At 36.6% G+C, this 72,089-nt stretch overlaps 4 protein-coding genes and 1 long non-coding RNA gene across 5 annotated transcripts in view; 2 read left to right on the forward strand and 3 right to left on the reverse strand.

Annotated features, from left to right (window-relative positions):
• The window catches only part of LOC139839719 (phospholipase A1-IIdelta-like), a 2,073-nt gene extending 165 nt beyond the window's left edge, over positions 1 to 1,908 (forward strand). Inside the window, exons 1-2 of the mRNA XM_071829857.1 lie at positions 1 to 331; positions 1,139 to 1,908. The exon at positions 1 to 331 is cut by the window's left edge and continues 165 nt beyond it. Coding sequence (XP_071685958.1) covers positions 1 to 331; positions 1,139 to 1,908 — 1,101 coding nt within the window. The remainder of the gene's footprint in view (positions 332 to 1,138) is intronic.
• Positions 1,909 to 12,524: 10,616 nt separating this feature from the next.
• Positions 12,525 to 14,613, forward strand: LOC139904424 (pentatricopeptide repeat-containing protein At1g71490-like). Its single transcript, XM_071886360.1, has one exon. It carries the CDS (start codon positions 12,525 to 12,527, stop codon positions 14,556 to 14,558), a length of 2,034 nt encoding a protein of 677 aa, XP_071742461.1. The 3' UTR covers positions 14,559 to 14,613.
• A 345-nt stretch (positions 14,614 to 14,958) lies between these two features.
• LOC139844367 (protein EIN6 ENHANCER) lies at positions 14,959 to 16,812 on the reverse strand. The gene is made up of 3 exons (XM_071834589.1): positions 16,566 to 16,812; positions 15,479 to 15,546; positions 14,959 to 15,258 (listed from the first exon to the last, which is right to left on the reverse strand). Exons 1-3 carry the CDS (start codon positions 16,738 to 16,740, stop codon positions 15,127 to 15,129), a joined length of 375 nt encoding a protein of 124 aa, XP_071690690.1. The 5' UTR covers positions 16,741 to 16,812; the 3' UTR covers positions 14,959 to 15,126.
• A 17,311-nt stretch (positions 16,813 to 34,123) lies between these two features.
• Positions 34,124 to 35,373, reverse strand: LOC139839918 (uncharacterized). The gene is made up of 5 exons (XR_011757150.1): positions 35,286 to 35,373; positions 34,752 to 34,805; positions 34,511 to 34,594; positions 34,344 to 34,415; positions 34,124 to 34,244 (listed from the first exon to the last, which is right to left on the reverse strand). It is a non-coding gene; the product is annotated as an uncharacterized lncRNA (long non-coding RNA).
• A 10,581-nt stretch (positions 35,374 to 45,954) lies between these two features.
• LOC139840483 (branched-chain-amino-acid aminotransferase-like protein 2) lies at positions 45,955 to 55,706 on the reverse strand. Its single transcript, XM_071830749.1, has 11 exons — positions 55,479 to 55,706; positions 48,870 to 48,968; positions 47,877 to 47,948; positions 47,528 to 47,620; positions 47,309 to 47,446; positions 47,115 to 47,173; positions 46,838 to 46,940; positions 46,555 to 46,734; positions 46,369 to 46,469; positions 46,226 to 46,280; positions 45,955 to 46,113 (listed from the first exon to the last, which is right to left on the reverse strand). Exons 1-11 carry the CDS (start codon positions 55,563 to 55,565, stop codon positions 45,955 to 45,957), a joined length of 1,146 nt encoding a protein of 381 aa, XP_071686850.1. The 5' UTR covers positions 55,566 to 55,706.
• Positions 55,707 to 72,089: the final 16,383 nt, after the last annotated feature.

The following is a 72,089-nucleotide window of genomic DNA, read 5'->3' on the forward strand; positions in this document are numbered from 1 at the left end:
AGTTACTATGGCAAAACTGTGTTTTTCAAAAAAGCAATGCTCCCATCCGCTGATTCTAAATACCAAGTTGCTTACTTTATCTACGCCACTTCTCCTGGGGACGCTGTTCTGTCTCTGCTTTCTCCTGGTATGTCACGTGATGGTAGCGAATTTGAGACAAACTGGATGGGGTATATAGCTGTGTCTAATGACGATTATAGTAAGTCAATTGGTCGTCGTGAAATATGCATGGTGTGGCGTGGGACCGCTAGAACTTACGAGTGGAATCAAGACGTCTTTGGTGCAATGCCAGTATCAGCCGAGCCACTCCTCCCTGGTGTCGACGTAACAGGTGGATTAACCCTCCAAAGTTTCTAATCAATACATCTTTACAAGTTTGATAAAACATAATGATTTAGTGTTGAATAATTCAAAAGTTTTGATTAAACTTAGAGTGTCTTTGTTTATCTTTTAATGGAATGGTTCAACGCCCAATGTTGTCAGTGGCAGATCTTATTGTTACCCAAGGGGTTATCCGTCCCATCTGGATTTTAACGGAATAAAAAATTTTACACCAAACTTTTTTTTTTTTTGACAAAAAAATAAGGTTTTTTTAGTGTTTACCCCCTGTCACTAGTTTCACCCCCTCTTTAGTGTAGTCAGACTCAAGTTCCGCCACTGAATGCTGTACCATTCAGTATTCAATGCATTTGTTTCTGACACCTAAACGACTAGATGATGCTAAATGGTTCATATATTCAGTGTTGAACCATCATAACTGAGATAGTCTTTTAACCACTAAGCACATAAATTTTATCAATATTCTCTTTAAATTATATCAAGAACACTTATTAAACAACTATATTCTAGTTATTATTAATATAATGGTTAATAAGGTAATTTTGCATCATTAACATTGGTCATTCAAAATGATTATCAAACAGCTTATCATCATTCAGATCCAAACTCATTTAGAACATTTAAATCATTCAGATTATGAACCATTCGTCGCTTAACCATTCAGTTTTATTAAACGCACCCTATAGTTTTGAATATCGATAGCCTGTTTCAGTAAAATAATGTAAATTTAGTACAATAATATTATTTCAACCCCTTTTAAGTACATAGTTTTGGGCTCTAATACTTTGATTGGATGCAGGGGCTAATACACCACAAGTCATGGGAGGATGGCTTACAATTTACACCACTAATGACCCAAACTCTGAACTCGTCAAATCAAGTGCACGCACACAACTCACAGAAAACATCAAGAAACTACTTGAAAAGTACAAAGATGAAAAAGTAAGCATAACATGCACAGGACACAGTCTTGGTGCATGTTTAGCAACTTTATCGGCTTTTGACATCGCCATAAACATTGTGACACCTGATATAAACGTATCAGCTTTCATTTTTGAATGTCCACAAGTCAGAAATCAATCATTCAAAGATGAAATTGAAAAACTTCGGAACCTTAAGGTACTTAGGGTTAAGAATGATCGTGATGTAATCCCATTTTGGCCAAGTAAGATAGTGAAATGGGTTGAAGAACACATATGGGTGATCCTACCAAGTGAATTACTTGTGTATGTTGATGTTGGTGTTGAATTATGGATCGATAGCAATAAATCACCTTACTTGAAAGAGGAAAATCCAATAGATGGTATGTTACATCCAATGGTTTTTCATAATTTGCAATGTGTATTGCATACTTTGAGTGGTTGGAATGGGAAAGAAGGTGAGTTTGATTGGAGTTTAATGAAGAGAAGTTTAGGGTTGGTTAATTTGTCAAATGATTTTTTGAAAGAAGAGTATAAATTACCAGCGAATTGGTGGGCTGTAACGAATAAAGGAATGGTGCTTAGTGATGATGGTGATTGGGTTTTATCACCATTGGATCCTAAAGATCACGATCTTCCGGTTTACTAGTTTTATTATCCATGAGTTATATGATTTACGTCTCTTATGTTGTGTGTGTGAAATAAGTGAACTTGATATAAAAGTTCAATTCGTTTGTGTGTTTCCTTAAAATAAGTGAACTTCTTATAAGAGGTCAATTTGTTTGTGTGTTTACTGTTCGGTTCAAGTGTCAACCCAACCCAGTAAGCACTATCATATAGGGTTGTAAGTGTGTTTTGTTGTATGTTTATGTATAATATTTTTGTACTAATTCAAGTTTTAGTGTTTAATATTTGCCTAATAACTTGCTTACTTATCAAATCTAATTCGAGTCCACGTTTTAATTAAATGGATGAAGTTGTTAGACATATTAGTTAGGCCCAAGTTCAATATGTAAGAAACTTTAAACATCTAAACCCTAATGGACCCAAGCCCACATATTGAACTTGGGCCTAACTAATAACTAATATGTTTAACACTCTCCACTATTCGAGCAGCGAAATCTTGAAAGCTTGAACTTGGGTCTAACTAATATGTCTAACACGCTTTCGGCCAACTAAGTCTCGGGATCAGACCCGCTCTCTGATACCATGTTAAATAATTGAACCCAGTAAATATTTTTGATAATAGTAGATATTTAGATATGGAAACATTAAACAAAAGGAAAGAAATCGGATGTCTTGGGAATCAAGTTTAACTTGTGGAGCAAGTATCTAGTTTATGGAAAGTCCTTTAGTTTGAAGGTCAAGACGCTTTAATTTGAAGGTCAAGACGCGAGAAGGAAAGTTCCAAGAAGCTGTCTGGAAGAATCTCACGATTGCGAGGGAAGTTTCTAGGTCGCGAAGACTGGCTTGGCCAGCAAATTGTTTCCTTATTTCGTTTTGCATTATAAATAGACCCCTAGCCTCATTGTAATTGTGTGCACGAAAAATATAGTGAAAAATCTCTGGCCCGTAGAGTAAACCCTTCTCCGTGTTTTGGAGTTGTTATATAACCACGTTAAATTCCGTGTCATTTATCTTTATCGTTTCATGCTTTATATTAATCGTTTGTCATTCGTGGGTTTAGTGATTATGATCAATCACTTGTCACGTTGGGTCCTACAATTCCTAACAGTAAATAGTATTTATAGAGTATAACAAAACTTAAACATCTAAACCCTAATGGACCCGAACCCAAATATTGGACTTGGGCCTAACTATTATGTCTAACAGAAGTAACTACCTATATCACTGCTTTGCAGATTGACTTTCATAGATTGTATTAAAAAAAAAAAAAAAAAAAAAAAATTACTTTACAATAAGAGGTTTGAGTCATATTTTTCATCATAACTCAAATTCATGACACAAAAACAGATTCATCACTAACATAAGAGCATCATCTTTTCTTTAAACATCATAATGCTCCTTTAACTAGCAGCTTCTGCTTCTCTTTCTCATCACAAATGAAGTTCGATAAACTGTTCCTCCGTATTGTTTTCTGTATCAATAGTTTACCAAGGCAGTAACAGAAATGTTGTAACATCTTTTATTAGATTTTGTGCCAACCAATTAATCTATTGAGTTTTAGAACAAGTTAAATAATCAATCTAAGAATATCACCTCATAAACTTCTGAGTTGATTAATGACACTGCCTTGGCAACGTGTGACGCGAGTCCATATATGTTGACTAATCCTTCTGAATGTGAACCACCTTTTTCGATCTGAACATTCAACATTTATAATAAGCAGGTATGAACAGAGACAATTATATATTGTTCTAATACACTCTCGTTTAAAGATATGAGCCGTTTTGATCCGAACCCAACCCGACCCGCCCCGCCCACTTTGGCAGCCTTATATATCAAGATGGGCAAATGAAATGACTAACCTCAATCCATGTACTAGATAAAGTTTCAATTGACATGATATGATTGACTTTATCTTCCATCAGAAGCTCAATATGTAAACATAAAACAGATAAGAACATAATAGAACAACAAAATAACAAACAACGGTTTACGAGTATAATTTATCACCTTGTTCATGGGGATCTTCTTTTTGTAGTTTCCAACAGTTGGTGGCATTAAAATTATTGAGTAAACCGGGCAAAAATACTTCTGCATACATTTCAAGAGATGTAAGTATACATAATATATATGTTATATGAATTTGCGGACATAGTCCAACGGTTCCCCATGTCCTTTGAGTCATGGGATAGGGGATAAAAAGAGGTCATGCGTTCGATCCTTAGGATGAAATAATTTTCTTTAAACCAATCCAACACTAATAATGGTGGTATATATTGACCCTATAGGGAGGTTTTACCGGATTCGTTCACGGACCTTTACCCGGAACACTGCCCGAATGGATGTGTTCTCGGGTACCGTCGATCGGGTTCGGGTTTCCGCCCGAACGTGTGTGTTACGTGCAGATGATGAGGGTCGTTGATATAAATGATCTACTGATGTCAAAAAATCGCGGCTCAAATATATATATATATATATATATATATATATATATATATATATATATATATATATATATATATATATATATATATATATATATATAATCTCAAAAACACCCTGGAAATTTGAATATGATTATTACAAAAACAGAACTCAAATTAGGGTTCTTTGTATCACACCTCATTTACATTTTCGCACACAAATTTTCAACATCCAAAAATTCTCTCCAAAATTAATCCCACCTACATTCGCTAAATGTGCAGAATTTTATCGAGGACGATTCGTTCACCAGTTGTCACTTGGTCAACGGTACCTGAAAACTCAATACACGATTGACCATCAGGAATAGTTTCAGGATTACACACAGGCCCGACCCAATGGGGAGCAAAGTGGACATTTGCTCAGGGCCCAATATTTTTAGGGGCCCAAAAATTTTAATTCTTACACACAAAATTTACCAAGCCTAGCATTTAAGTGCAAGGTGAAATCAAGCACAATATAAACCGGCCCAGCATTTCTTCATTTTGCTTTATAACCCATGGCTTTCATTTTTACACAATATATTTTCTTGTAAAACGCCGATGTGGGATAAATTACACTAGTTTAGATTCCATCTAATAAATGAATATCTATAACGTGAATTCTGCATCTTCATATTTGGTGCTTACATCAATAATTTAATTGTTCAAAATATAATATATACATAAACAAACAATTGATTAACTGTAAATGGCACAACTTAATGAAGTGAAAGAACCTAAAAATCTAGAAATAAGAGTTCGTCCAATTGCTTCAAATTTATTAACTACAAATGGGTTTGTGATTTTTTTAGTGAGTGTTAAAATAATTTATATTTTAGATCTGTTCCTTAGTTATCTAATAGGTTTGTTTAATCCAATCGATTTGAGACGGGACTACCTACACGACGTTTTGAAATCATAGTGACAATTCACGTCAAAAACGTACATGAACGCGGGCCTAAAGGGCCTTTTTTCCATTTCGCTCCGGGCACATAAATTCTCAGGACCGGCCCTGATTACACAATATCCAAATTTTGGATTCCGAGACTCTTTCATTGCTCTCCAGTTCTTCGAGTTTTACCCGAAAAGCTTTGAAAATCTGTGAATATATATATATATATATATATATATATATATATATATATATATATATATATATATATATATATATATATATATATATATATATATATATAGGGGCAGGACTAATGGGAAAGTAACCAATCGGGAGGAAGCGGAGGTAAGCAATTTTTTTTTTTTTTCGTTTTTTTGGAATTTTTTTTCAGGCATCAAGATCACACGAAAATATTAACATTTAAAAAAGACACTTCGTGATGAATGTTATTACTTGGGCGGAAAAACGATCGACAAAAATAACATCCAAGATAATATTGTTCGTGAAGAATGTTAACGTTTTTTTTTCATGTTTTGTGAAAGTAAAATTTAGCCCGATTTAGAGTTTAGGGTTTAGGGTTTAGGGTTTAGGGTTTAGGGTTTGGTGTTTTGGGTTTATGGAATAAACCCAAAACACCAAACCCTAAACCCTAAACTCTAAACCGTTCGTGTTAAAAACTCAATCTAAATCCTAAATCTAAACCCTAAATCTAAACCCTAATATCTTTTTTTTTTTTTGTGAAAAGCAAGATGATATATTAATAGCCACAAACACAACACGATTACAAATCAACATCCGTTGCTAAGAACGCAACATGAGAGCTAACAAAAAAATAAAGATCCTACCACAATTATGCTAACACAACAAAGGATTATTAAACCATACGTGCCAATCTAACTTATGATTTTTATTTCTTCGCGAGATCCATTCGAACGAGATCACTTGAATTTCACTAAACAAACCCGATGCCGAATCCGTCTTGTTGTTGAAAACTTTTGAATTCCTTGATTTCCAGAGCGAGTAAGAGACGCACCAACATAACGCTTGCCAAATAAATCTTTTGTTATCGGAAGCCAACGTGCCAAATGTGCCCTCGAAAATGTCACTATAGATGAAATTATCCGATGAATAACCCCACCAATTAAGAACTTTGCCCCAAATATTTTTCGCAAACTTACACGAGAACAAAATATGCTCTATAGATTTTAAGTCGTCATCACACACCGGGCACCGTGTACTATGTAGATCTATACCACGTTTATCTAATTCTAGCCTTACCGGTAACCTACCCATTCTTGCCCTCCAAATAAATACCTCAATCTTTTTAGGCACTAAGCGATTTCTGAGAGTTTTCGTCGAATCCAAATGCGATGCAAGGACCTTCCCATCGAGTATATCCACCAAGCTGCTGACCGAATACTCCCCATTGTTGTCCAGACCCCACTTCCACCCGTCTGATTTGTGAGGTTCGAGTACGATGCCATCAAGTTGGTCCATTAGCAAGATGAGTTCCGAAGCTGTTCTACCCGCTGGTTCCCGAATCCATCTCCATCCCCAAACCGTAAGCCCCTCCCTGACACCCCTCTATCCTGTACCGATGTTTTATTGTCGCTCTCCAACCGATATAACCTCTTGTACTTGTCTTTAAACCTTGTATCCCCAACCCATGTGTCTTCCCGAAATAGAGTGTCCGCCCCGTTTCCAATAACCCGAGAAAATGAATTGGAAAAAGAAATTCCCAACTCATCCACCTTTTTTCCTGCAATATATATGTTAGACCAAAGACTAGAGGTTGAGAGACGAGCAAACTCATCCCCCTCCACTAGCCCACCGTTAGTACCATAAAGACTTCGAATTACACGGACCCATAAAGTGTTGGCCTCGGTTTTAAACCTCCACCACCACTTACAAAGAAGAGCTAAATTTTTACTTTTGAGCGATTTTAAATTTAAGCCTCCTTCTTCGTGAGGAAGAAGCATTTTTTCCCATTTAACCCACGATAATTTAGAATTAGAACCCGACCCACCCCAAAAGAAATTACGTCTCACACTCTCGAGTTTATTTAGCACACAAGGCGGGGCACGGAAGAGTGAAAAAATAATATAGAGGTAAGCTCAATAAAACCGATTTCACAAGAGTAAGTCGACCACCAAACGAAATCATTCTAGCTCTCCAATCCGACAATTTCTTCTCGAACTTATCAACAACCGGGGACCAATCCATAAACTTCTTCATCTTATTTCCCACCGGTAACCCCAAATACATGAAAGGAAGAGAACCCGCTTGACAAGAGCACCAGCTTGCCATAGTTTCTACTTCGACTTTACTAACCCCCACCCCGTATAGCACCCTTTTATTATAATTAACTTTTAGCCCCGAAGCTCGCTCAAAACACTTTAACAAACACATGAGATTACGCGCATTACTACGACTCCATTCCCAGAAAAAAATCGTGTCATCCGCATATTGGAGATGAGATAGTCGCACTAAATCGCCACCTATTTCTATCCCTTTATACAATCTTTTCTCTATCGCCGCTTTTGCTAGAATATTAAGCCCCTCGGCCGCAATGATGAAAAGGAATGGAGATAAAGGATCTCCTTGTCTTACACCACGACTTAACGAAAATTCCGGAGTCGGCGAACCATTAATAAGAATTGAAATAGAAGCCGAGCCAAGACACGATTTAATCCACTTCCGCCATCTCTCACCAAACCCCATACATTTCATAACCTCCAATAGGTACTTCCAATTAATCGAGTCGAATGCCTTCTCAAAGTCCACCTTAAAGATGAGACCATGTCTCTTATTTCGTTTAAGTTCATCCACCACCTCGTTTGCTACTAAAACGCCATCGAGAATGTACCTTCCACCAAGAAATGCACTTTGCTCCGATCCTATAAGATTGGGGACCACTTTTCGAAGTCTTAAAGATAGTAACTTCGCGATAACCTTGTAATAACTTCCAATGAGACTAATCGGCCTATAATCCCCAAAACACAACGGGTCCGCTTTCTTCGGAATTAGAGAAACGAAGGATGCGTTGCATCCCTTAGAAAACTCACCATTTGCCCAAAACCAATTAATCGCCGCTACTAAGTCACCTCTAATGATGTTCCAAAATTTTTTGAAGAAACCTAAGTTAAAACCGTCCGGCCCGGGAGCTTTAGAGCTACCACAATTCTTAACCGCTTCCCAAATCTCCGGTTCCGAGAAAGGTAGTTCAAGCAAATTAGCCTCATCCAAGGAGATCGACGGGTAATGAAAATCCTCTAGACTTGGTCTCGAAACATTCTTTTCTTCGAAAATATTTTTGAAGTGATTGAACGCATTCATTTTAATCATATCCGGATCTTCACACCAATTACCATTTACATTAATACCCCGAATATTGTTCTTGTTGTAGTTGCGCTTTAGGGAATTATGAAAATATTTGGAGTTCTCGTCACCATCGATTGTCCACTTAACCCTCGCTTTTTGCTTCAACATTTCGACCTTTATTTCCTCCTTTTCAAGCCATTTTTTTCTCGATTCAAGCCACCGGACATACTCTCCATCAGACAACGTACCCGATTCCGCCTTTATTTCAAGCTCCATCGCCTCCTTTTTGGCATTACTGATGTCAACCTCTATACTACCAAACTCGCCTTTACTCCATTCTTTCAAACATCCTTTTAACCTTTTCAATTTGTTACGGAAGACACAATCCTTCCTAGAACCAACTAAATCTTCATCCCACGATTGTTCGATTATTTTTTCCACCCCCGCCGCCCGGAACCACTCATCGAATACTTTAAAGGGCTTTGGACCAAAGTTAATATCGCCATCCGACAAAACAATCGGACAGTGATCCGATAAATCTCTATCCAACGCAACCACCTTGATACCCGACCATGAAGCAAGGAAGTTATTAGACACTAGAAACCGATCAAGCTTACTCATCTTACCCTAATATCTAAACCCTATAAATCCTAATATCTAAAACCTATACACTCGAAAAACGCGATAATTGTTATATATTACTTCTTCGAGCGTTTTCCCGCCAAAATAAAAACATTTATCACAAAGTGTCTTTATTAAATGTTCATATTTTCATCCAATCTATAATGTTCGTGAACAAAGTTTTTTCAAAAAACGATAAAAAAAAAAAAATTTGCTTCCCCCCGCTTCCCCCGATTGGTTAATTCCCTCTTGATCCTACCAATATATATATATATTTATATATATATATTTATATATATATATATATATATATATATATATATATATATATATATATATATATATATTACAATTACAAGTTATATTCATCAGTAATACAATGGTTCGGTATTTGAAGAAATAAACGTATATTTGACGTCACATACATCATTATAACGGACCCGGTATACTTTTGTATCTGCTTGGGCTCCTGCATTGTTTAGGTGCAGAATTGGTGCTTCAATATTCACACTTTCGTATACGTCTATTCCAAAATGAAGCTGATGCATTTCTTTTTCTAATTTGTATTGAAATTCTTTAATTAACTCGTTGATTTCGTTGTCTAATCCTGAATGTACAGGGCCTGCAAAGAAAAAGAATATAAAGTTTAAGTTACTGATATATGTATGCATCAACAAATTTATAACGTTTTTGAGATATTTAAGCTAACATAGCCTTAAAGATTGCAGTCTGAATTTTTAACAGCGCCTTTAAAATATGTTTGGGAGACCATATATGGTGGTAACTCTGTCCCTTGTATTAACGCTATTTTGAAGCTGCAAATTTCACCATTTATGTAAAAGAACAACTATTTTTTCAAGTTTGCACATTCTAATATACTTAATATACTTATTTGTCAATGTTTGAGAGTAGAAAATCAAACCGATAGCCATACACCAAACTCCATTTCCACTTTAACAGTGTTACTACGATTACGACTAATGATACACTCAACCTCCAAGTAAAGATACGGACAATGATTAAAAACAACATAATAACGGTCAAATATGTTTGTTAAAATTATTGTATCAAACTTAGTTTGGATCTTGTACTTTTCACTGTTATCTTCTTTGGTTCTAGGACTTTTCAGGTTAATATCTGGATGGTCAAGGATTAAAGCTGGACGTTTCTTTCTAGAAGGGTTGTGGCTGTTCAAGACATTAAAGTAATGTCAAGGGGGCATATTGTATCTTCTGGCTGTATATAATCACCCTATTTCTAGGGTTTGAAGTACGTGTGAGTGTGGCAGCTTTTTCCTCTGACTCATTGTGTCTGATGTTCGATTGTTTCTCTCAAAAAAATGTTATTGATCCTTCATCACTTTGATTGTGTTCGTTTGTTCTGGATTATCAATTTTGGCACTTATAATTTTGGTACTTGTAATCTTGTTCTATATAATTGTTATCTTGTTGAATCCGAAGTGTTTGATTGTTTTGGTTTAAGATCTGGTTGAGTTAAGATTAAGGATTGTTCAATCCTCATTTCTTAACAATGTTATATCTCACCCCACTCGTTGCCCAGAGCCTTGACTTTCCATGTTTTTAGTCAAATGCGCGTGGTAGAATTAGGTACGATTTAATACCATGTACAATGGCATGGTGATTGGTTGCACATGAATACTTGGTGCCATCAGAATTACTGGATAAACCATATTATATTATTATACCTTTATAGGAAGAAAAAAAAAAAAAAAAAAAGGAACGTGTAAGTATGAAACATTCCTAACAAGAAAACGTACGTAATATGAACGAATAGTGACTAACCTCTAGGATGGTATCTATGATGAGTTTTTCAGCAGTTCTGACTTGGTCAACTGTGCCTATTAAGTCAACATAATAATGGCCATGTTTTAGGGTATCATCATCGTATAACAGCGCGATGGTGGCTTTTGAGACTCGGCTAATGTGCTTCACATGTTTGTACTTTTCTTTTGTAAGTTCTTTGCTAACCTGAGAACAGGGTACAAATTATCAGAAACTTGCAAACTAAAACTAATTACAATTGAAATTTCACGTACGTCATCGCTACGAAGCCGATATACTTTTCGTTCAGTTCGCTCCCCTGCTTCAATTGCATCGATTAAATACTGAGTTTCTCGAGGATCAGAATCTGAAAAGAGAAAATATTATGTACCCATGATCGTACTGCAACTAAAAGCTACCAAATAGAATTTGAGACGGGTAATCATGAAACTAAGATTAAACAAACAGAAATGAATTTTCTTAACACTAAAATCAACTGTAATTACAGTTTTCATGGTGGTAATTACAAGAGTGAATGATTGATCAAATTTTTATGGTGCACATTATATTCTTGGAAACAAGATTTATGAAACCCATGTTCATGGAAACCAAAAGCAAACAAAACTGAGATAAAAAGAACATCTACCATCTACCAACTTAATTAATTACATCATAATATTCAATTATGCATACAATCTTGTAAAGATCGTGTCTTTTCTTACCAAATATTTTCAAGAAGTGGAGATTTTGACGCGAAATACCACCTGGGTTCTGTAAAAATTCTGGCCATTGATGAACTGGTTGTTCAATTTTCGCTTTTGCATATTTGTCTGTTACTGGGTTTCGCTCCATTTTTTAATCAGTATTTTGAGAGAAATATTTGATGATTGCAAAAGATATGAGTTTAAAGTGTGTGAATTGATTTGCAGACTTACAGTTACAGATTAAAGTACGAAGCGTATCCGTTAAAAGGGGGAATGTGGGAAAATTAGTTGATAACAAACAAAACCATTTAAATACATAACTTACACTTTCGTCCCTTGAGGTATAACGTATGTACTTACTAGTCCTTCACTTACATAGGCTTTTTTTTTTTTTTGAAAGGCAAACTCACTCACCCACCTAATACTAACACGAATTTATACACACGAAATGTCCTAAGCAGGACTCGAACCCTCAACCTCAAGGTTGTAAGGGTGAACTCGATACCGCCAAGCCATTAGCTCTTTGGTTCACTTACATAGGCTTTAAAGTGCGTGAATTGATTTACACTTTTTAATACCAAATCAATATTACAAATGCTTTATTTCTGAACTGAATCTTATACAGTTTATTCAGTTAATGTAACATGGCTTAGCTCTTAAAATATACAACATGCCATGCTATTTACTCTGTCAGTACAAGTATATGTTTTCAACTTATGTAAAAATAAAATACGAATTGACCACAAATAACGCGACTGATTATGATCATTCTATAAAATTCAAGGGGTAAAGTATAAATATTATTTTGATGACGTTATACATTTCGGAACAGTGATGATAATAACAATTTATCAATGTTACTTTCTCTACTCAAATCTCTCAATCAATCAACAACTCAAAACGATTTATCAAAAGCGTTCAATATTTTTTCATTAATCTTACAACAATATTCCCAAAATCCATCGTCATCACATTACATATTACAATCATTAGCTTCACTTATTTCATGTTGTTCACTACTTAAATCAACTTCACAAGGAAAACAATTACACGCTTATATAATTACTTTCGGTTTCGAAAAATCCCCTGTTTTAGTCCCAAAATTGGTCACGTTTTACTCTGCTTCAAGTCTATTACGTGATGCGTATTACGTCACTCTAAATTCAAATATATTGCATCCTTTACCATGGAATGTTGTTATTTCTGGTTATATTAGAGCTGGGTTTCGAAAAGATGGTTTATTCGTGTATCAAAAAATGGTGAAACAGGGGATTGTACCGGATGTATTTACGTACCCCTCTGTTCTTAAAGCATGCGGCGAAGAATTTGATTTGGGGTTTGGGAAGGCTGTTCATAATTTAATTGTGCAATCAGGTTTGGGATGGAATTTGTTCATGCATAATGCATTGGTGTTTATGTATGGAAAATGTGGCGACTTGAAATCTGCACGTAAGCTGTTTGATGAAATGCCTGAGAGAGATTGTGTTTCTTGGAATTCGATTATTTCAGGGTATGCTTGCGAAGGCATGTGGAGGGAAGCTTTTGAGCTTTTTGATCGTATGCAGGATGAAAATGTCGATGCAAATATGATAATTTGGAATACCGTTGTTGGAGGGTACTTGAAGACAGGTGACTATATGCGAGTGATAAAGATGATTTCCCAGTTGAGGACTTATGGTGATGAATGGGATCACGTGGCTGTAATAAACGGTTTAAATGCATGTTCCCATATTGGTGCGTTAAAATTTGGAAAAGAGATTCATGGTTTGGCTATTCGGACGTGTTGCTATGCTTACGATAATGTGAAAAATGCACTGATTACGATGTATTCAAGGTGTATGGATGTTAAGCATGCTTATATTGCGTTCAATTTAATTGGAGATAAAAGTGTGATTACATGGAATTCAATAATATCAGGCTTTGCACATTTGGACAATGTAGAAGAAGCCACATATCTATTTAGGGAAATGTTGATTTCTAAAGTAGTACCAAGTTACGTGACGATAGCAAGCATACTTCCTTTATGTGCTCGAGTAGCAAATCTTCAACACGGTAAAGAGTTCCATTGTTACGTTATAAAGCACGAGGAATTTCAAGATTACTTGTTGCTATTTAACTCACTTATCGACATGTATGCAAGATCTGGGAAAATCTTGTTAGCGAGAAGATTGTTTAATAGTTTGACCAAAAAAGATGAAGTCACCTACACTTCAATGATAGCTGGTTACGGGATTCAAGGAGATGGACGAATGGCGGTTGACTTGTTTGACGAGATGATTAGATCAAACATAATGCCGGATCATGTGACCATGGTTGCGGTTTTGTCTGCTTGTAGTCATTCTGCTCTTGTTGACCAAGGTCAAACTTTGTTTAACAAGATGCGTGATGAATATGGTGTAGTTGCTCGTTTAGAGCATTATGCATGTATGGTTGATTTATATGGGAGAGCTGGTTTATTAGGTAAAGCAGAAGAAACAATCAGAACAATGCCTTATAAACCGACACCTGCAATGTGGGCCACGGTTATTGGAGGGTGTCGGATTCATGGACACGAAGAGTTGGGAAAATTTGCAGGTGAGAAACTGTTGGAAATGAGGCCTCGGGGTTCGGGATATTATGTGTTGGTGGCGAATATGTATGCTGAATTTGGGTGGTGGGAGAAACTAGCTGAAGTTAGGGTTTTGATGAGGGAATTGGGTGTGAATAAGATTCCTGGTTGTGCATGGTTAGATGTAGGAGATGGGTTTACTGAGTTTTCGGTTGCGGATACGAAGAACGTGAAGGCAGTTGAGATTTATGATATGTTGGATGGCTTGAGTGAACAATTGAAAGAGGCTGGTTACATCATGTCTGATGACAAATATGAAGTTATGGAATCATTTAGATGAAGAGGAGAATGTCAGAGGGGGTAATATTGACCCATTTACTTATGAGCTGGACAATTTGGGTTGTGTTATACAGCAACTCAAATAGATCAAATGGGTCAATTTAAAATAGTTGGCAAAAAGAGCAATGTACAGTTTTTTATTTTTATTTATTTATTATTATTATTACTTTTTTTTTGTCGACATCCCAGTAACCTGTCGGTTTGAATTTTATTATTTATATACATGGCCGGCCGAATCACATGAAAATAAGGTAATGTAGTCCTTTTGCAAGTGCAGGATAGATCTACAACTTAATGATGTACAAGGTTGATACACTAGTTTATTTTGAGTAGAACCGCATAATGTGTTTTGTGTTAAGCACAGATTAAAAAAAAAAAAAAAAAAAATTTAGAGATAGAGATAATGTTATGAAAATCCCCTCACTATGTACAAGATTATAGAAATATCAGAACATCAAATATAAGATATGAAATCAATATCTTTCTCGTCTACAGATAGTTGTGCAATCAAAGTCGGAGCATGATAACAAAAACCCAACTATATGAGCAAAGAAGATTGCTAAAGGGAATTACTTAAGAACAACCGCTGCATTTCGAAGGGCAAGATATCTTTGCACATAATCGTTAGGAAGTGATCTGACGATCTTAAAGACTTCTGTGTTTGCATACCGTAGATGTGTTCTTGGGTCACTATAAGGAGCCTGCATTCAAAATCATACATATATATTTACTGCATATAACAAGTATTGAGCAATAGACATAGACTCCACAAATTCATAAATCAGTCAAGGTGTAAGTGCAAAAATGGGCGGGTTGGGTAACAGTTCAACACGGTTAGTGTATGAAATCTAATTACAAAACCCATAATCTAACTTTTTGGGGATAGTCAGAATAGCATGGTACTAATTATACTTTACATACCTCAAATCCAGTTATATCACAAATTTGCTTCCGAGGATGCATCGAGGGTGGTGACTCAATATTTACATCTGCACGATAAAATCTATAATCATTAGGTGATATAGTTTGAGAATACTTTGTTGAGTGAACAAATGAAAGCTAAATGTGAAATATTCAGTACCGATATAGGAGGCGCAAAAATGGGCATATGATTCATATCTAAAAGGCAAAAATGTTCATGATAGCAGTAACATGAAACAAGAAGGCGACGCTTGACAGTATGTACAAAAATTTGATGTTATATGGTGGTCTTAACAATAAGTAATTTAATGAAGCCCGGCTGTAAGATCAACTATTCTAGCTATCAATAAGTCAATAGAGATGGTCAAAACATACATATCAGTATGGCCATCGTGTCCATATTGTTGTATTAGATAAACATGAACAATGAATGCTGGTGACTATACGTAATTGTAACACATCACTAAATTACAACCTGAGTGCCATTTAACTAACCAAGGAAACGATCCATCCAAGAGTGAATAAAGTTCTTAAAAAGTTTTACGCATTTGGTAAATAGTTGCAAGCACTAAACTTCATTTTAAGCATTCATAGTATACAATACAAAAACAGGCTAACTAGATCAGGAAATTTGAAAGACAAAGTAACTCCCAAAATTGACACATCCAGAATGTTCTTTATAAACAGTCAATATATTATAAACGGTCATGGGATAACCCGGTTCTATCTCAGTGAAAATACTAGCACACCTTATCCATTTATGTTAGACCAACTGAACAACCAAAAGGATAAAAAAAATTAGGGTAAACAACAGTTTATTTTTGGTATACTCCTAAACCCTGAAGTACCACAAGGTAACCGCTTACAAGAACAATATGTGGATAAAAGTACAATTGCTTATATTGATATGTCGTCATCATTTATTCATTTATTATACAATATATACTACGGAGTAATATAAATTGCAATTATTTCACCAAATTTCTCATCTTTTCCGCATTACCACAACAGTAAAACAAATAAACTCATATATACATATACATATACATAATAACTTAAATGAATTGTGAAAGTAATAATGACTTACAATTAGGTTCATCTAGTGGGTAATTTTGGTAATTTTCAGCTTGTATGATCTGCTTTAAATGTTTCCAGTGTCTACCCCTGGCTTGCCCTTTAGGATACTTTTCATACATTTGGATCTTTTTGAAAGGTTGATATGTTGGTAATATCATCTCTGAATCTATCACTTCTTGCTCCATCCTTCAAATCCCTGAATTAAAATATCAATTTTTCACCAGTTATTTTTATTAAGCAGTAACATATGAGAGTTTAAACCCTAATTTCAGAAGGAACTGTGAAAAAGTAAAGAAACAAGTCACAGGTGACAAAGGTTTAAGAAAGAACCCGGAATATATATATATTGTTTGTAGACCTTTAAATAAAGCAGATCAAACTATGATAGAACGAAAACGATGATGTTAAAGGTGAAATTGTGACTTCACAGATGAACGAAATGGATGAGAGACGTTTTGGGTGGCTTTCTTACCCGACCCGACTCCCAATCATGTACGGTTTTCGGTTCGATATGTTTACCAGATCCGGTTCTTAAACAATTATACTTTGATCTTGGGCCTCTCAGCGTAAACTAGTTAATAAGTCTCTGACCCAACGAATTTATTAAATTGGGCTTGGCTAATATTTTAGTTGGGCCATTTAACCTTAACTAAGAAAGATCAAACAATAACCATTGTATGAAAAGGCTGTGTATTTTGTTGACATTCTATTCTATATTCCAAATTCCCATTTCCCATAAAGGTAATTGTTGAAAATACACTTTTTTTTTTGACTTCAAACAAAATACATTTTTTTTAAAAAAATTGTCTTTTTACACCATTCGGTAGACGTGATTTCCGTCTACCACCTTTATCTGTCGTCTACTACCATTTTTACAACGTAGTCGACGGTGAGATAAAGGTGGTAGACAGAATTTACAAAGTAGTCGATCGTCTACTGCCTTGTTGTTGCTGTCTACTGCCTTGTTGTTGCTGTCTACTGCCTTGTAGACACTGACAAGGGAGTAGACAACAACAACAAGGCAGTAGACAGCAACAACAAGGCAGTAGACGGTCGACTACTTTGTAAATGTCTGTATACTGCTTTGTTCTCGCTGTCTACTAACTCTGCCAGTAGACGGGAATTCGTCTACTACCTTTATCTCACCGTCGACTACTTTGTAAAAATGGTAGTAGACGACAGATAAAGGTGGTAGACGGAAATGCCTTGTAGACACTAACAAGGGAGTAGACAGCAACAACAAGGCAGTAGACAGAAACAACAAGGAAGTAGACGGTCGACAACTTTGTAAATGTCTGTCTACTGCTTTGTTCTCGCTGTCTACTAACCCTGCCAGTAGACGGAAATTCGTCTACTACCTTTATCTCACCGTCGACTACTTCGTAAAAATGGTAGTAGACGACAGATAAAGGTGGTAGACGGAAATCCCGTCTACCGAATGGTGTAAAAAGACAATTTTTTTAAAAAAAGTGTATTTTGTTTGAAGTCAAAAAAAAAAAAGTGTATTTTCAACAATTTCCCTTCCCATAATTTGTTAAAAAAAATGAGGAGGAGAAAATATCTGATATCTTTTTGATTTGAAAAAGCAAAGATAGTAAATATATATATATATATATATATATATATATATATATATATATATATATATATATATATATATATATATATATATATATATATAGGGGTAGGATCAAGAGGGAAGTAACCAATCGGGGAGAAACGGGGGGAAGCAAATTTTTTTTTTTTTTCGTTTTTTTGAAAAAACTTCGTTCACGAACATTATAGATTGGATGAAAATAAGAACATTTAGAAAAGACACTTCGTGATAAATGTTATTATTTTGGCGGGAAAACGCTCGAAGAAGTAATATATAACAATTATCGTGTTTTTCGAGCGTATATTGAGGTTTTAGACATTAGGGTTTAGATATTAGGGTTTAGATATTAGGGTTTAGATAGTAGGGTTTATAGGGTTTAGATATTAGGATTTAGAAATTTAGGGTTTAGGGTTTAGATTTAGGGTTTAGATTTAGGATTTAGATTGAGTTTTTAACACGAACGGTTTAGAGTTTAGGGTTTAGGGTTTAGGGTTTAGGGTTTGGTGTTTTGGGTTTATGGAATAAACCCAAAACACCAAACCCTAAACCCTAAACTCTAAATCGGGCTAAATTTTACTTCACAAAACATGAATGAAAAAAAAAACGCTCATATTCTTCACGAACAATATTATCTTGAATGTTATTTTTTGTCGATCGTTTTCCCGCCTAAATAATAACATTCATCACGAAGTGTCTCTTCTAAATGTTCATATTTTCGTGTGATCTTGATGCCGGAAAAAAAAAATTCAAAAAAAACGAAAAAAAATTTTTTTTGCTTCCCCCCGCTTCCCCTGATTGGTTACTTCCCCATTGATCCTGCCCATATATATATATATATGGTGAGGATCCAGAGAGAACCAGAGGTGGTAGAGAACCGAGAGAACCAACAGCTCGACCTTCAATCTGCGTGCAGCTCGAGTCAATCTGCGTGCAGCTCGAGTCAATCTGCGTGCAGCTCGAGTCAAGCTGGGTGCAGCTCGAGTCAAGCTGGGTGCAGCTCGAGTCAAGCTGGGTGCAGATGGAGTCAATCTGCGTGCTGCGTGCAGATGGAGTCAATCTGCATACAGATGGAGTCAATCTGCGTGCAGAAAGAGTCAATCTGCGTGCAGATTGAGCTTGTTGCAGGCACACTCTGTTATTCGTAAAAAAAATTGAATCTCTCAAAATCAAACCTATAACAAAAATAAAAAACGCAGATTTATTAGGTTTCATCACGTGAATCTATGTGCAAAGTTTCAGATTCTAACTCCTAGATTTGAGCTCGAATTCGTGAGTCAAAAATTTGGGGGAAAAAGTCAACAATTTCTTCATAGCTCAAATTCATAATCTATATGATGTTTCAGCTTAAATTGACGATTGGCGAGCATTATATGCAACATTTTAAGCAACTTTCATGTTGGAATCATCATCTAAAACGCCTTTGATTGATGTTACGAATTCATGTTCATCGTTCACATGTGATTCACATGGTTCTCCGGGTTCTCTGCTATGCAGTGTTCTTCCAGGATTCTTTCACTATACATATATATATATATATATATATATATATATATGTTCTCTGCTATGCAGTGTTCTTCCAGGATTCTTTCACTATACATATATATATATATACATAGCAGAGAACATATATATATATATATATATATATATATATATATATATATATATATATATTGGTATGATCAAGAGGGAAGTAACCAATCGGGGAGAAGCAAAAATTTTTTTTTTTCGTTTTTTGAAAAAACTTTGTTCACGAATATTATAGATGAGATGAAAATATAAACATTTAGTAGAGACACTTTGTGATAAATATTTTTATTTTGGCGGAAAAACGCTCGAATAAGTAATATGTACCAATTATCGTGTTTTTCGAGCGTATGTTGAGGTTTTAGCTATTGGGGTTTAGATATTAGGGTTTAGAAATTTAGGGTTTAGGGTTTAGATTTAGGGTTTAGATTTAGGATTTAGATTGAGTTTTTAACACGAACGGTTTAGAGTTTAGGGTTTAGGGTTTGGTGTTTATGGAATAAACCCAAAACACCAAACCCTAAACCCTAAACTCTAAATCGGGCTAAATTTTACTTCACAAAACATGAAAAAAAAACGTTCATATTCTTCACGAACAATATTATCTTAAATGTTATTTTTGTCGATCGTTTTCCCGTCTAAATAATAACATTCATCACGAAGTGTCTCTTCTAAATGTTCATATTTTCGTGTGATCTTGATGCCGAAAAAAAAATTCCAAAAAAAACGGGAAAAAAAAAATTGCTTCCCCCGCTTCCCCCCGATTGGTTACTTCCCCATTGATCATACCCATATATATATATATATATATATATATATATATATATATATATATATATATATATATATATATATATTAAATCATTTATTATATATATATATATATATATATATATATATATATATATATATATATTAAATCATTTATTTACTTCATTTTCTTTCTTTCAAAAAAAAAAATCTAAAACATTTTCTTTCCACTTACTTTCATATATCTTTTGAAAATAAACTTATGGAACAAAAGTGTTCGAAGGTTTATAGGGTCAAAACTAGGATGGTAACGGGTAAATGTTATGAACGGTTGATGTTGGAGTTTTCACTAAAAAAGTTCTAATTTTAATTAATCAATTATCATATCCGTTCCGTCGGAAATATATATAGACGAGGATAAAAATAACAACTCATCTTATAGTTCATCATTCACAAGACATCTTTAAAAAGGTTTACTTCTTCAATTATCATATCCAAAAAAGAAGAAGAATCCGATTGTCGTTCAAGAAATTGCACAAGATATTGGTACTGAAATCGACGAGCTTATGTTGTGGATAATATCGTAGATGTTGCTGCAGATGATGTTGTATGTGGACAGCAGACGAGTGAGCTGTTTGGATCAGCCGTGAAGTTTGGTAGTATTGAGGAAGATGCTTTTGCTAATTCACCGATTCGGATGAAAGAAGATCAAGGCATGTTTACTAGCTGCGCGAAGGACCCTGTTGTTGAAGCTGTTGTTGAAGCTTCTGCTTCTGTTTTGCAACAATCTGTTGCTGCTCCAGCAGCTGTAAATATTGTTGCTGTTTCTTCTTGTGCTAAGCAAGTCGATCAAGTTCATATTTTGGATCATCCTTTGGCTCCCCGTGTTAAGAATGATAAAACAAGGTGAGGAAGGTTAAGGATACGTACGTGCTTAGGGACGAAGAGGAAGTGGACAAGTCGAATGATGATGGCAACGTGTTCGAGCTTCAGGATGAAGAAGAGCGTGGAGATATCGACAAGAACGGTCCCGGGTTATTTGAAGTGGATCGAAACCTTGGCTTTTTGAAAGTCTTGAGAAGGAAGGCTCGCTTCCTACTCTCGTGCCCGGTGTTAGGATTAGTAATGCTTCGACGAAGGTTTCATCATATGTGATTGAAAATCGGAGAGGCAAGATATTTAATCGTTTGAATGTTGATGGTGTGGTTGTTAAGCCGATCATAAAGACTCGGAAAGGTATAGGTAAAGGTAAAGCGATTATCATGTAGTTTTTTTAGCGGTTTTGGTTCGTTTATATTTTTGTAGTTTTTGGTTAGTTTTGGACTTTGTATTGGTTGTGGTTTTTTGATTGTGTCCCTCGTACGTTTTAGTGTTACAATTGCTCAAGGCTCATATTTAGTTAGCTCAGGCTCTTTGTTTAACTTTAGAAAACGTTTACCGCTTCTGAGCCTGGGTTTGCGTTTGTTTCAATTATATTTTGTTCGTTTTATTCGTCGATTGATGAAAATACTTGATTATATGTTATGTTATTTTAGAAAAAATAAATAAATAAATAAATCAAAAGAAGAAAATATAGATGTGAGGCTAAAATAGGCCCAGCAATCTATTTAGTTGGGCCGTTAAACGTCCAACTAGGCCCAACAATCTAGCCGTTATACACTTATACGCAATGTGATCGTATCACATCCGGAGTGCGGATATGATACGAGTGCAAATCACAATCACGTTAACGGTGAGCGGTTTAATCTTCTTGAACTCTTCCGTATAACTATGATTACCGGATTCGAATATAAGTTGCGAATTTAGTCAAGGTCAAACTTGGTCAATCACTTAGAGAGAGAAAATTCCTCTGTAAAGAGAGAAATTTATGCTCTGACAAAATGATGTCCTCTGCCTATCAATGGAATCCAGGTGGCCTATTTATAGGCAAAAAAGTCAATGTTATTTTGAGTAAAGAACACACGTCATGCTGTAATTGGTGAGTCGACCCTTATTTTTTGAAACTTTAACCAGTTAACCCTTATTTTTCGGAATATGACTTTCATCCCTCATCGCTTTTCTCTCTTTATAACTTATATCCGTTGTTCGCTAAATTGTACTTCTTTTATGGTTTTTATGCTTTTGTTCACGTTTATGGTGATTGGTTCTTCATTCAATTGTGTTTTCCTGTTAAATTTTTATACGCTATCCGAATAGCGTATCATTACAATGGTTGTGTATATAAATACCCCCAAATTTATGCGTGTAACTAAAAAAAATTTGATGCTATGATGACACGTATGACCGATGAGAGAGTATCAGGTACAACTACTCTTATTAATCCTTGTGAGACCCCTCGTGTGTCGTTTAATAATAAGAATCAATAAAAAAGGAATAAAAGATTAGTTCAGGGCGCAGAAATGAAAGAGTTCTGAGTTTTTATTAAAGATATTTGATCCCGATGTTTCTCGGTTTCATCTTTTTTTATTGTTAAATTTGAGGCTCTGTGTACTTTGGTTGTATGCGTGTCATTTCTAGGTACGAAGCTTATCGGAGTTCTCTTATTTCATTTGTCGAACACATTTCTATTCGAAAACGTTTTTAGTATTTATACAAGTTTTCGTTATTTTGGGAAAAAAAAGAAAAAAAAAAAAAAAAAAAAAAAAAAAACGAAGACCATATGCAGAATTGCAGGTACCATACAAAACGAAACCCTAACAATCAGGATCTTCTAAATCTGACCAATGTAGTACGAAGAAGTTATGGGCTCTGTAAGCCCTACTCTCTCCAATCAGCTCGATGATTTAGATAGCTAACGGCGGAACCCTTCGAACAACCACCGCTTTCCGCTGCTAATTCGGAATTCGCGGTCGGTTGCTGACGGTGATGCTCTTCTTACAATTACCAAAGAAGATCATGATGCGAAACGACATCGTTTTGATGATAAGTTTTATTTGATGGTACTGGTATGTATCTGTATCTATATATCTGTACTAGATAGGTTGACATTTATGGATATGTATGGATATATATTTATCTATACATGTATGCACATCTATTTTAGCCATTTGTTGGGAAGAAAGTAGTATTATTTGATATTTCTTTAATCTTTGTACTTAATTGTGTAAAGTGTATCAATTTCATGTGTTACACTGAATCTAATGGTATTAAACATGTAAAAATCATCTATGGATTGAACTACGCAAAAGGAGCAAGAAACTGACCTTTTAAGTGGTTATTATTCAAAATATGGTGAAATTCCCGCTTTGGGAAGTGATATTTCCAAACATCTATTTGATAGATCCACACATATTTGTTATTGATTTTCAGTTATACCCTCAAATAATTTGAAAATGAAAAATTTGTATAACACATCATTAAGGGTAACTTAGTAAATTTGTGTGGATCTATAAAAAAAAAAAGTTTGGAAATATCAATTCCCGCTTTTGCAAAGGAAGGTGATTTGTAAGCCACCATTATATTTCATTAAATTAGACTAGTTTGCCCTCAAGCCACTCTCTCTTTCTGTCATTTCTTGTTTTTGTAGGGTATAAGTATACATGTGTGGAGTTTAATAATTATCATAGAAATCTGCATAGGCACTAACAGTTTACCATATACGCTTAATTGAAATTTGCACAATCTGTTATGTGATTTGAAGATGGTAGTTACCTTACATGTTTTCCTTTGTGTGTTTTGATAAAAGTTGGCGTTAATGGGCACTCGGATGAAAGGGATGAGGAACCAAAGGACGAAATCACTGAATCATCACCTGTGGTGGAGAATACAGAGTCAGAGGAAGATCAAGGCCAGTGAACCGTTGGACACATTGAACAAAGAATCTATAACTGATGCAAATTCATTGGAACTAGAATCTGCTGAGAATCCTGATGAATCAGCTAAGGAGGAGCATCATGACTCGGGACTAAAACAACCCACATATGTTGATGATCCCTCTCCAACAGAGATTGGATCACAAGATGAGGTTCGGGATAGCACATGCGTCTACTGACCAACCTCTCCACGCAAAATTGAGGTTCCAAGTAATAAGGTGAGCTAATATGTGATATTTAGTGACATTGTGGAAATATGTTCAGAATGGCTATCTTATTTTTTGGTGTGCAAAATGGAATCTTTTTGTTTTTAATCTTTGAAGCCACTACTTACCAAGTTCAAATAGGACATATTTCTTTAGCGTCGTGAACTTGATTGCTAAAGTTCTATCCACATTATATACATTGTAACTTGTTTTCCACATTCTACACATATCTGGCCAACAAAAGTTGTTTTCTATAAATTTGGGATACGAAGGCGGTAGTATCTTGGAAAATGTTATATGGGGAAGTACAGTTGAGGTGTATTGATTCTATCAAAAAGTATGGCTGATACTTATTGATTTGGTTTTACTCTATAACTGGTTCATTGTTGAAGTCTGAACCATAAATTGAACTGATACTTTCCACTTTCCACTTATTAACTACATAGATACTATTACACTTTGCAATATAGCTCAGGGGCAAGGATCCTAATTACACGTGATGCTGATCCTAGTTCGAACACTAGTTCTGTGTGTAGGATCGTTATAGGTCCACCAACATGCACGACATATAAGCTCATGAGTTCCACATTACTCTAAAACCAATTGGTGATAGAGTGAGGTTCCCATAAGCTTATATACATACATTTCTTTCTATCAGTTTCCGATGTGGGACCATTATGCATTTCCTTAACCGATTATCTCCAACACTGTGGAACTTATAGGTTCTGTAGAGAATATAAACAAGGCTGAGAGGGGCTTATAAAAGAAGTTATCACGGAGGTGCGATATTCAGAAGTCTTAACAGTTCTTTAGCTTCAGTTTTACTTCTTTTTTTCTATCGATCCAGTAGTTGAATTGTGCATCTTATATGTTTATTGAAGTTATGTTTTCATCTTGCAGGCTGATGCCGGTGGTTCCCCTTCCTTGGTTGCAAGGGGCTTTTCTGTTAACTCCTGTTAACATACAAGTTTCAAATGATAAGGTTCATTTTAGCCATCGTTTTCCTCTTAGTCTATTACCTTGGGTTAATCACTAATGTTTTTTGACCTTTATATCTGTTATAGGTTGGTGTTATTAATGGCAAAGGTGGAGATACCATAAAATATTTACAGACACGATATGGAACAGGTAGTTTGTGAGATGCCTTGGTCCTTTGCTTTATATAAATCTCAGCCATTAGATTAGACATGATTACATTTTAGGGTGGAAGGGTATATTGGTCCGTTTACAAATTTTTATGGTGTCACGCAATCATCTCTCTCCGTCATTTTGCAATTTAGTTCCCAGTTTTAATTCAGACCTTTTCTCCGTCACCACCACAATCTATCTCCTTCTCTCTCTAAAATCGCAAATTAGTTCCTAATTTTAATTCACAAAACCGATCAAACAAAAACTCTCACCTTCAATCGCACATCCCTGAATCGAATTCGATTCGATGAACGTACTGCCTCATCCAACGACTTTAGGCGCTATTGTATCTCTCACGAGTGTTAACAAAATTGGCCATAGATTTGGATTGCATAGCGACGAACTAGTAATTATCCGGCGATTTCTTTTCGTAACTCCGATCTTGTGACGGTTTGGCTTGTGAAGGCGATTTCTTTTCGTATACTCAATGTTGTTATGCAGTCGCACCAAGGGGGTTTAGTTATTCTCATTTATGTTGATAGTTATAAACTTTAACTCCTCAATATGTGGATTATACACTCGTTTATGTATACATTGTTTGTTTTTATTATATGTTTTTGTTTATTGATTTAGTTTCTTAATTTGTTTATTATCATCATAATTACGCTTCTTATGCGATTTACGATTATCATGTTTTGTTGTGCTTTTCCAACTCAAATTGTTTATATCTATATATTTTTTAGATCGCATTTAGCCATTCAAGTTGAATAAGACTCCGTCTCTATCTCTCCAAATAATTAGTTTTAACTTGTTAGAATCTGCTAAAGAAAAAATATAACTTGAATCGGTCAATTTACTCATAAATGAATGAATTGATTGGATTGATTTAAGTTATATTCTTTGTTTAGTAGATTCTAACGAGTTAGAACTAAAAATTTGGTGAGATAGAAATGAATTCTTATTCGACACAACCAAAATTTTAAATGGCTAAATTTAACCTAAAAGATATATATTGTTATAAACAATTTTAGTAGAAAAGCACAGACAAAACATGATAATCGTAAATTGTGTAAGAAGCCTAATTAAAATGATAATAAACAAACTAAGAAACTAATTCAGTAAACAAAAACATATAATAAAAACAAACATATATATTACATATAATAAAAACAAACATATATACATATATGAGCGTATAATCCAGATTTTGAGGAGCTTGGGTTTATAACAATCAACAAAAATGAGAATAACTAAATACCTTTAGTGCGATTGAATAACATCGTTGAGGATACGCCTTCACGAGTTAAGCCGTCGCCGGTTCGGAGTTACGAAAAGAAGAAATCTCCGGATTATTACCCGTTACTGATGAATCGTCGCTATGCAATCCCAATCTATGACCAATTTTGTTGAAATTCGTTGGATCAGGCAGTACGTTCATCGAATTCGATTGAGCGATGTACGGTTGAAGGTGAGATTTTTTGTTTGATCGATTTTGTGATTTAAAATTTGGAACTGATTTGCGATTTTAGAGAGAAAGAAGGTGAGAGTATGTGGCGATGACAGAGAGAAGGTCTAAATTAAATTGGGAACTGGTTGCAAAATGACGGAGAGATGTGATACCATAAAAAACTGTAAACTGACCAAAATACCCTTTCACCCTAAACTCTAAATCGGGCTAAATTTTACTTCACAAAACGTGGAAAAAAAAACGTTAACATTCTTCACGATGAATATTATCTTGAATGTTATTTTTGTCGATCGTTTTCCCGCCTAAATAATAACATTCATCACGAAGTGTCTGTTTTAAATGTTCATATTTTCGTGTGATCTTGATGCCTGGAAAAAAAAATTCCAAAAAAAAAAAACGAAAAAAAAATTTGCTTCCACCCGCTTCTCCCGATTGGTTACTGGGAAGTAACCAATCGGGGTGAAGCAATTTTTTTTTTTTATTTTCGTTTTTTGAAAAAAACTTTGTTCACGAACATTATAGATTGGATGAAAATATGAACATTTAATAAAGACACTTTGTGATAAATGTTTTTATTTTGGTGGGAAAACGCTCGAAGAATTAATATTTAACAATTATCGTGTTTTTCGAGCGTATGTTGAGGTTTTAGATATTAGGGGATATTAGGGTTTATAGGGTTTAGAAATTTAGGGTTTAGATTTAGGATTTAGATTGAGTTTTTAATACGAACTGTTTAGAGTTTAGAGTTTAGGGTTTAGGGACTAAACCCTAAACCCTAAACTCTAAATCGGGCTAAATTCTACTTCACAAAACATCAAAAACAAACATTAACATTCTTCACGATCAATATTATCTTGAATGTTATTTTTGTCGACTGTTTTTCCGCCTAAATAATAACATTCATCACGAAGTGTCTTTTAAATGTTCATATTTTCGTGTAATCTTGGTGACTGAAATTTTTTTTTCCAAAAAAAGGGAAAAAAAAAAAATTTGCTTCCCCCCGCTTCCCCCCGATTGGTTACTTCACCTAGCGATGGCAATGGCCACCCGATCCAGCAGATATCCATCCGATCCACCCGTTTCGTGATGGATATGGATGAACCTAAATGGATATGGACATGGATGAAAAGTTTCATCTATGGATATATCCATTAACACCCGAAATACATATACAAATACATAAATATCAATATATGCTTACATATTTCCTATTACAAATGTATTCACTGTTAGATTTACATTTTGTTTTCAACCATATAATAAAATAACTATAATATATTACAATAAAACACATATATCTAACAAAATAAATGAACAAATTACAGATTTAGTTTTTCATAATCTATGTTTAATAGTATAAATTCAACCAATGTGTTTTATCTTCGACAAAGATTTCACATTCTTGTGAATATATTATGATTATGTCATGTTATATATATTTTTGCTATACTACTTTGTTTTCATCGCATATTAGGAAATATTATAACATCTTTATACAGTGGCGATTCTAGGATGCAAACTCAATGGGGTCCTATACAATTTGAGTGATACATTGTAAAAAAATTTCTAAAGAATGACTATTGACTTTCATAAAAATCACTAATTTTAAAAATATATGGGGTCCTATCTATAAATTTAATGGTGTCCTATAATATTTTATTAGTATTTTATACATATATAAAAAAAATTAATGGGGTCCTTTGACCCCACTTGTTTCCATATAGAGTCGCCATTGTCTTTATAATATCCAATGGATATCCCTTAACACGCTTCATCCAGTGGATATGGATATGGATATGGATGGATGAAGAACAATTAAATGGATATGGATGAACAAAACCTAAATGGATATGGATATGGATACGGCATCACCCGATCCATATCCGATCCATTGCCATCCCTAACTTCACCATTGATCCTGCCCCTATATATATATATATATATATATATATATATATATATATATATATATATATATATATATATGTAGTGGTAGGATCAAGAGGGAAGTAATCAATCGGGGGAAGCGGGGGGAAGCAATTATTTTTTTTTTTCGTTTTTTGAAAAAGCTTTGTTCACAAACATTATAGATTGGATGAAAATATGAACATTTAATAAAGACACTTTGTGATAAATGTTTTTATTTTGGCGGAAAAACGCTCGAAGAAGTAATATATAACAATTATCGTGTTTTTCGAGCGTATATTGAGGTTTTAGATATTAGGGTTTAGATATTAGGGTTTATAGGGTTTAGATATTAGGGTTTAGAAATTTAGGGTTTAGGGTTTAGATTTAGGATTTAGATTGAGTTTTTAACACGAACGGTTTAGAGTTTAGGGTTTAGGGTTTAGTCCCTAAACCCTAAACTCTAAACCGGGCTAAATTTTACTTCACAAAACATGAAAAAAAAAAAAAAAAAAACGTTAACATTCTTCACGATCAATATTATCTTGAATGTTATTTTTGTCGATCGTTTTCCCGCCTAAATAATAACATTCATCACGAAGTGTCTTTTCTAAATGTTCATATTTTCGTGTGCTCTTGATGCCTGAAAAAAAAATTCCAAAAATAAGGAAAAAAAAAAATCTGCTTCCCCCCGCTTCCGCCCGATTGTTTACTTCCCCGTGTGTATATATATATATATATATATATATATATATATATATATATATATATATATATATATATATTGTTTTATTCCAGAGGGAATCACTTTTTTGGGGGAAGTAATTTTTTTTCGTTTTTTTTTTTTTTTCAAACATTAAGATCACATGAAAATATGAATATTTAAAAAAGGCACTTTGTGATAAATGTTATTATTATGGCGGGAAAACGCTCGAAGAAATAAATGATAAAATTCAATGCAATGAATGTTTTGCTTTTGAGTTTTTTTAAGGGGTTATAAATTAGGGTTTAGAAATTAGGGGGTTAAAAATTAGGGTTTAGCTATTAGGGTTTAGAAATTAGGGTTTTGGGTTTAGAATTTAAGGTTTAGAAATTAGGGTTTAGATTGAATTTTTAACACGAATGGTATAAAGTTTAGGATTTATGGTTTTGGGTTTAAGGACTAAACCCAAAACCCTAAACTCTAAATCGGGATAAATTTAGAAAAAAAACACTTCACACAAGAGGAAAACAAAACGATGCAAATAATCTCTAAATAGAACATTACTCATGATGAATGTTATCATTTATTTCTTCGAGCGATTTCCCGCCAAAATAATAACATTCGTCATAAAGTGTCTGTTTTAAATGTTCATATTTTCATGTGATCTTAATGTTTGAAAAAAGCTAAGAGAAGGACGACTTAGATGGTTTGGTCATGTGAGGAGGCGACCACCCACAACACCCGTTAGGAGAGTGGAAGCCCTCACGGTTTGCGGCGTAAGGAGAAGAGGTAGACCTAAACGTAGGTTGGAGGATAGACTGAAGCTTGACATGAAGGAGCTTTTATTGACCGAAGACATGACTTCTGATAGAAATTTGTGGAGGAGTAGAATTAAGATTGATGACTAGATTGTATATATATTTTATTTTTTACTCTTATTTATTTATTTATTTATTTATTTTGTTTTAAATATTTATCGTATGCCTTTTTGCCTACTTGCTTTTTTGCTTCATATATGTTTGTATTACCATTTTTTTTTTTACATATTATACTTATACTTATTATAGCATATCACAACATGTTGTGTGCATTACACTATACTTATTTACATGCTTTATTGCATTATACAGTTAAATGTCTGTATTACATTATATCGCATTAAATTACACGTATTTACATATTGCATGTCTTTATTCTTACATAGTATACTTATTTGTTTTATACTGTATATTATACCTACATGCTTCATACTTACATGTTTACATATACATATTATACTTACATGGCTTTTTATACTTGCATATTTGACACTTACATATTTTACTTGTATGTTCTATTACTTTACTTTGTTACATTACTTTGTTACATGCTATATTTATCTATACATATATTACTGGAGTATACATTTTCCATGATAAGGTTTCTATTTTATCTACTTTACTTGCATTTAGTTACTTCGCATAACGGAATTCATGGTTCTTTCTGGCCGGAGGTCATTAAGAAGCAGCCTCTCTGTCCTCTAGTATAGGGAGGGACGACTTCTTCTATCCGCGACCGATAGGTATGCGTGGGTGGAGGAATAACTTCCCTTTTACTCTAGGGTAGAGGAAAGACTGTCTACATCTAACTTCCCCCATACTCCACTTTGGTGGAATTGGGTATTGTTGTTAATGTTTGAAAAAAAAAAAAAAATTCAAAAAAAAAAACAAAAAACAAAATTACTTTCCCCCAAAAAAGTGCTTCCCTCTTGATGATGACCTCTCTCTCTCTCTCTCTCTCTATATATATATATATATATATATATATATATATATATATATATATATATATATATATATATATATATATATATATATATCAAATTAAATGTAGTTGATCCCCCAACATCTTCTAGGGGTGACCAATTTAATGAAAGAATAGTGAGGGTCACCGGTGACTGGAATCAGATTGAAACTGAAAAGGAAATGATTAAGTTATGGATCAGTTTCCTTCAAATCCTTCATCTTTTGCTTATTAAATGCTAGTGGTGGCAGTATATGTATTTGTTTTTTGAATGGATGTTTTTAAACATAGCCCTTATGCTTAAGAAAATATGGCGTGCATAAATATTAGTACAAAAAGTGTAGGAAGTTGGTTATTAGCAAGTTAGTGGGGTAGTTTTTAACTAGTTACAACTATTTAATGCTTGTCCAAAAACTTAAGTATAGGGCTATGTTTAGAAAATTCCTTTTTGAATTGATGCTCTTCATAGATTTTTCTACTACATTGTTGGCTTTGTTTGGTGTATTCGATGCTTACATTAATTGCTATTGTTTGATTATTAATACTTTTCAAATATAAATTTCTTAAGTGTGACTTTATTGAGAAGAGGTGATACTTTTGGATCCACACTTGTACACCTATGTTTTATAGTCAAAGATGACTTATCCATCCTGGAGAAATCAGTTAGTTCTGGAAGTTCACTTGTTATATTTGTGTTTCGTATTTGTAGATTTGAAAACCAGATCTTCAGCTCTGAAACCACGCATATATTATGCAGTTTATATCATGCATATATTCCTCGTTTATGCAAGATATATAATGTCATGGCATTATAATTGACATGAGTTTATCATGATATATTTTTAACACCTTATATGCTTTTAGCTGATACGTCAATGAATTTTTGTCGCTTGAATAATTTGAGGATTACTTGTGGCATTTGGCTTAAATTTATTATGGGCATGAGTCATGAGTTTACCATTATTTATTTTGGCACCTTTTATGCTTGCTTTTAGCTAGTACATCAAAGACCTTTGTAGCATGAAATAATCTGAGGTATAGTGGAGTCTGTTTAGGTTAGAAACCAGTACCCGTTGGCATTTATTTGATTTGATGACCTTGTTTCTTCACGATTTATCATCCAGTGTTTAGATATTGCTTACCTGCGTAACCATTTTGTCATGGTTTGTGTGGATGCTCTTGAGTATCATGCTTCTATCGTAGATTCTGTTTGAATCTTATTTTGATTCTGTTACAAGACAAGTTGTGTGGTAGTCTCCATGTGTATTTATTGTGGATTAACAAGTCTTATCAGGCCCATTATGGGGCAGGCAGAGCGATCACATCAACCTCCACCAAAGAGCAATTATGGTTGGGACCAAAGACCTCCAACAAACATGCAGGGTCCACCATAAGACCACTCCCTATAGTTCATTACCCGCTCATTACCCGTTCATTACCCGTCATTACACGTAACTAACCATAGGCACGAGCTAGTTACCCGCTTTAGTTACCCGCATCCACCATCAATTTAACGGAAGTTTTAAGTTTAGTTATAGGAATTGTGGGTCCAATGGCTTTTTATTGTTGGACTTGATGCTTTATTGCTTGTACGTTGTATATTAAGGGGAGTATTGTTTTAGCCATTATAGGGAGTGTTTAATTATGAGTTAGTTATAGGATATTGGTGTTGATGTGGCGCTGATGTGGAAGGTTAAGAGGATGAATAGTTTAGTTACGATAGGGAGTGGCCTAACAACCTGGTCCTGCCATGGGCCCACCTCCTCCTCAAGTAAATTACAAGTACGGGCAACCCCAAGGGCCAGAGTATGGGCAATAGAAGGCTCCTTATTGACATAATGCACCACAAGGGTATGGTCAAGGGTATGGTGGAACCAGGTTTGACCATCAGGGTCATGGTCAACATCCATATGGAAAGTCAAGGTATTAGTTCTGAGATCCTATAAGATTTACTCATAGCTATCAGTTTTCCATTTATGTGACGATCAATGACTTCCAAGCTTTTGGTTTAAAATTACAAGTCTGATTGTCGTTTGCAGTTGCTTTAACAAATTGTCACATTGGCACATTGCAAGATTCATAATTTGTCATATTAGTTTATCCACTTTCATAGTAGATGACTTATTTTCAATTTACTAGGACCATCAAGTCCAACTATAAACATACACTACATAAGCTACTGCGACCTCATCTTGGATCTCTTTCATGAATCCTGAAGTTGAGTTGATTGATGATAATTAGGTATAGGCACTCCAAGTCCTTCAGTCAGTTTTTTGAAAGAATTTTGCAATCTTTTAGTAACAGGTCCGACTGTTCCGTCACCGATTACGCGTCCATCGATCTTTAAAACCTGTAATTTGTTGACAACTGCTGTATTAGCTACCAAATTGTAGCAAATACTGTAATTCTGAATATCAACAAAATTACCTTGCTTGTCGAATTGGTATGGATATAGTTAGAGTACAATATGTGACATCATGCACAGAAACATTTATCAAAGAGTATTCATGTAATTTTAATTATCATAAGCTCTATAAAAAAAAAAAAAAGGTTGAACAGCATACCGGGCTAAGTTCTCCCATGGTTCCGGTAGTCCAAACCTGAAGTGGAATAATTAAACTGTTAGAAACTTTTACCTTTTAAAACCCATGCATCTATTCGACCATTTGATGTTTGAATCAATCACACATCATCATTAATGATTCAGTAAAATATTTTGATCGTTTAGACCTCATCTGCAGTATGAAACTCGGATAGACTAATACGTCGCTCTTCCAAAACCAGGTTTTCCTTCTTCACAAGGTCCATGACCTTCAAAATGTAGATACATTATGTGAATGAGTGCGTAATAATAACATTATTTGAAGTATTTATTACAATTTCTCTTTTTCAAGCTGGCAAATAACTTACAGTTGCTCGAGTGATGCCTGGAAGACAGTAATCAGCATGCGGTGTCATAACAATACCTTTTTTCACCATGAACTACTTGCAAATAAAAAGTACATCGAATTGAATTTATACACCAAAAATTGATATTGATAGATGAATTATTTAGAAGATGAAATTTATGGGCTTACGATGTTTGTAGCGTTTGTTTCAGACACATAACCATCTTTATCAAGCATAATTGCATCATCAGCATTTGCATTGTTCCCTTCTATCTGCACCAACATAATGAGTTTTAACTTGAACCACTAATACCATCATAAATTTAACTAATTATAATTGTAATCTCAGTAAACCTAGAAGCACCTTGAACAATTGACTTACGAAAGGGATTAATATCTAATAACTTTTGAAAAGCAAAAAAGATGCTACCTTTGCGAGTATGTTGTTCAGGAGGTTATTGTGGTGAATCTTAGAATCCAAATTCTGGCGAAACAAAAGAAAAAAAAGATGAACAATGTACAGTGAATGATGGCTCAATGATTTCATATAATGGATGATAAACTACAACCAGTGTCACTTTTCATTTGTAGCATGTTTACTTCAGTGAGTACAACAATATTTGGATTTGGTTTTCAGTTCGGTTTTCAGTTTTACATTTTCCAATTCGGTTAAACCGAAAATCAAACTCAAAATCGAATTCAACCAATATTATGTGAAATTATCAATACATATAGAATACAAACCGATTTTAAAACCAAAAGTCGAATTAAAATTGATATTTTTTGAATTTTTAGGTAAAATTATGACTTCGGATTCAAACGAAACCGAACCAAATTTTTCGGTTTCCAGTTTTTACTCCAAAATTTTCAAAACCGAGATATCCGAACTGAATAAGCCGATGGAATCAAAAACTGAACCGATAAACACCCCTGTATTTTAAAGGTAAATAACTGTGTATCTTACATTTGGTGAATTACGACGAGTGGTGGCAGTCACCAAAGTAATACCCTTTGTATTGTCATACACTGGTGGTTTCCACTCTGCAAGAACTGCATCAGTGAAAAAAAAAAAAAAAAATTAAGTTAAAAACACTTGTCTACAATATTTTGATATATCATATGGAGTATATGTTTGTCAAAAAAAGAGATTAGCATACAGGAAATGCGTATATGATTTTTTTTTTATATTTTCGTTATTAATGATACCGCAACCCGCAGGCGCACCTCATATGTATGCGGGCGTTTAATAGTGTGCGTATGCGTGTGCTTGTGTGCGCTATGCGGTATGCGGATTGTATCTGATTCCTTTGTTCCCGGTACGGCGGTTGCTTAGCTGTCAAGTAAATATCTTTTCCATAATTATATCCGTGATTCGGGGGAGTCAGTTATGGATGAGATTAACGTGATCTGGGACGGTTCTAGAATTAGGGTTTGCCTATAAATACAACCCTAATCATCATTTACCAGACACGACATATTACGTAACTATCACACACGAGATACATTACGCAAAACAGCATCATTCAGCATCTCTTCAAGGTTAACAGGTTAGTCTTTCGTAAGCTAGTACCTACGACCTTATTTGGGGCCTCTTGATCGACGACCGTTATCACAGGTGGACTTAATCACTTGGCCACCCCGCCGACATCATCATGTCGGCCAGGGTTATTCACGGTAGCCGGACCAGAGAGCCACGTTCTAAGATCCTTAAACCCCTCCTCATGTATTGAGCAGGCATATTAAACCCCACGGTTAAAATATGCACGATCAAGTGGTGCTTTCATTGAGAGTCGAATTAATTCAAGACTGTTTAATTGCTTTTTCTTTTAAGGTTTTGAATTGTATGACTCGTTATTTACAAAATTTTTGAATTTTTTCTTTAACAGTATCATGACTTCCGAGGAATCATCGGAACATACCCAAACAGATATTCAAAACGCACCGTCTGGTAGTCAACAGACACCTGTTATGACTACGGAGGCGGCTATTCAGGCGGGGTACACGATGTACCCTCCACCTATATCCGGCGAACCCTTTCAGAGGTACAAGCCGATATATTCAGACGGGGTTACACCGCCAAGAGCAAACTCACCAGTCACAACCACGCGGCTGGACTTTTCGTCAGTGGATCCAAGGGTCATCTTTGCAGGCACTAGCGGTGGAACAACGGGGCCGCATGTGGTTTGCTGCGGCCAGGTACCTATTTACAGTACCACTGTTTCAATACCTCTGCATACGCAGAGCATTCAGCAGAATTCGTCATTTACACCGTTGCAACCTTGGCAACCACCGCGCCCAGTTTCACAATTTTTAACTCCTGCGGATGCGCAGGCGTTACTTAATAGTTGGGGATTTGGTGTCATCCCGGATGCAAACTCTCATTGGGCGCCGATAACAGCGCAGCAGCAAAGCACAGCGCATACAGTTGGGCTTTTAAGTGTGTATCCTCAAGTTTCGCAGATATCTGCGCCACAGGTTTCGCTTCCTTTACAGCCACCTGTGTACTCTGCGTCTTCAAGTTATCCCTCTTTTCCAACGCAGCAGCCTTGGTTATATCCGCAGACGCAGGGTCAACCTTGGCAAAATGTTCAAGGGCAGGCAAATCTTGCAAGTCAATTCATGCAGGCCGCACCTCCTGATATGGTTCACTTATTTTCACAACCTGACTTTGTTCAGGACATGATGAAGCGTTTCTTTGCAAACTTGAAAGGGGATCCTGTTAAACCACCCTTCGAGCTACCAACTACCTTTGACAAGTTTCCTCCACATATATCCGCATACCCGTTTCCATCAGCACCAAAGATACCTAGCACGTTGGGTACTTACAATGGCCTGACCGATCCAGATGATTTTTTACAGCGTTTCGAAGGCGCAATGCGCACTCAAGGCTGGTTGGATCCGGTTGCGTGTCAGATATTTCCTATGACACTACAGGGTATTGCTCGTGAGTGGTTTAATAAGTTGCCGGCGGGTAGTATTGCCGGGTTTATGGATCTGCGGACAAAGTTTTTGCTGCAATATCAGAATCAGAGACCACGCAAGCGCACTCACATTGAATGCCATGACATCGTGCAGAAGTCCAAGGAATCTTTGGGCGAATTTCTCACAAGGTATACTAATGAGTGCCTGCGTATACCAGATCTCAAACCAGAGCAACAGATTTCCGGACTCATACATGGTATAAACTCAGAACGTCATCCAACACTGGTAAGGCGTCTGCGCCATACAGTCCCAACAACTTATGCTGAGGCGCTTAATGAATGCCACGACTATATGCGGAGTGGCGAAGATAATGACATTCCAACAGCTAGCTCACGCAACGAGAGGAAGGACGATAATGATCGTTCGCGCAATCAAAATCGTGGTAACGACTCTCGTGGAAGGTATCCTAGCGGTGGTCCCATCAGGAATGATAAAGGGAAATCAAGTGGCAATTATCGAAACAATAATCAGCGCGGCATCAATAATCAGAACTATGCGCTGCTTAAAAGTTTGTCCAAAACGCCAAAAGAAATTTTGGCAACCGAACCGGTGTGCGCGACCTTTGCGGTCCCAACTCCGCTTACGGAATTTGGTAAGCGGGACAAAACAAAGTATTGTGAATTTCATGACGATTATGGTCACGACACCAATCGGTGTAAAAACTTGATGGAACGGGTTCTGGAGGCGCTTCGCGCGGGCAAATTGGATCATCTAAAACCACCTAAAAAGGACAAGGGAAAGGCCGCAGAAGAGGCTTCGAAGTCTAAGACTTTCGCGTGGCAGAAAGTTGACAAAGCGAAAAATGCCGACTTAACCATTAACATGGTTGACGCAGAGAAAATCAGCCAGCGGAGAAAGTACAATGATCACCAAGATTGGGAGCTTCTCCCAATCACTTTCCCTCCTGTAATGTCAATTGATTCTATTAATGAGCTCATTATCATCAAGTGTTGCATCCCTGATTGCGGAATCCAGGTTAAGCGCATGCATGTTGACACTGGCAGCGGTGTCGATATTATGTATGAGCATTGTTATCGTTTCCTTCCGGCAGAAGTCAAAGCGCAGTTACGCCAGCCTGATATTACGCTATCAGGGTTTTCCGGAGAAAACTCGTGGCCGCTAGGCCGAATAGAATTAATGGTAGAGCTTGTGGATGACAGGAACCCGCAGATGATCAGGCATGAATTGGTCGATTTTTATGTGGTTCGTTCAACTTCATGATATAACGCACTGCTAGGGAGAAACTTCATACGGCGTTTCAACATCATACCATCGGTAGTGCATGGTTTGATCAAGTTTCCCACAGTAGGAGGCGTTGCCACGGTTGCGTCACATCAAACAACCGAGTTGTGTGGCTCAGTTGCGCCTATAAGCACTCCTAGCGTGGCAGAACAACTGGCAAATTGTGCAGTCATAGCAAATCGCTTGCATCCGGATAAGCGAATTAAAATCGGCGCAGGCTTGTCAGCCGAAACAAAGGCCAAATTGCATGGAATTTTGTCCGCAAACGTAGATGTTTTCGCGTGGCGTGAGTCAGACATGACTGGGGTTCCGCGTGATATTGCGGAACATAAGTTAAATGTTAATCCATCATTGACACCCGTTAGGCAAAAGAAGCGGCATATGGCTCTAGACCGCAGTGATTGGTTGTGAGCAGAGGTGGACAACCTTGTCAAAGCAAGCATTCTGCGGGAAGTGCGTTATCAGACATGGGTTGCAAATCCTGTATTGGTAAAAAAGGCTGACGGTAACTGGCGAATGTGCGTTGATTTCAAAGACATTAACAAGGCATGTCCTAAGGACAACTACCCTCTCCCGGAGATAGACTGGAAGGTAGAATCACTATCGGGATTTAGGTACAAGTGTTTTCTGGACGCATACAAGGGTTATCACCAAATCTTAATGGCTGCGGAAGATGAGGACAAGACTGCTTTTCATACGCCGCAGGGTATTTATTGTTACACGAAGATGCCTTTCGGTTTAAAGAATGCTGGCGCGACCTATCAGCGTGTAATTGACGCAGCATTCAAGCACCAAATCGGTAGAAATTTTGAAGCGTACGTCGACGACTTGGTAATTAAAAGTAACACCGAAGAAGACATGCTCGCGGACATCCTGGAAACGTTTGCATCTCTGCGCAGGATCAACATGAAGCTTAACCCGCTTAAATGTAGTTTTGGGGAAGAGGAAGGCAAGTTTTTAGGTCATGTGGTGACAGCGCGGGGTATTAAGGCCAATCCCAAAAAGATTGAAGCCATTGATAATTTTCCATCTCCGAAGACAAAGAAAGATGTGCAGAGTCTAACGGGGAAGCTTGCGGCTATCACACGGTTTCTGTCGAAAGCCGCAGAACGACAGTTACCATTCTTCAATACTTTGAAAAATTGTTTGAAGAAAAAAGACTTCGTATGGACTCAGGAAGCAGAATCAGCCTTTCAGGAGATGAAAAAGGTGCTTGCAGAATTACCAACACTTACTGCGCCAGTATCAGGGGAAACGCTAACGCTGTACCTCGCGGCATCGAAGGAAGCTGTCAGCTCAGTTCTCATCGCGGATCGCGGAAAGGTAATCCATTAATTTACATGCTTTATTTATATCGCAGAAACTTAACGACTGAGATTTTTCTCAGACGCAAATGCCGGTTTACTTCGTAAGCAAGACGCTGACATCAAGCGAAGTAAACTACTCACCGATAGAAAAGCTTGTATATGCACTGGTCCATACGGCGCGGCGTTTGCGCCGATATTTTCAGGCACATCCAATCGTGGTCCTAACTGATCAACCAATCAAACAGGTGTTATACAAGCCTGAGATTTCTGGCCGAATGGCTAAGTGGGCAATTGAATTAGGTGAACATGAAATAAATTTTTCTTCGCGCAGTGCGGTTAAGGGTCAAATACTTGCTGATTACCTAGCAAAATTACCTGCGTATGTCGAGGCATCAGCAGAACATCAGGATCCACCTGCACCAACTTTGTCACCATGGGAATTGTACACCGATGGTGCGTGCAGCGCATCTGGTGCAGGTGCGAGTATAATTTTAACAGGCCCAGATGGCGAAGAGCATACATACGCACTGCGGTTTAATTTTGCTGTTACGAACAACGAAGCAGAGTATGAGGCTCTGTTAGCAGGTATGCGCATTGCGCATAAGTTAAATGTTAAAATTTTGCACGCATATGTGGATTCAAAGCTAGTATGCAGTCAGGTCAGCGGAGATTTCGAAGCGCATGACATAGCCATGCAGCAATATCTATCGCTTGTTCACAACCTCGCTGACCAATTTGAAGCTTTTCAAATCTCCCACGTAATGCGTGGGCAAAATAAGAAGGCGGATGCGCTAAGCAAACTGGCTGCCTTGGCTTTTGATCATATGGGAAAGAAAGTTCTAATAGAAGAACTCAATGCGAAATCCATTGTTAGGATGCCTTTAGTGGCACCAGTTGAGGAATCAAGCTCAACATGGATGACGCCCATTGTGGCTTTTCTGCGGGATGGCACATCTCCTGCGGATTCCGCTGATGCAAAGAAAGTCCGCGTTAAGGCACCGATGTATGCCCTTGAGGGTGACGTCCTATATCGAAAAAATTATTTGGGACCGCACTTAAGGTGCATTGGCCCGAAAGAGGCAGAGGAAGTTGTACGCGAGGTGCATGAAGGTGCATGCGCACTCCATTCGGGGCACAGGTCCATTGTGTCAAAAATAATGCGGCTAGGATATTATTGGCCCACCATGTACGCGGATACTGCGCGCATAGTTAAGCAATGTGAATCATGCCAAATACATGCACCTATTAGCAGAGCACCTGCGCATCCAATGATACCAGTCTCCTCACCGTGGCCATTCTGCAAATGGGCAATCGACATAGTCGGACCATTCCCAAAAGGCCGAGGTAATTTTATCATTTATTTTCTAAACATGTTACTCACATCAGTACCTTACGCACATTCTGCACACGCAGGAAACATCAAATTCTTGATTGTTGCAATCGACTATTTCACAAAGTGGGTCGAAGCGAGACCGCTGGCAGCAATCTCAGGAAAAAGGGTGCAAAATTTTGTATGGGAAGACATCGTCTGTCGATTTGGTATACCAAACGAAATTGTTAGCGATAACGGTACGCAGTTCGCGGGTGACCCTTTTCGCAGCTGGTGCGCGGAGCTTAATATTAAGCAAACTTTTACATCTGTTGCGCATCCGCAGGCGAATGGCCAGTGCGAAGTCACCAACCGGGATATAGTAGCTGGAATCAAAGCTAGGTTGGGTCATGGTCGCGTTGGTTGGGTGGATGAACTACCGAAGGTTTTATGGGCGCATAGAACAACACCCAAAGCAAGCACTGGTGAGACCCCGTTCAGTTTGGTCTATGGATCAGAAGCTGTTGTACCCGCAGAAATTGGGGTACCAACGTTCCACATACAAAATTTTGATGAGCAAAATAACTCTGAAGCTTTGCGGGAAAATCTTAATTTGCTGGAAGAGCGCAGACTCTCTGCGGCTGTTAACGAAGCAAATAACAAGCAAAAAATTGCAAAGTACTATAATCAGCGTGTGCGTTCGCGCTCTTACAAGTGCGGTGACTTGGTTTGGCGTCAGAACGACGCAAGTCATGCGGAGGATACTGGGAAACTGGGCCCCCGTTGGGAAGGTCCATACAGGGTAGCGAAGGCAAACAATACCGGGGCGTACCATCTAGAGACATTAGATGGAAAACCTGTGAAACGCACTTGGCATGCGACGTTATTGAAAAAATGTTATATGTAGCTAGGTGGACCTGATCACTCCAGTTTATTGTAGCACATTATTTTTTCTATGTATTTTCCGTCCGTTTGGATGTGTCGCGGTTGTAATTGTGATTAATGCCAATTAAATATTTACTCGCGCATACTTTTGTTGTTTAAATCTTTTTTGTATGCGGTTCCTGCCTACTTAAGGGGTGTCCTCTAGCCTCCGTGCGGCAGAAGCCTGTTTGGTTACAAGGCTAGACGCTAACGGCAGGCAAAGGGAATTGGTTTTCCCCTAGCCAAGCGCCACGCAGACTAGATGGCTGCAAAGTCGACTTAAAAAATTACAAGCATTGGTTTGCTTGTGCGTAATTACTCTCGCATTGGTTTGCTTGAGGAACTCAAAGCATAAAAACATTGGCTTGTTTTTAGTTGCGTTGCTTACCATACAGCTATAGTGCACCTATAGTACATGACAAAGCGATAACGCAGTAGCTTTCGAGTCTAAATTGTTAAAGGTAAATTGTTATTGGTTTATTTTACGCAGTACCATCCGCATACGCATGAGTTTTGGTTAACTATGCGCATGGGCATGCGGTTCACCTTTTGTTTTGATTCGCGATATATAAACAAATAAACACACTACGCATGCATATCAGGAATATATATACATCAAATTAAGTTGTTACATAAGAGGTAATTGTTTGTAACGCCTGCCCAACACGGGACTTAGGGCTGCAAAAATACAAATACCTGCCTAAGCATAGGACTTATGGCGCAATCCAACACACTAATAATCCTCCTTTAAAAACCCATCGATCGACATGTTCGGGTCCGCAGCAAATGCGTTGATTAGGGGGATAGGGATGGACTTGATGGCTTCTTCCGCCTCCATTAACGCTGCAGCCGTTCCCTCTTTTAGCTTCTTTTGAACGATGTCGGAGAACGGCGGTGTTAGACCGCAAGCTTGGATTACCTCCTGCACAGCCTTGTTGATTTCATGGTCCCTGACCGCATCAACGTAGGCATTGAACTTGTCGGACACAGGCTCTGAGTCCATCACCTTTTGCGCAATGGTAGGGAGTGCGGTGCGCAGCTTCGCTAGATCCGCCTCTGCCAGCTCGCGGTGGTTACCGCGTCATCCCTTTCCCTCGTCACTTTCTCAAGCTCCGACCGCAAACGTTCTGCATCCCCCTTCGCCTGCTCAACCGCACCAACCAGCTCACGGCTCTTTTTTCTTTCCTCAATCAGCGCAGTTTTGGTTTCATTCGCGGTCGACTCAACCGCCTTACGCGCCTCCTCAGCAGCATCCCTATCCTTCTTGACCTGATCTACACCCGCCTGCAGTAGTCCTAGCTCTACCTCTTTGCGCAAAGCTAGCTGGTATATGCTGGAAGAGCGGCGGGCCTGATCCGCAAACATGCCGAAAAATACAAGGCCGTTTTGAATGAAGGCATTGTGCGCCTGGTTAAACGGTAGAGCGGCCAGTTGCTCGCGGAATTCGGCCGGAAAGATTTGCTGCAGGAAAGCAGACTGCTCTGCGGTATTTTCCGCGGAAGACTGTGTGAGTTGGCTGAGGTTGGCAAGGCGGAAGCTACCTTGCGGAGGAGTTGGTGTGGAATCGGAATCCACGTGTATTGTCTTATCCTTTGATGTGGCGGTAGCTTGGAGATCTGGGTTGACCCGCGGGGTGGACGGCTGCGTCTCCTCCACATGCTCTGCATATCAGTAAATAGTTATAACGTGAACTTTAGTATGCGGTAAAGGCGCAAGGAATGGACGCTTACCAGTAATGGGGGGAAGAAGTTCTGCGGAGCGTGGCTCGATTGGAACAAAGTTATCGTTCCGCATGTCCTCCCTTTATTTGGGAGTCATCTTCTTCTTCTTCTGCTGAGCCGCAGAGGTCTCAGCTGCTTTGCGTTTGTTGCCAGATGCCGCAGGCGATTGTTCCACGTTTTTGCTAGCTTTCTCCTGCTCTAGCTGTACGTTCACATCTTGCTTGCGGAAGGAGATTCCCGCAATCTCTTCCGCAGTCAGCACCTTCTTCATCCTCATTTCTGCAAGGATACGCGCATGCGTTAGATAATATACATACAACAACAGTTTAATACGCGATTATACTATTCCTACCCTTTCCATCCGGTCCGACTATGGCTGGGCGCACATCCTCCCATGGCCAGTGTGCGGATATCTTCCCTAGCCGTAGCATTACGTTCCCATATGATCGATGCACTAGCTGTGCGTTTGCACACTCCGCTAATAGTTTCCTTTCATCCTCATCCAGGGCGGGGGTCTTGTTTACATCCTTCTCCACCTTCTCGAACCATATCAGCGTTTGCGGGAAGTTTGCACTCACCACAGTTTGGTCGATGAAAAAGAATGTCTCATTCCAATTCCCCGCATTCGATTTTGGGGTCTTGGTGAAGTTTTGACGAGCGAAGAAGGTGAACCACGATTTGTGGTGGTGGGCTAGTCGGTATAAATGGCAAAACACCTTCACCAGGGGCACTTTCTTGAGTGCAACGCACCACATCTCGAACAAGACTATTTTTCCTATAGCGTAAGGGTGTAACTGACCTAATCCGACCTTAAAGTGATCTAGCACGCCCAGAAAGAAATCAGTGGGAGGAACCCTAAAGTTGCCATGCTTAAAAGCATGTTCGTAAATAGCCACCTTTTTCTCCGGTGGCTCGTGGGCTCGCTGATTGGACAAAGGGGGCACCGGATTGTACTTGGCTAAGGGGGGGTACTGTTTCACTAAGTAATCTATGTGCTTCTGCTAAGGGGGGGGGGTACTGTTTCACTAAGTAATCTATGTGCTTCTGCTCTATAACAGACTCTACGCTATCTACATACGTCTCGTTAGCTTTAGTCATTTTCTAGGAGTAATCGGATGAATACTAACCTTTAAATGGTGGTCGGAATGTTTGATTTTTGATCGGAATTCAAATTGGCAGCGTAACGAGGAAGCTTGAAGCAGGAAAGTGGAAATGAGCTGCAAAATGGGGTATTTATAGGGAAGATTGGGAGTCATGGGATGGAGTGGTGTGATCGTGGCTGTATACGTGTTACGCAATCGACGGCCAGCACTTTATTGATGCGCGTGGATGCCAGTTGGGTATAATTACATGTACGCGCGTGGTTGGCACGCGCCTGACACACTGCCACTTTATGTCATGTCCGCCGAATGGGCTTCTGCGATTGTGACAGGCATTTAATGGCATCGAGGCGCACGCGGAATATTAAATGCTAGCCGTTTTCTTGTTTTTTCCGCTTAATAGTTTGATGTCATGTGTCTTGCGTCATATAACATCAAACTGGGGGGACATAATGATACCGCAACCCGCAGGCGCACCTCATATGTATGCGGGCGTTTAATAGTGTGCGTATGCGTGTGCTTGTGTGCGCTATGCGGTATGCGGATTGTATCTGATTCCTTTGTTCCCGGTACGGCGGTTGCTTAGCTGTCAAGTAAATATCTTTTCCATAATTATATCCGTGATTCGGGGGAGTCAGTTATGGATGAGATTAACGTGATCTGGGACGGTTCTAGAATTAGGGTTTGCCTATAAATACAACCCTAATCATCATTTACCAGACACGGCATATTACGTAACTATCACACACGAGATACATTACGCAAAACAGCATCATTCAGCATCTCTTCAAGGTTAACATGTTAGTCTTTCGTAAGCTAGTACCTACGACCTTATTTGGGGCCTCTTGATCGACGACCGTTATCAGAGGTGGACTTAATCACTTGGCCACCCCGCCGACATCATCATGTCGGCCAGGGTTATTCACGGTAGCCGGACCGGAGAGCCACGTTCTAAGATCCTTAAACCCCTCCTCATGTATTGAGCAGGCATATTAAACCCCACGGTTAAAATATGCATGATCAGTTATGGATCTGAAATTGATTTCAGCTACTTTCTAAAGTACGTACCTATTAAGGTGCATCCGTAAAGATTGAAACCCGGGCTCATCCCTGAAGTAACTTTTTTGCCACGTGTCAGACTTAAACGAATGTGTGCATTGTCAAACATCCCATTCCTAATCAGTGTCTTGAATATCGCCTCCTTAACCTTAATTAGAGAAATAAATAAATTTATATTTTAATTATATTTTATCCAGAATAATAACAGTAAGTAAAAAAGTGCACAGCATTAAAAAAAATAATAATAATAAAAAATTAACCTCTTCACGAGTTGGTACATTGTTGAAAGCTAGAGCCTTTGCAGAGTCAAACAACCTGATATACAGAGTCAACATAATACACAATTACTGAACTTGAGGTTAAGATCGCTCTACGACTAAAGCGGCTGTTTTTAGCTGCTGACCTGTCTAAATGCTCTTCAAGCTTAAACACTTTTCCGTTATAAATTCTAAGTCCTTCCCAAACTGAGTCACCACCTTGTACAACTGAGTCAAATACTGAAACCTATAATGTCAAAAAAGAAACAATAAGAATATGATAAATTCAAAAACCGGGTTTTTTAAATTATATTTATGCGTTAGGGGTGTACCATTGCACTATCACGGGGTAACATATCATCACCAACCCATACAAGAATCTTTTCATTGGAAGAAACCGGAAGAGATGGCGTTGGAATCTTATTAAATCTTGTACGTCTTGCACGACTCTTAAGCAAGTTATAAAAGGGTAAACTTTGCTCCAACATGTCATAAAGCGACTGTGGGAAAGGCTAAAAATGAAGAAAGGAAAATTTAATGAAATTCATTAGTAACCGAAAGTTCAAATTACATCCAATCAAATTTCAACATGTGTTGTACTTCTATGAAGCGTACCGGACGATATTTTACAGTTTGTGCAAAACCAGTTGATTTGTGTACACTCTTGTACCACCATGGAGCCCAAAGACCGTCAACAGAATTTGGGCCAGCTTCCCATCTGAATATAAGTTGACAAAGGTACAATACTTTACACGGTTAGAAAATGTAAATACAAAATTGAAGAAGCCATTTAGTGTTCATAAACTTTAGTAATCACTCACTGAATGATGTTAGTAGCGTTATAGTTTTAGAAAGAACTTTATACAAGTATGAAGCTAAAACATTAACATACTTTAGCATCGAATTCTGAAATGGAATGTCAAGATCTTCACAAAGACAACGTAAAGCAGCCTGCAGATGAAGTAAAACAGTAAACATACAGTTAATACTTAAAAATATTTTCAAGTAGTAATATGACTAACACGATGTACAGAATTGAATCATTACAAATTAAGAAAAGAAAAAAAATAAGGATGTTTTGAAAACCTCGGGTTCTTGTTGAAGTTGAGCAGCATCGATAATATGAGGGGGCTTCCCTGCTGCACAAAGTTCGCTGTAAACAGAAACCAGGTCTGCCAATCCGAGTTCATTGAATGATGATGGCAAAACCTTGTCAAACGATTGCTAGTAACAAACAAATAATATTACTTTTAAACTGTTTGTTTGAATCTCCTAATTTACATTACACATGCGTACAGAACATACCAACATATCAAGCGGATTTCGAATTAATATAAAGTGCTTTCCTTTCTTTGTTAATGCATCACTTAAACCAGGCAGGCGGTTTTTCGCTATATGCTGCGAAAAAGTTTTATGAGCTAAGTATGCGTTAGGACCGTCTACATCCGAACTAGTACAAAAATGTTAAAGGGTCGATGATCGAGTTACGCTACGAAACTATTTTAATATAAGAGGAAGTCACCGATAAACATATACATTCTTATAGTTTTCACATGTTCCAATGTGGGACATGGGTTTTACACACAAGAGTATGCAAACATCAAACTACAACTAAAAAGAATGAAACAAATTTACAATGATAGAAATTCGTTACCTTACAAAACCGATATTTCTTTACTCCCGGACCATAAATAATGTTGTTCACGACCTTATTTCCATCACACTCCTATGCATTTTAGAAACAAAATAATTTAACATGATAACATGATGGACTAAGGACTTCATAATCAGCAGAACGCTGAACGCCTTCATTGAGGCAGCATGTGTGGACTCTTATATTTTATTGGGTTTATAGTTCCGGGGCGTATTGCACTTTACACATGTTATTGTTGTATGCATTCAATTTCGTAACCTCCAATTGTATGTATTTAAGTTTTAATACATTCTATTATATGAATACATACAATAGATAGATGGTTTCGAAGTTAGTAACATGTAATAGTAAAAGGTGTAAGGTTGTTAAAAAATAATCAATAGAAGTCTGAAATTATATCTCATATTCTTATTCATGTCTATGAGTTATGTAAAAACATTTGATTGATCATGGCTAAAGTGTTAAAAGATAAAGTTAAGTGCTGAGATTAAACTTCAAGTCTAATAGGAAAAAGTTAAGAAGGTCATTCTTTACTTCTTGGAAACAACTTATGGAGATTTACAATACAAAATTTCACGGATGGTCTATGTGGTTTGTATGAGAAATCACCAGTGGACTTGTACTTTTTTCATCATGGATGGTCTTCTTGTTTTCATTTTGAATCACCAATGGTCCCGGACTCTCTGTGGTGCATATCCACAGGGACCATCCTTGATGAAAAAATGTAAATCACGGGACCATCTTTGATGGAAATAAAAAAGTATAGGGACCACCGATGATTTCTTCTGATACTACAAACCAGAGGGACCATTCGTGATATTTTGTCGATTTACAATTTACAAACTTTTTTAAAACTGTTTTTTACTAGTAGAAGTGTTAGGGCTATAATTAACATTAACATTACATCAAAATAACATAAGCTAACGTCAATAAGATTTTCATTCAGCTAAAATTTAAGATCTTGCACTCAAAATAGTATATATATATACTTACCATTTTAGAAAGTAGTTCTTCTTTATATGGCCTATCAACCCCTGTTACCTTTACATAGTGGGCGTACAGAGGTTCATCAAGCACTTCTGTATCATCCCTCTGAAAAACAATAAACATAATGATAACGACATTATTTATTTATAAAATCAAATGTGCAAATATATATCAACTACAAATCAGGTTATTGTATACACAATCTGTTTTGATTACTCATCAAATATTCTTATAAGAAATAGACTGAATAAATGCAAGGCATTGATACACTAGATTAAATACTGATGTTATGTTATTTTTTAGATGTATTGTAATTGTAAGTGATAATGATATGAGATGTTTTCAAACAAGATATAATTACAAGTTAGATATTCTTTGCGGATGCATAGGAGTCAACATGTGTTGTACATCTTTAGATGAAAAGAAAAAAGGTCAAACGTCAAATTAAGAACACCCATTTTCTACCTGTTACAAATACATGGAAATCTCAACCATTTTCATTATCGGATTACAAATGAAGTCTATGCTTATTATAATTATAGTTTATGGTTACAAAATCTCAATGTTTGTGTTATATATTGCATCCCCCTAAATTGTGTTATATAATATTATTAGATAGATGTATCCCCCTAAATTGTGTTATATAATATAATTAGGGGACAGGATAATCAATCGGGGGAAAGCGGGGGGAAGCAAATTTTTTTTTTTTTTAGTTTTTTTGGATTTTTTTTCCCGGCATCAAGATCACACGAAAATATGAACATTTAGAAGAGACACTTCGTGATGAATGTTATTATTTAGGCGGGAAAACGATCGACAAAAATAACATTCAAGAAAATATTGTTCGTGAAGAATATTAACGTTTTTTTCCATGTTTTGTGAAGTAAAATTTAGCCCGATTTAGAGTTTAGGGTTTAGGGTTTGGTGTTTTGGGTTTATTCCATAAACCCAAAACACCAAACCCTAAACTCTAAACCCTAAACTCTAAACTCTAAACCGTTCGTGTTAAAAACTCAATCTAAATCCTAAATCTAAACCCTAAATCTAAACCCTAAACCCTAAATTTCTAAACCCTAATATCTAAACCCTATAAACCCTAATATCTAAACCCCAATAGCTAAAACCTCAACATACGCTCGAAAAACGCGATAATTGTTATATATTACTTCTTCGAGCGTTTTCCCGACAAAATAAAAACATTTATCACAAAGTGTATCTACTAAATGTTCATATGTTCATATGTTCGTGAACAAAGTTTTTTAAAAAAACGAAAAAAAAAAGTTTTTGCTTCCCCCCGTTTCCCCCCGATTGGTTACTTCCCTCTTGATCCTACCACATATTATTAGTGCCTAATCCTACCACCGAAGTCTTGGCTTGAGTAGTATGGGGTGATTGTCCGACTTAGGGTATCGTTGTGAACTGGATTTCCTCCTAACGTGTGTGTGGGTGACATATGATCGCGAAGGTAGTTAAGTCCCATATGAGTGATGCCGATATCCCCGTTCAAAAAAAAATTATTGCTTAATCCTTAAGGGTTGAAAAGTTTCTTTTTCTCATGTGACGATCGGTCCAAATCCATATGGACGAACATGTCATTCATTGATTTCATTGCGAGGTATTTGACCTCTATGATACGTTTTGTAAACATTGCATTCTTTTGAAAAGGCACACCATAAATGAATATTTAAATCAAAGGTTTTCGACATCTAATGATTTCTACATATAGACAATCACCATAAATAATAGTTTACAACAGTACTTCCATTGACAATACAGTCAAAATAAGATACATGGTGATGATTTGGTGAATGCAACGTTTCCTTGAAAAATATGTCATGCAAGACTCCATGCACATAGCTTGTCTAACATCTAAGCAAACAGCGGAAGACTTCTAGGAAACCTGAGAATAAACATGCTAACAAGTGTCAACACAAAGGTTGGTGAGTTCATAGTTTTAGTGTTTCGTATAATCTGTATATAAAAGTGGATCACAAGATTTTAGTTGTTTCATCCAGAAACGTTTATCAATAGATTATATAAAAGTGGATCACAAGATTTCAGTTGTTTCATCCAGAAACATTTATCAAAATATTCTACGAAATTGAGCACCCTGGTAACTAAACTTTAACGTATATATAATTTGTACCCTTTGTATAATCATCTTAATAATACACGCAAACCAACGTGTACGCTTCTCAAATAGCATACGTCCGTTAAAAGGCTAGTGCTCTAGCTCGGACGGGGATGTCAAGCCCTATGGATCCATATACAATTATTCGCGCCCACCAGTCCATATCCTATGTACTGGCAGCTACTAGTTACCAAAGCTAAGGGATTTTCGGTTTAACTCAGTGTAGAATTTTGTATGTACTTGTGTCTTATTGCGTTTAAAATAAATTGCATGTATTCTCAGCCCAAAAATATTTAAAGTATTTAAAAAGGGAGACTATAACTCACGCATATATATATTGTAAATCAGTTAATAAAGCATTTGCATGTATTCTCAGCCCAAAAATGTAGAGAGTAAAAGGGATCATATGAAACTCACACAAAATCAGTTTTAGTATTTGTATTCATTTAGTAAAACAGTTTATAAAACTGCGCATGTATTCTCAGCCCGAAAATATGTATAAAAAGGGATCAATTGAACTCACTGTTTAATATTGATATACAATATTGTAGGAAAGCATGTAGACGCATCGGAGATGATAAACACGAGGTTTGATTCACAAAAATACCCCCGAACATTACCCATAATTTCCTTGGCAATAACCCATATTTTCCTTAGCTCTAGCTCGCTCGGAAACTCGTTTTGAAAATTACTTGGACATCACTCCGTCGTAAAATTTTCTTGTACATTATTATTTTTGTATCGCAAAAATAATAACACTAATAATAATAAAAAAAAATAATAAGATTAATAATAATCTTATTAATAATAATAATAATAATAATAATAATAATAATAATAATAATAAATAATATTACGGAGTATATATATATTTGTGTATGTGTGTGATTTAAATCGAGCGAAAACACTGAAATTTATAGATGTGGCCTGAAATCTGGAGTCATGCAACTCGCATGGAAATGGCCTTCTGGCCATGCGACTCGCATGAGGACCAGGGACAGCTCACATTGTTTTGGCTCCTAGCTTGTCGACATAATATAAAATAAATATAAATATATAAATAATTAATATAATTATTTATATATTATATTTTATTCTTGTGCATAGTAGACTAGATATTTTTGGTCCGCTGCGTCGGGCGTTTCTTCTTGACTCGGGTCCCGGTTCCGGATTTTCAAACGTATTTTCGTACGTTTAGAAAACTTGCAGTTTACGTTTCGTGACACGTACCTTTGTCAAAATATAGACTTAAACTATCCATAAACTATGTCACTCAAAGTGTATCTTATACGTTTGAGTGTTTTGGTCATTTACTTCTATAAATCATCGTTTCACTATTTGCTAAAATACATTTTTAAAATAGTGTTTTACTGTAGCAAATAGTGATTTTCGAAAACACTGTAGCAATTCACTGTAGCAAAGTCAATTTTACTGTAGCAAATAGTGATTTTCGAAAACACTGTAGCATTTTGGGTACTGTAGCAATTTGAAAACACTGTAACAATTTAGTGCTTAACTGGTTCATCTTAAACGCTTTAGTTAACTTATCTAAATATCAATCGAATCAATAAACGAATGTTACTATCGTTTACTAAATAACTTGAAATCATATATATTCAAATAGATATATAAACCAATAAGTTTAATGTATGGTATCATGCAATTAAAACTTTGTTACGTTTTCAAGTTATAGTATATATATGTATCTATTTACATATAATGGTTCGCGAATCGTTGAGAACAACCGAAGGGTAATTGAATAGTTCAAAATTTTGAGATTCAACTTCATAGGCTTTGCTTATCGTGTCGAAATCATTAATCATTTAAGATTAAGTTTAAATTTAGTCGAAATTTCCGGGTCATCACATCTCATTCAGAAATTACGCAAGTTGTTTTTTTTAATAAACGTAGATATATATTTATAAATTACATATGCTTGGAAATAAAATAAAAAACAAAGAAAAAACAAGAAAAATTGTTCAAATATATGACATTCTAAAAAATATCATTGAAAATATCCCCGCGGGAAAGGCTATGCTAGCGCGTGTGGTCGACGCCTTTTACTTACCCATTTAACAACTACATTTAAGGACACTACTTTACATGTAATTTGTAATAAATACACTTTATTTTTACAGTATGTGTATTTATTTTCTTATATAATACAGTAATACTACGTAATTATTTTTTTAACGTCGGTTAGGAGACGGGGTCTGAACGTAATATCAGAATCCAGCCCCGAGCATTTTTTGGGACGAACTATTACTTTCCTACCGCCGCTCGGGAGAAAACCCTCACGCCAAATCCATCCGGGCATCGCGTGTGGTAAAACCCCTCGGCTGAAACTCGAACGCAAGACGTCCGATACCTCCGAGGCCCATTGAATTGGTGGGTAATCTCAAGGGAAATATATTTGCAGCTCATGGGTGTCGCTACCAGTGTTGTAAAAAACGACCGAGACGGGCGTCACAACGATTTTACCATGTTACCATTGCAACGGAAATAAAAACTGTTAAAACGGTCGACGCTTAAAAACAGTCAACAACGGAAAAAAGACGGTCAACAACAACGGCCGAGATGGATGTTGACGAACGTTGACTTTTTAATAAATTTCAAAAATAAACATTTCAATATAAATATTTCAAATTAAATGCGAATGTCTATGTTTACTTTGAAATATTTGTGTTTGAAATGTTTATATTTGAAACTGAGATATATATAAAAAGTCAACGTAACGTTGGTCAACACTGTCCCAATCTCGTCTCAACCCCGTTTTCTCCGTTGCGACGTTAGGTTCCTATCATCTCGATCCAGTCTCACATATTTTTCAACCTTGGTCAGTACTATACCTAGCAAACGGCTCAGGTTGGGTTGGTTTGGGTAACGGGTCAAAACGGTTTTGGGTTGAAATGGGTCATGGGTTAAATGGATAAAAATTTTAAACGGGTCCAAAGGGGCCAGGTTGGGTCGGTTTGGGTAACAGGTCGAAACGAGTAATGGGTCAAATAGGTCCAAACAGGTCATATACTTTTACATTGTTTTTTTTTTTTTTTTTTTACATTTATTATATACTTTTAGTTATTATTATTTATTAACATTTATTATGTATATAAGAAAATATTAATATACATAATAATTGATATAACCATTAATGCTTTCATGAATGGTTGACGGATGAGCTCGACCCATTTGACCCATTCACATGACCCGTTCGACCTGTCTCTATTTATTGAACTTTAGGATTATACTCATTTGACCCGTTCTTTTATATTTTGTATATGACCTAATGGGTTGGAGAAAAACTCATTGGATTTTTTTTTAAGTTTTGATATACATTGGCGGGCATAATTTTTTTCATGACCCAATTAACCCGAAACTTGACCCATTTGACCCAAATTTGAGAGAACGAGTTTCAGTTGCCAGGTATAGTCAATACTTCCCTTATAGGAAGTCAAGTATACCATATCTTTACGTAATAAATACTCTGTAATAATTAATAACTATATAGAAACTTATTCGGACCAAAATGTGTAGATTTGTCAGGGACACATTAACCTTGTGTTGACTTTGTCAACCCACCAAGCCCTCCCCGAAAGAGCCCGGCGAATCACCTCACCCATAAATCACCACACCATGCTAGAACCCGGAATCGAGCCTGCGTGGTTATTCGGACCAACACTACACAGGTGGGACACACAGGTGGGACCAAGCGATCTAGATAGAAACTTATCTATTTATCTTATACGGAGTACTCTTTTAGGGGAGAACTCTTCCCTTTTTCAAGGAAAAGACCAGTGTAACAGTGTTATGCTTTTTGTCTTTATCTGGAATCCTTTTCAACCACAAAACTCCCGATGGACCATCACCCTCGCTCAAATCATTATCATTATCTTTATCGATATCAATTTCAATAATATATCAAGATATAATTAATTGACGGGTGATATATCCACCATATATTATTTGATAAATGTACTAAAATTGTGCATTAAAAGCTTATACTCGTACAGTATAAGTTCCGATACATTATTTTGGTGGATCCATCATGAATATATTGATATCGATCATAAATAATACCAAGTAAGAAATGGATCATTTTCCAAGCTTAAAACACTGTTATCAATTAATCCTATATCATCATCAATAAATTAAGGAAATTTACACATAATAAAAACACAAATACACAAATATTTCATGTAACTCATCAAACTTAAACTATGCTCTAGATTTTTTTTTTTCTTTCTATTTTATCATTATATCATTAAACGCGAAAATGTTATCACTTATGTTATGAAATAATCAAAGTGGTGCTCCTAAATCATAAAAAACAAGAATTCAACACAAGATGATCAACAAATTTCTTGAAAAATGATAAACATGTTTAAGAACTTTCCAAACTTTTCAACTACAATATTTCCAACAATCAACATTTTACACAACTTTCAAAACAGATTAAAGTTAATTGAAGAAGAATGATGAATTACCTGAGCAAAAGAGTACATAAGACTAGTGCTTAAAGATCTAGGAGAAGACCATGAATGAATCACCTCTGTTTCAATCTCTTCTGCCATTTTTAATGTCCAGATTCGCTAAATCAGAATCAAGATCTTTTATGCATGTATGTATATGTATAATATGATCAATTTGAAGAGAAGACCCTGAGTTAGATAGACAGCTGCCGTGTGTATATAAATTTGTGTCAGTAATGTTTCAATTTTATATTTAATAATTTAATAAATATGAATTAAATTAATCAGTCAATTTATACTTGTAATACTCCGTAAAAAGTTTCCGTGTTCAAATGGATGTGCCTGTCTGTATATCTTCATCATAAAAAAGTATAAAGCTTAAATAAATCCCAGTTGAATATATTTAATTTGAATTTTCATACGTGTAACTGATGAGGCAAGGTGTATATTATAAAGTTAAATTTTTTCGTAGAAATTTATGTTTTATAGTATTAGCAAGAAGAAAAAAATCGTGCTTCACTGCATGCTAGTTTCAGTCGATTAACAGTCGTTAGCAGTTGATTAATGAAACATTATAAAAAGAAAATGAAAAACAAAGTAAAAATGGTTGTAAAAAAAGAGTGATAAAAAAAAAAAAAAAAACAATAAAGAGATAGATGATTTTCTTTACTTTTTAGAATGTTTTCACTCTCGGCAGAGAAATGACTTGTCTTTATTCTTAGATAGGGGAATGATTGTCTACATCTCACTTCCCTCATGCACCAATTATGTGGTATTGGGTTTTGTTGTTGCGTTGTAAAATCTCAATTTAACAAAATACCCCCAAAGTTGGAAGTAGTTACACTTTTGTCATGGTGAATAGTGTTCATCTCATTATATTATAATTAATATATATATATATAGCTAATAGATACATTAATTAATAATTAATTTAATTTTATATTTTAATTATACAAATATTATTACCTTGATTTTATTTTTATGCATATTTTTGTATTTTTAGACATTAGTTTGGGATCACCCAGAGGGACTTAACCACACACGCGTTCATCTCCCGTATTTTTGTATGTCGTTACCGTTATTTCTTTTGCAAATTCATGATTTGTACTATATAATTGCTTTATTTTCTTTCCGTGATTGGTTATTATTATTTTTTATATAAAATATATAACTAGTTTAGTGCCCGCGAATTCGCGGGGCTACTTTATTGGATTAAGCAGGTATTGGTTTTACGTGAGTAAATGTGAATAATTTTTTTATTTTGCATGTGTTGTAGTAATCTCGACATTCAGATAATATTTCTATGTAGTTATTGAGTAAAATAGAACCAAAAAACGCATATCTCCGGGTACAAAAGATTTGTTGTATAGTAATATTTCTATCATTTGTCATTTTTGAGTTCCGGTCAAACATTTCATTTTTGTGCCGTGCGAAATGAGTAGGGTGGGTTGACCCGAAAAATCTTTTTGTTTAAAATTGTCATTTTTATGGTCAATTATTGTCAATATAACCGGAACCTTGACACTCTTCCGTTATGATTGTTACTTTTTGTTATCTCGAGTCAATATTTCAAGTAAAAGAGATTGAACAAAGAAATATCTATGTCTTAAAAGGATGTTGACACACAAAAGTCAATATTTCAAGTAAGTATTCAAAGCCCAACGAAACACTATACAAAGTTGCACATTTTTTATTCATTGAACAGCTAAAGAGGTCCACAATTTGCATGACATCTATTGAACAATTGTAACGACCCAACCCGTATTAAAACCGGCCCATAAAATTTTTTCCTTTTAATACGCTTTAAATAACACTTTAGGTCCCAATTGTGTTTCCATAAACATCTTTAATACAATAGAAGGTTTAATAAACCTTAAAACATTTAATACATTGATTAATTGTCCAAATGGACATTCACGACCCGACTAGTTTAGTTTTCAACCAAAACCGAGCATGGTGATTTGGGACTACGCGACCCAAATCCTAATCGAATACAAAAGCAAAATCTTCTAAGCAACCTAGCCAAGATCTCTAATCCCCAAGCTTACCCGAGCCGCCAAGCATGCGAACCTATAAAAATATCAACAACGAGAGGGTAAGCTAACGCTTAGTGAATGATAATATACTACATACATATATATGTATAAAATGGACACGCCACACAAATATCAAATACCGCATACCGAAACATCCATGAATAAGGCAACTACACTAAGCATACCGTACGATCTCTAAGCATCAAGCTAAAGATATCAACAAAGTATAAGTTCACCAACGACGATGTGAACAACGCCAATAAGCTACACCCGGAGGGTTAGCTACAACACAACATTACAATAATATATATAACAATATAAAACGAATAAGGTTAACCCCTTAACCCATTACCGAATACCAAACGCCACAATGAAGATTGGCCGAGCTACACGAGCCTTAGTAATCCGAACCCACACGAGATGTGATGCCGCGTACAAAACCATCGTGTACGAATCATCAACAACAGGATCATTACAAGGTTAAGTACTATATGCTGTAATAAAAGAAGTTGCATTCACGATAAAAAGGTGACGTCATAACCGACATCAAATGTTTTACACCAATAGTATGCTTTTACGAATAGCAAGCATGAATAAACGTATGTGACCCTTAGGTCGTTACAAAACATAGTTCAAAAGTATTAAAGTTTTAATGCAAGATAAACAGTTCATACGGTGATAACACTAGAGCAGCGGGTATCTACGGCAAGACTAGCACGACAGCGGAAGCAAATAACCTTAAGCACATGAGAAAAAACATGCTTAAAAATGTCAACACAAAGGTTGGTGAGCTATAGTTTAAGTATAACAGTATGTAAGGTAGGCCACGAGATTTCGGTGCTACAAAGAGCGTTTCAAAACAGTATGATAAAGTATATGTTAACCGTGGGCACTTGGTAACTAACTTAACGTTTATACCCCCTGAAAGTACACTTGGCAAGTGCGTATATTTACGAAGTATTAAACACTCATTAAATGCTAGCGCGACTAGCCCGAGTGGGGATGTCAAACCCTATGGATCCATATCTAAGATTCGCGTTCACCGGTTCAAAAACCAATGACTAAACGTTACCGAGTTAAAGGGAATGTTTCTGCCGTTATATAACCCACACATATATAAGTTTAAGTACTCGTGCCTAGTATGTAAAACATAAAATCAGTATGTATTCCCAGTTCCCAAAATAAGTTAAAGTAAAAAGGGAATGCTATAACTCACAATGATAAAGTAGCGGTAAAGTATGACTCGGAAAGTACGCAAGTAATGAAGGTTGTCCAAACGGGTCCTCAACCTAAGTCAAATAGTACTAAGTCAGTAAATCGTCCGAATAGGTTTAAAAGTATGTAAATAAGGTCTTAAGGGTCATCATCATTCATCATCAATCAATAGGCGTAAAGTAAGTTTCGTTCATGAAAGTAGTTTAAAACAAAGGCTGACTTCGATCAGTCACCACGGCCTCTACCCTTACTGAATTAAGGTGAGACCAGTGGCCATGGCTCCGTATATGAGTCCTTTAAGTGTGGTAAAATTTTCATAAGCAAACTCGTCTTCGTTTGACCGTGGCTACGGTCTAAGTGCGAGTAGGTCAGAAATTTCTGCACAACGTTAAAAGGACATAGTGACGATCGGAGGGCCATAAATCCTAAACCGTAACTCAGATTAAGACGAGTCCTATATGAAAAATTATCTACTCGAAAAGATCTATCTGAAAATCAAGGTTACAGTAGCCCCAGGTGTACTGGTATGTTACAGAAACCAGAAAATAGTAGGCAGAAGACAGAAAACAGAAAAATAGTGGATTCCGGTGGTCTTGGTGCTCGATGCTTATCACGGTTCTCATCCTTGATGCATATAGCTTCAAGTGTACAACTCGTTGATGTGTTTGCATGATTTTCACCAAGTTTTGACCATCATAATCCAAGTGTAAGTCTAAGACATGAAGCACAACTCACTTAAGTGTTGCAAGTGTTTTGATGAACCAAAGTTACATCAAAGTCTTAGATCTAACACATACATGAACTTTAAAACTAATAATAATTTACAAACTTGAAAGTGAACTTATGAAATCAAGATCTTAAGTTGTAGAACATAGTTCTTAGTTAGATCTTGAAGATCCAAGACTCAAAAGTCTAGATCTAACATAAGTGTACAAAGTTATAATTAAAGAAAACTTACTTACATGTTCTTGAACTTTCAAAGTTAACTTTTAGTTCAAGATTAATGAGATCAAGGTTAACTAGTAACACTTGACCAATAACAACCAACAAACATGAAATTAAAGTGCATAATATGAAGAAATAAACTAAGTAAACAAGTAACTAGTTCATGGGTTGTTCATACTTTAAAGATTCAAACCAAAGTTTGATTTTTAAGAAAGTAAACTTTAAAGTTTACTAACATGAATTACAAGTATGATTTACAACACATGAACCTTAAATCTTTTGAAACAATAAAAGTAGAATCATAAACTAGTAAGTTTATGTTCTTGAGTGTTCTTGTAATACAAGATAAAAGAAGAATGAAACTAGGTAGTTTGATTCTTGTAATATGTAAGTAAGTAACAACAACAACAACTAGAAATTAAGTAACAAACAACAACATGAAACAAGTAACAACAAACAACAAAGAATGATGATGATATATATGTGCGAGTTTTGGTTTTACAAGGAAAGAAAGGAAGAAAAAAAGTTTCTAGTTACTTACAAGAATGGAGAGAAAAAGAGAGAAAATATGAGAGAACTTGCAAGTAATTTTTGTGTGTGTGAAAATGAGTGAGTAAATGTGAATGAAGTAGTAAGAAATTTTGAAAAGAAAACTCCCATCCTCCCTAGTGTAGCCGACGGTCAAGGAGAAAGGAGGGGGAGGGATTTTGTTCACTAGTTTATTGCATGTAAAGCCTTACAAAGTTGGTTAATGGAGGTGTTTACATGGGAAGTAACATGTAACTAGATTCTAATTGCACAAAACTAACTAGTTATAATATAAAGTGATACTTACATGTCTTAGTGGGCTAGTTAGTTCATTTAGTTAAGTTGAGTGGGCTAACAAGTCCATTAAAGAAGTAGGGTGGGCTTTCAAGTCCACTAATACTAATAAAAGCCCAAGTTTCAAGTAGTTATCAAATAAATCCAATTAAAGCCCAAGTAATTAACTAATATCCATAGTTAATCAAAATGATTAATAAAACTTAATCATGAATGTAAATAATATTCAAAAAAATATTATTCATGTAATGTACGTATGTCACAAAGACGTTTCGGGCGTTTAAAGTCAAGTACGGGCAATCATGGCAACATGTAAATGTAATAACATACATTCGTTTAATCACAAGTATTAATAATAATAATTATTAATAAATAAACGTTGGAAAATCCAGGTTCGTTACATTACCCACCTGTTAAAGAAAATTTTGTCCCGAAATTTTAAGCTGAGGTAGATGGAGGAGTCGGGAAAAGGTGAGGATACTTCCGCATCATTTGATCCTCTCGCTCCCAAGTAAACTCAGGTCCTCGTTTGGCATTCCATCGTACTCGAATGATCGGAATCTTGTTGCGTTTCAAAGTTTTGATCTCACGATCCATAATCTCAACTGGTTCTTCCACAAAGTGGAGTTTGTCTTCAATCGTAAGTTCCTCAAGTGGTATGATAAGTTCAGGTGCAGCAAGACACTTCTTCAAGTTTGACACGTGGAAAGTAGGATGAACTGAGCTCAATTGTGCTGGAAGATCTAAACGGTAAGCAACGGGTCCAACACGTTCCAAGATTTCAAAAGGACCAATGTATCGTGGGTTCAACTTTCCACGTTTTCCAAAACGGATCACACCTTTCCAAGGTGCAACCTTTAACATTACACGGTCGCCCACATTGAATTAAAAGTCTTTACGTTTAAGATCAGCATAACTCTTTTGACGATCACGGGTAGTCTTAAGTCTAGCTTGAATCTGAGCAATCTTCTCTGTGGTTTCGTGGACTACCTCGGGTCCGGTGATTTGCTTTTCGCCTACTTCGGCCCAACAAATAGGAGATCAGCACTTACGGCCATAAAATGCTTCAAAAGGTGCAGCATTAATGCTCGAGTGATAACTGTTGTTGTACGAGAATTTGGCTAATGGCAAATGCCTTTCCCAGGCCTTTCCAAAATCAATGACACATGCGCGCAACATGTCTTTCAATGTCTGAATCGTTCGTTCACTTTGCCCGTCAGTCTGAGGGTGATAAGCAGTACTCATGTCAAGACGAGTTCCCATGGCTTCTTGCAAAGAACGCCAGAATCAAGAAGCAAAATGGGGGTCGCGATCGGAGATGATCGATAAAGGTACACCGTGACGAGATACAACCTCCTTGATGTATAGTTGAGCAAGTCTTTCCATCGTATCTGTTTCCTTCATCGCTAGGAAGTGTGCAGATTTAGTAAGGCGGTCAACAATAACCCATATAGTATCGTATCCGCCCACCGTCTTGGGTAGCTTGGTGATGAAATCTATTGTTATCCGTTCCCACTTCCATTGTGGGATTTCTGGTTGTTGAAGTAATCCAAAAGGTGTTTGATGCTCGGCTTTAACCTTCGAGCAAGTCAAACACTTACCAACATAAGTAGCAACGTCTTTCTTAAGATTCGGCCACCAATACTGTTCTTTAAGGTCGTGGTACATCTTGATCGCTCCAGGATGAATTGAATATCTCGATTTGTGTGCTTCATCAAGTATAAGGTTCCGTAGATCTCCATAACAAGGTACCCAAATTCTTCCGGCATAACATTGGAGTCCAGACTCCCTAACTTCGAATCGAGAGACAAGTATGTTGAAATGTTCGTGAGATATATTCTCCTCCTTGAGAGCCTTATCTTGGGCTACTCGGATCTGACTGTTGAGATTCGAATGGATGGTGATGTTCAGAGCCTTAACACGAAGAGGTGCCGTCCTCGCCTTTCGGCTCAAAGCGTCAGCTACAACATTGGCCTTGCCAGGGTGATAACGGAGTTCACAATCGTAGTCGTTCAACGTCTCAATCCATCGATATTGTCTCATATTCAGCTGCTTCTGATCGAAGATGTGTTGGAGACTTTTGTGATCGGTGAAAATAGTACTCTTAGTTCCATACAAATAGTGTCTCCACAATTTGAGCGCAAAGACAACGGCTCCAAGTTCAAGATCGTGAGTAGTGTAGTTCCGCTCGTGAATTTTTAGTTGACGGGAGGCGTAAGCGATGACCTTTGATCGTTGCATCAGTACACAACCAAAATGACTTTTCGATGCATCACAATAAACAACAAAGTCGTCACTGCCCTTAGGAAGTGATAGGATAGGTGTGGTGGTTAGTTTGAAATGTTGATTCGTGTGCGGGTTCCCAAATGAACTTCTTGCCCTTGTGAGTCAGCGCGGTCAAAGGACGCGCAATCAGAGAGAAACCTTCGATAAACCTTCGGTAATAACCGGCGAGACCTAGGAATTGGCGAATATGAGTCGGAGTAGTGGGGGTCTCCCACTTGCTGATAGCTTCAATCTTGGCGGGGTCAACTTTGATACCCTGGTCGCTCACAACATGACCCAGAAACTGGACTTCCTTCAACCAAAATTCACACTTGGAGAATTTGGCGTAAAGTTGCTCTTGTCTCAAGAGTTCAAGTACTAATCGGAGGTGTTGCTCATGCTCTTCTTCGCTCTTAGAGTAGATGAGGATATCGTCTATGAAGACGATAACAAACTTATCCAAGTACGGCTTGCAGACACGATTCATGAGGTCCATGAACACGGCAGGTGCATTTGTCAAACCGAATGGCATCACGAGAAACTCATAATGACCATAATGGGTTCTGAATGCAGTTTTCATCACGTCACTTTCCTTCACCCTCAACTGGTGATAACCGGATCGCAAATTGATCTTTGAGTAAACGCTCGATCCTTGTAGTTGATCAAAAAGATCGTCAATGCGGGGAAGAGGATACCGATTCTTGATCGTCAATTTGTTGAGTTCACGGTAGTCGATACACATACGGAAGGATCCATCCTTCTTCTTCACAAACAACACAGGTGCGCCCCAAGGCGAGAAGCTTGGTTGGATAAATCCTCGATCAAGTAGTTCTTGTAGTTGGCTTTGTAATTCTTGCATCTCGGAAGGTGCGAGTCTATAAGGTGTGCGAGCTACAGGTGCAGCTCCTGGCACTAAATCAATCTGAAACTCTACTGCTCTCTGCGACGGCAATCCAGGCAATTCCTCTGGGAAGACATCGGAAAATTCGTTCACAATTCGAACGTCATTCACGCTCTTCACCTCAGTTTCTACCACTTTCACATGTGCTAGGACAGCAAAACGTCCCTTCTTCATAATCTTTTGAGCTTTCACGCAACTAATGAGGTTCAGCTTCAAGGTACATCTCTCTCCATAGATGATCATTGGCTCACCGTTTTCTTATGGTATACGAAGAGCTTTATCTCCACAGATAATATCGGCCCTTATCTTGCTCAACCAATCCATACCGACGATCACGTCAAAACTTCCCAGTTTGATAGGTATCAAATCAATTTCAAAATCTGCACCAGCTATGTTGATAATAGCTCCTCGACTAATGTGGTCAACTTTTTCAAGTTTACCGTTGGCGACCTCGACGAGCATACTCTCTTTTAACGGGACTAACGACCAATTAATCTTATCGCAAAAATGTCTACATACATAACTTCTATCCGCACCAGTATCAAACAAGACGGAAGCTAAAAGATTGTTGATTTTGAATATACCAGTCACCAAGTCGGGGTTTTCTCGGGCGTCCCTTGCATTAACGTTGAAAGCTCTAGCATGCGGTGGTCCGCCATATTTTCGCTTATTTGGACACGCATTTCTGAAATGGCCTGTCTGCCCGCATTCGTAACACTTCCTTGGCCCTGTGGGGTTCGGCTTCCCATTCAAAGTGGTGACCTTGCAGTCTTTCCCGATGTGCCCAGTCCGTTGGCACTTCTCACAGACAACATTGCAATACCCAGTGTGGTGTTTGTAACACCTCTTGCATTATGGTAAGGTTCCCTTGTAGTTCGGGTTGGAGTTGGTGTTGGTGTTTGGATTGGGATTTCCACCGTTGTTGTTTCCTCTGAAACCCTCATGTCGTTTCGCCGAGTTCTGTTCATAGTTTCTTCCCCTGTTGTTGTTGTTATTGTTGTTGTTGTGGTTATCCCATTTGCGCTTCTCACTAGTACCCGCTTCAGTCTTAGTTTTCTCCGGTTCATTGATGGTTATTTGATTCATTAAAGTATGCGCCATGCGCATCGCTTCGGGAATATTCGGTGGCTTGGACGAGGTGACGTTTCCCTTAATGCTCTTAGGGAGTCCCCAGAAGTACCTTTCCATTCGCTTGAATTCTGGGGTGACCATTGTCGGAGACCTCAGGGCTAGTTCCAAAAATCTCCTGTTGTAACCATCAAGGTCGTTCCCAACGGCCTTTAACTGCATGAACTCCATTTCCATCTTTTGTATCTCGGTTCTTGGACAATACTCCTCAATTATGGCACACTTAAATTCTTCCCATGGCGTAGCATACGCCTTATCAATGCCTTGTGCCTGTGCCATTGTGTTCCACCATGTGAGCGCGCCGTCAGACAGCTTGCAAGAAGCAAATTTGGTTTTGCTGTCCTCCGAATAGTTGCTAACTCGGAATACTGATTCAAGTTTCTCAAACCATCTGGTGAGACCAACCGGTCCCTCAGTGCCGCTGAAGTTATGTGGTTTACAGCTCTGTAATTCCTTGTAAGTACACCCATTTCGAACGGGTTGAATAACCGGTGGTGGTGGCGGTGGCGGTGGAGCTTGGGGTTGCATTTCCGCAATGGCTGCGGCTACACGTTCTTGGATCATCTCTTCGATTTGGGCGGTGGTAGGTGTCGATCGTCCGTTGGCCATGGTGTTCTAAACAAAAATTTTGACTCAAGTCAAAATCCAGCATTCAATATATAATAATACAGTATATAGTAACCAACATGGAATCAAAACATCACATGTTATTAAATAACGCATCTAGGTACAAATACCACAGAATCATCGTACATTAATGTAAATAGAACATCGTGCAAGAATTAAATAACGCAAAGTTCCATTAATAATAATAAGTTTCATACATCTGAATAAGTTCGTACAATACATGAGTGAAATATGAAACTACAACTAGATTACCTCATGAAATCAAAATACAAAAGGTCCTACGGTGAAGGTGGGTGTAGGATGTCTAAAACCTGAGCCAACTGCTCCTCGAGCTCAGTAACCCGAGCTCGGAGGATTCCCACCTCCCTCCTCAGTTCCTCATTAGAGGGAGATGGTGGGGCAGGCGGTGCAGGTGGTGCGGGTGGTGCGGGTGGTGCAGACCGCACGAAACGGGGTGCAGACGTTCCGGCTCCAGAAATAGTCAATACGTAACGGGGAACCTTACGTATCTGTGGGTCGGCAGGGTACGGCACAAGCCGTTTACGGGCGGTAACCCTACGACGTCGACCAAACGCGTCAGTGAAGGCTCGTCCTCCGTTGATCCCCGAAATGATGGTACCGTCGAAGCGATACCGCTTCTTCGGTGGGGTGAAGGGTGGCTGAATAGGTACATCAGCAGGGTCCTCATCATCACTGGAGTCGTCTGAGGAAGAGTCATCTGATGAAGAATCGGCGGATGATAAGTCATCCGAATCATGTGGTGGTGGCACTGGTGGCTGAACTGGCAGTCCGTGGGCGGCCATCATCTATCTGTATCTGCCTGGCGGAATCGGCACTAAACGTCCATTAGGAGCGCGTCGGCACGGCATGCGCATATGGTTACGGAATGGCCCTTCCCCGAACTGTGATGACCCGGAAAATTTCGACTTATTCTGAACTAAATTCTCAATATGGTTTAATATTTCTGACACGATAAGCAAAGTCTATGAAGTTGAATCTCAAAATTTTGAACTATTCAATTACCCTTTGATTGTTCTCAACGATTCGTGAACAATTATATGTAAATAGATACATATACTATAACTTGAAAACATAACAAAGTGTTGAGTATATGATACTGTGAATTAAAATTTATTGGTTTGATTACCTGATCGATATATTTAACTACGGAGATAAAAGATTATGCAAAACGATTGAATTAAAAGATATTTATTGAATCCCTTAAGGATTATAATATTATTACGAGTCTCTGTTGTGAGGTCCACGTTGATTTAAGAAATCGTTCATTTTTAACAATATTCAAAATAAATATTAAAGTGTTTGTTTAAATAACGTAATTTGGACACATACAATAATAAGGAATATTAACTGTTGGAATTAGATATGAATAAACTTGCGATATGTATTTTAAAACGTGTTTATTAATATTGAAAATATATATTTAACAATACGATAAAATACAATATTAACTTGGTCATAAAATGAATTGTTATTTTATATATATTAACAAATAACGAGAAGATGATTTATAGAAGTAAATGACCAAAACACTCAAAAGTATAAGTTATATCTCGAGTGGTATAGTTTATGGACAATTTAAGACTATATTTTGACAAAGGTATGAGTCGCGAAACGTAATGTACAAGTTTTCTCAGCGTACGAAAGGACGTTCGAAAAACGGGAACCGGGACATAAGTCGAGTGATGATGTACGACTTATCGGAACAAAAAGTACAAGTCAACTATGCATGTGAATTTAATATAATATATAATTAATTATATAAATTAAATATATTATATATATAATTAAATAATATGTCGACAAGCAAGAAAACAAACGAAAGTGAGCTGTCCAGACAGGCCATGCGATCGCATGGCATTTGCACTGAAAGCCCATGCGATTGCATGGGCATCAGATTCAGCAAACATGTATAAAAGCTCGATCGTTTCTGATTTTTGATGCATTCCATCCATCTCTCTCTCACACTCTTATATTTATATTTATTATTATTATTATTATTATTATTATTATTATTATTATTATTATTATTATTATTATTATTATTATTATCAGTAGTATAATAATTATTAGTATTATACATAAAATACTACGACGAGGTTATGTCTAAACGATTTCAAAAATGGTTTACGAGCAAGCTAGAGCTAAGGAAATTATGGGTTATTGCCAAGGAGGTTATGGGTAATGTTCGGGGGTATATATATGAATCAAACCTAGTGTTTATCATCTCCGTTGCGTCTACGTACTTTTCTACAATATTGAATCTCAATATTGATACGTAAGCACTTATATTTTATCTTTTATATATTAATTGTGTAACCATGTCTAGTGCTCGAGTATATATATTTATACATGCTTGTATGCTAAATTTTATCGCTAAACAGTTTATAATGAATCATTAATTTAATACATATATTACTGGTAAAAGGTATATGATATACATGTTTTTGAAAAGCTAGCGAAAAATCAATAACTTTTCATTTAGATATCGAATAGTTTCGAAGAACGAATCAAAAGATATGGTCAACTGAATTATAATTGACGATAATTGGAATTGCTTTTGAATCTGCAATTAATATTTAAACAACTTGTTTGTAAGGTTGATAAACTGGATTTTTGAATATTACCAGCCGAGTAAATGAATCCTTATATAAAACACGTCTCGTTTGGTTAAGCAACTGTCAAAATTGACTTTTTGAAACGACTTTGGATAACTTTTGTATGTCGATCTCGAGCATTAGGATTGTGATATACTATGACCTGACCTAGCTTGATAGACATTTATTGACCAACATATGTTCTCTAGGTTGAAATCTACGATTATTTGATTTCCGAGTTTCGGTCACATTACGATGAACAACTTTATGTGCTGCTAAGGTGAGTTTCATTGATCCATTTTTAATTGCTTTTGCAATATATTTTTGGGCTGAGAATACATGCACTTTATTTTAAACGCAATGGATACAAGTACATACTAAATTCTACACTGAGTTTGAACCGAAAATCCCTTAGCTTTGGTAACTAGTAACTGCCAGTTATAAGAACTGGTGGGCGCGAGTAGTAGTATATGGATCCATAGGGCTTGAAATCCCCGTCTGTTCCAGGTATAGAAACCCTAGCCTGAACTATAAAACAGACGTATGCTATTTGAGTTTAGTACACGTTGGTTTGCATGTATTGTACATGTTGGTTACATGTATGTTAAAACAGGGGTACTTATTATAACGTTAAAGCTTAGTTACCTGGGTGCTCAATCTTGTAGAATATTTTGATAAACGTTTCTGGATGAAACAACTGAAATCTTGTGATCCACTTTTATATACAGATTATGCGAAACACTAAAACTATGAACTCACCAACCTTTGTGTTGACACTTGTTAGCATGTTTATTCTCAGGTTCCCTAGAAGTCTTCCGCTGTTTGCTTATATGTGATACAAGCTATGTGCATGGAGTCTTGCATGCTTTATTCAAGAAAACGTTGCATTCACAAAACCATCATCATGTATCCATTTTGACTGCATTGTCAACGGAAGTATTATTGTAAACTATTATTTACGGTGATTGTATATATGTAGAAATCATCAGATGTCTAAAACCTTGGAATTAAATATTCATTTATGGTATGCCTTTTCAAAAGAATGCAATGTTTACAAAACGTATCATATAGAGGTCAAATACCTCGCAATGAAATCAATGAATGACGTGTTCGTCCATATGGATTTGGAGCGATTGTCACAGTTGGTATCAGAGCTTGAGGTCATAGGGAACCAGAATTTACATTAGTGTGTTTAACTGGTAATTGTTAGGATGCATTAGTGAGTCTGGACTATGACCGTATCTGTTTTTACCGAGTTTTGCTTATCATTTCTTGTCAGAAATTACATGCTTATCATTCTTAAGTCTAGACACGTTTACCTGCAACTATTGCATGAATAGTGTATAGAAAAAATTCACATCTTAGCGTATCTGCTAATACATATCTTAGCATATCGGTTACTGTAAACTTTTCCTGACATCTTCTAAAAATTTCTCCGTAATTTATGGAATTTTGGTATTATATATACATATGTAAATTATGTATCGGAGAATACCAAACTAAATCCTATAATCTATCTCATATCAAAAATCAATTCTCTGATTATACAAGATGGATCACGTATCAAGTTCGAATTCCTCATATTTCGACAACAATTCCGATATGGAATTTGACCTGAGCTCCGAAAGCAGCATAATCGGAATGGATCAGACAATCAGCCATCATCTATTCTGGATGAATTGGGAATGGGTTCGTAGCCTCCTCAATCATTGGAGACAAGAAGAAGGTTATCCCTTCCATCCACCACATTGCCCTATTGGCGATGAACCTGAAGCACTCACCGGCGAACCTATTCGAGATACCATTTTCTCTCTCTCTCCAGAGTATTTCGTCATGATTATATACTATCACAAATTCTGAATCTTATTCATCCGCTTGTCCGAACTGCCAATCACCCCGGTGTAATAGAATAAGTCAACGAGCTTCGCGCTCGGGTAGTTGCTTTAGAGAATATGGTGCAAAGGTTACAAGCACCAACAGCATCACCGGCATCAACAGTACCATTACCACCATCAACCACAACAGTATCGTAAACCTCAACTTTACAATCCGTTCCACGAACATCGGTGTCATATGCCCTGTAGATACACAGGAATACCAATAACAACAAATGATGAAGTATTGATTCATAACTTCATCAAAGAAATATTCTGCAGAGAATATGTAGTTTCTAAAAGTTTTAAAGATTATATGTTCTAGTTCTAGTCGAAAACCAGATGAGATTGATATTATGATTAACTCATTAAATCCATGATTACTTCTAAGGAAAATATATATGAAGGTATATTTTCATGAAGATTGTAATTCTTTTGTACAAATTGTTAATAGTGAGAATATTTTAACGGGTAGGTAATACCCGAGGGATTTATAAAGTCACAATTAATATGTTACATTCTTCGAATCTGATTCAGCAATCATCAATTATACTCATTACTTTCACATCGAGATATATTCTTTTGTAGAAATCAAAACAACCATACTCGTTCAAATTCAATTACATATTCTGATTTTAACATATCAGAATCCAAGTCGAAATATAACCTATATCATCACTCTTAGATTTCTACATCTTTCAAAGCTATACTTTGACTTCAAAACTGTGCTAGAACATCATATATACAATCCGTGTTCAAACCATCCGAAATTTCTGAAAACATTCCAAACAATGAACAATCGAGATGATGATCCAACCACATGATACTCACAGTTATGTACCTGAAAAACTCTTGAAACCAAAGTCATAATTTAACACGTATTTGTGTTAGACCTTTTGGCATTTATTAGCTAAAATAACTTTTCAATCCCTTCTAAAATAGACAATTTTGTCACACCCATTTTTCATTCGAATAAGCCTCATTATAACCTTAATATATAAGTTTGCCCTTCGTCATCGTTACCGGGGAACCGTTTATATTCCACCACATTAGCAGTAAACTTACCAACAACTTCATTGATCCTTGATTTTTCGAAAAATCATTATATTTATCGAAACCCCATCATTTACTTATCCGCATCTTGTAACAAGAATTGTCATGTCAATTACTGGGAATCAACAATCAGTATTTTAAAATTTCGCAGCATGTCTACGCCAACAGATATATGTGTACATATAACGTCTATCTCCTGGACTTACATACTTCGAATGTGAAGTTTCTGAAAAACACCTTAAACTGCAAACTAGTTCTTGGAACTTTGAAAAAGCTGAATGAAGCAGCAGAAACTGTAGACAACCGTAACAGTCAAAAGTTTGTTAATAAAAAAATAGTGTGTTGGCAAAGCTCAGAAAAAGAGAAGGTTTGGAACTGGAAAACGGATTGAGCAAACTATGAAGGAGGCTGTGGACAAATCATAAAGACTAAACCTACCTTTAAAGAATCCAAATGATTCAGTATCTGCTGAAGTCATTAACGAATACCTTGCTCCTGACTCTAAACCCTCATGGACAATATTCTTCATCATCCTCTGATATTAGAAATTCTAAGATATCATCGTATCTTTCATTATAAATATCCTCCATATTTCTGAAGATATTTTCATAGCTATTCTTATCTGAAATCATTTATCTTCTTTCGTTATCTGTATCATCATAAAGGAAACTATTTTAGTTTCTACATTCTGAAACCTTCGAGTTTAAAATATGAATGTTATTGAAGTAGTGTTGGGAACTGAAGCATAAATTAGTATAATATAATGACACTTGATCAACGTGATTATATTACAGTAAGTTATGCTGAGTTTCTAAATGGAACGTGATGATTCACAGATCATAACGTCATCATGTATTATGTCACACGACTCTTGTATTCTATTTAACCTCTAAAAATATCAAGAAAGTATTTTCTTGATGATTCGGTCTTTTCCAGGGTATTCTGGTAATTTAACGAATCAAGATCGTGCCATTACCATTTCTTTCTTAGAACATTAACGATGTTCATTTCGAAATTTAAATTTGCGACTTCTGGATCATTACAAGCGGTGCTTAATTGCAAGAAGAAAAAACAAAAGGACAAAGCTCCGAAACAGAAATTGGGGTATAAATCGCAGCAAATAAAAGAGAGCATTAACTGTGAAT

Source organism: Rutidosis leptorrhynchoides, chromosome 4 (genome assembly GCF_046630445.1).
Source record: "Rutidosis leptorrhynchoides isolate AG116_Rl617_1_P2 chromosome 4, CSIRO_AGI_Rlap_v1, whole genome shotgun sequence".
NCBI classification, from domain to species: domain Eukaryota; kingdom Viridiplantae; phylum Streptophyta; class Magnoliopsida; order Asterales; family Asteraceae; genus Rutidosis; species Rutidosis leptorrhynchoides.

Bases quoted from the DNA above. Each gene is read 5' to 3' on its own strand.
- LOC139904424 (XM_071886360.1), top strand. From the start codon at position 12,525: ATGTTACTTTCTCTACTCAAATCTCTCAATCAATCAACAACTCAAAAC.
- LOC139844367 (XM_071834589.1), bottom strand. From the start codon at position 16,740: ATGGAGCAAGAAGTGATAGATTCAGAGATGATATTACCAACATATCAA. The intron at 15,547-16,565 runs GTAAGTCATTAT...TTTATCGTGCAG, and splicing joins CCCACTAGATGAACCTAATT to ATGTAAATATTGAGTCACCA. The intron at 15,259-15,478 runs GTATGTAAAGTA...TTTTGAATGCAG, and splicing joins GTGATATAACTGGATTTGAG to GCTCCTTATAGTGACCCAAG.
- LOC139840483 (XM_071830749.1), bottom strand. From the start codon at position 55,565: ATGGCAGAAGAGATTGAAACAGAGGTGATTCATTCATGGTCTTCTCCT. The intron at 47,949-48,869 runs GTAAGTATATAT...TAAAATGCATAG, and splicing joins AAGAACTACTTTCTAAAATG to GAGTGTGATGGAAATAAGGT. The intron at 46,281-46,368 runs GTCAGCAGCTAA...TCTGTATATCAG, and splicing joins CTTGAAGAGCATTTAGACAG to GTTGTTTGACTCTGCAAAGG.